The 56,250-nt window shown below is 36.8% G+C and overlaps 3 protein-coding genes across 15 annotated transcripts; 2 read left to right on the forward strand and 1 right to left on the reverse strand.

Annotated features, from left to right (window-relative positions):
- Nucleotides 1-877: 877 nt before the first annotated feature.
- On the forward strand, nucleotides 878-11,854 carry LOC103711710 (uncharacterized). Its single transcript, XM_008797958.6, has 5 exons — nucleotides 878-1,359; nucleotides 4,286-4,395; nucleotides 4,473-4,844; nucleotides 6,205-6,940; nucleotides 11,409-11,854. The coding sequence occupies exons 1-5, from the start codon at nucleotides 1,119-1,121 to the stop codon at nucleotides 11,480-11,482; spliced, it is 1,533 nt and encodes a 510-aa protein (XP_008796180.2). The 5' UTR covers nucleotides 878-1,118; the 3' UTR covers nucleotides 11,483-11,854.
- Nucleotides 11,855-13,451: 1,597 nt separating this feature from the next.
- Nucleotides 13,452-28,923, forward strand: DPE2 (disproportionating enzyme 2). Of its 6 annotated transcripts, none has more exons than XM_008797962.6 (23): nucleotides 13,452-13,798; nucleotides 14,527-14,904; nucleotides 16,278-16,395; nucleotides 16,490-16,545; nucleotides 16,756-16,883; nucleotides 17,029-17,158; nucleotides 17,282-17,478; nucleotides 17,649-17,727; nucleotides 17,885-17,923; nucleotides 20,479-20,598; nucleotides 20,739-20,840; nucleotides 21,044-21,127; nucleotides 21,256-21,498; nucleotides 21,615-21,740; nucleotides 21,841-21,915; nucleotides 22,010-22,081; nucleotides 26,164-26,283; nucleotides 26,447-26,544; nucleotides 26,817-26,976; nucleotides 27,060-27,158; nucleotides 27,824-28,021; nucleotides 28,096-28,189; nucleotides 28,483-28,923. In XM_008797962.6, exons 2-23 carry the CDS (start codon nucleotides 14,551-14,553, stop codon nucleotides 28,689-28,691), a joined length of 2,901 nt encoding a protein of 966 aa, XP_008796184.2. In that variant the 5' UTR covers nucleotides 13,452-13,798; nucleotides 14,527-14,550; the 3' UTR covers nucleotides 28,692-28,923. The 6 variants fall into 6 exon arrangements, with proteins under 6 accessions (XP_008796184.2, XP_088569388.2, XP_088569387.2 ...); XM_088713262.2 differs by having other exon boundaries at nucleotides 13,458-13,798; nucleotides 14,501-14,904; XM_088713261.2 differs by having other exon boundaries at nucleotides 13,458-13,798; nucleotides 14,530-14,904.
- A 2,315-nt stretch (nucleotides 28,924-31,238) lies between these two features.
- On the reverse strand, nucleotides 31,239-50,819 carry LOC103711713 (RNA-binding protein BRN1-like). 8 transcript variants are annotated; one of them, XM_088713268.2, is made up of 13 exons: nucleotides 50,459-50,806; nucleotides 50,248-50,330; nucleotides 44,978-45,029; nucleotides 44,689-44,814; nucleotides 44,428-44,510; nucleotides 39,894-40,076; nucleotides 37,475-37,823; nucleotides 37,230-37,373; nucleotides 36,872-37,153; nucleotides 35,767-36,029; nucleotides 33,376-33,606; nucleotides 32,250-32,420; nucleotides 31,239-32,089 (listed from the first exon to the last, which is right to left on the reverse strand). In XM_088713268.2, the coding sequence occupies exons 1-9, from the start codon at nucleotides 50,649-50,651 to the stop codon at nucleotides 37,026-37,028; spliced, it is 1,341 nt and encodes a 446-aa protein (XP_088569394.2). In that variant the 5' UTR covers nucleotides 50,652-50,806; the 3' UTR covers nucleotides 31,239-32,089; nucleotides 32,250-32,420; nucleotides 33,376-33,606; nucleotides 35,767-36,029; nucleotides 36,872-37,025. The 8 variants fall into 8 exon arrangements, with proteins under 8 accessions (XP_088569394.2, XP_088569395.2, XP_088569396.2 ...); XM_088713269.2 differs by having other exon boundaries at nucleotides 31,239-32,164; nucleotides 35,767-37,153; nucleotides 44,428-44,507; nucleotides 50,459-50,819; XM_088713270.2 differs by having other exon boundaries at nucleotides 31,239-32,164; nucleotides 35,767-37,153; nucleotides 37,230-37,331.
- Nucleotides 50,820-56,250: the final 5,431 nt, after the last annotated feature.

Here is a 56,250-nt window from a genome sequence, read left to right on the forward strand (position 1 = left end):
ACTTTGGCATGTAGCCAGGAATTGTACTATAATTATAATGAAAAATTTATCTAATGAGACTATTATTTAAAATATATGTATATATTTAAAATAAAATATTTAACTTTCAATTTTATGTCATATTAAAAAATAATTTTTTATTGGATAAGCAGTGATATGGACAAGAAAAAAACTACTATTTTTTAGTTGATAGTCTGCAACAGCAACACATTATTTCTCAGTTGTAGCAATTGTTGGAATGAATCTGATAACCTTCTTGGTAATTACAATACTGTTCTTTTTAAACTTAAAATAAAAAATATATATTCTTAAAATAAAATATTTAAGTTTAAATTTCATGTCATATTAGAAAATAATTTCTTATTGGATAAGCAGTGATACAAGCAAGGATAAAACTACTCTATTTTAGTTAATAGCCTGCAACAGCAACACATTATTCCTCAATAGTAGCAAATGTTGCAATGGATCTAGTGTTTGGATAACCTTCTTAATAATTACAATACCGATTTTTTAAAGTTAAATTATATATTATTTTCTAATAAAATAATATATTTTAAATGTTAAATTTTTTATTATTTATAAATAAAATAAGGTATCCAAATTCAAATCCTTAAGGTAGTAAAAAATAAATTTTATTTTATAAACAGTGATCTCAGCAAGGAAAAAGGCTGTTATTTTTCAGTTAACAACCGGTAACAGCGGTTACAGCAGTTAACACGTTATTCCCAATACCGCCGTGACGGGAACAACCGGTCTCGCCTCGCCTCGCCTCTCAATCGGACTTTTTTTTAAAAAAAAATTAAACGGATGAAACCACGCTTGGATCCGCGCAAAACAAAAGGACGGAATAAATAAATAAGAAAGAAAGCACAGTACTACTCCACGCTCATTTGCAGTTTAATTCTCCCTTTCTCCCCCTCTCTTTCTCCCCTCCTCCTAACCCAAAAAAAAAATAACGCAAGAAAACGAAACCTTAACTCTAACCCTAGCTTTCTCGCTTCTTCTTCTTCTTCTTCTCGTCCTTCTCCTCCTCTTGCTTCTGTCCTTGGATCTCCTTGTGCGGCAATGGGAGCTTTTGATGAGGAGAGTGGCGATGGGGACTGAGGAGATCTGCGGCAATGGGGAAAGCCGAAGGCGAGCAGTCCTTGTCCACCGCCCCTTCGTCGTCGGAGGACACCGAGGGGAATGCCTGCGGGAGCTGCCAACAGTGCCGATCGATCGGTAGGATCGTGCGGCCGCGGTGCGTTGTGGCGCTGGTTCTTGGTTTTGCCATACTGCTGTCGGCCGTGTTCTGGCTTCCCCCATTCTTGAGGCATAGTGGGGATCTGATGGGTCGGAATCGGGACCCGCGGTTTAAAGGTGAGGATCTGGTAGTGTTTGGAGTGGCTGGGTTCTTTGGGTGGATTTTGGGAGGTTTCAGCAATAGCATTGGGGTGCATTGCTGTATCGCGGCATGTTTCTGTTTTTCTAGGGCAGTTTGAAATTGTTCGTGTTGCCATTGGTTTGATGCACTCTTGTTCCGGTTATTTGGTTTGTGTTGATGTGGACTTGCATTAGCTGATTTATAGGTTGAAAAATGTGATATCTTCATAAATTTGTTGTTTTATTTCTTAATTTTCGTTAAGTTTTTGTGGGCATTTGTATTCTTATTCTTGGATTAGTTAGAAATGAGAGTGAATTTCTGATTTGATGAAAACACAGTTTTGGATGCTGGGTTGATTAGATAGATGCAGATTGTTATGTTGATGGAAAATATTATGCATAGTTTCCTTTTAGGATCGTTGATGAGAAACCCTAAATTTGTTTCGTAAAGTGAGTCAGTTTGGATGGTTACTGAATTTTAATGTGTTGGAATAGATCTAGAGTTTGAGCTCATCTAAGTTACTGCTGGATTGTAGATCAGACTGATGATTAAGGACTCTTGATGTTTCTGTACCCAAGTTTGTATTTGATCTGGATTTCTACTGGAGATTATAGAGTGACCTTATTCGGTTATGTGCTATTAGGAATTTTAATATGTATCTGTTGGAAGCTATTCTGGTTGCTTTCTGTATTTTTTAGTTTATGGAAGATGGATTGTGGTGTTATTTAATATACTTCATCTGGAAGTGCCGTTGCAGGTTGCCTCGGATTTTAACCATTGTTTTCAAGATCTGGCATAGTTTTGACAATTGTGGGGGATTTTGTTCCTTATGATGGTGGCCTTCTGTATGAGAGCCCAATGATGTTCTTCGTGTAAACTCAAGAGTGAAGGTCCTGAAGGCTTATCTGAGCTTTGACAATGCCTTAGTTTTGGTTGTAGGGAAGCTCTACCTCAGAAATGTTTTGATCGCTGTCAAGTATGCCAACTTGTAAAGAAACAAGCAAGGAAATGTAAGGCTATGCAAGTATTTTCATTATGAAGCATCTATTGCCACCAGCAAAAACTTGGTTTTGGACATCCATAAGAGTAATGGCATGGTGGTTAAGGGCACGTAGATTGCACAATTAATTTCTACTAGGTGATACGTGAATTACATACTTAATTCACATTTATGAGCTTACTTTTTTGAGGAAATTTAAGTTTCAGGGGTACAAAGAACAACATGTAAGTGTCTCTCCCCCCATTTTGGTGGACTTTGCATTAACCAATCACAAGTGGCATTTTTCTAGGATACTGTGTAATTGAGTGTCTTACTGCATAAGAGAAAGATCACTACATAGAAGAGGACATGCTTTTGCTCAGGAACAATTTTGTCAAAAAACAATTTAATCAATTGAATGATGAACAATGCTCGTTTCAAATTGTTAGCGGAAGATAATTCAGACTTTGAATGTTTTGGTTATTTGTTTAAGAGAATGAAATGGAATGCAGTTCTTTATGCATGTTGAATTTAAAAATGGAGTACCACATGCAATCAAATGTCAAAGTAAATGGAGTAAGTAGGTAGTAACATTGGCAAACAAATCCAAATTGAAGATGAAAAATGGAGTAATTTGGTATTATCATTTTTGTTATATTTTAGGGACTACTATAATCAGAGATAGGCTCTGAAGGATCAGTAGTGGTGAGGATGAAGGTGCAAAAGAATTGAACGAGCCCATCCTTTGGTACTTCATTAACAGAGAATGCTCAAAAAGGCTTTTGGTGCAGTATTCACTAGCTAAAATGGTAGCACTTGTTCATGTTTTCAAGCTCCCAAATGAAATCTGTTTAGTTTGATGAACTGGCAAAAGCCCAGCTGAATAGCTTCGGGTCTTGTGTATCTAGTGGAAGAAGCTTGGAATTATTTTAGTCAGTAATTAGAACCACCACACAAACCCTGTTAACTTTTCCATATACAAATGACTAAATGATGCTTCAATGGATCAGACAAAGGCATGAGCTATAAGCTCAGGCAGTGGCAAATCAATTTAGTGATGGGGATGGGTGGATCTGATATTGTAGGTCGACAAAGCTTGTTGGAAGGTTTCATGAGGGTGACCCATCCTCTGATATCATAAAACTTTGAAGGGGAGATGTTCAAATGAATTTAGTTTTATAGGGCGTCATGCCACTTGTGATACCACGGACTTGTAGTGTTTTAGGAATTTGGAGTAGAGGGTGCAGATGTAGGAAATCTATGCAACATCTATTTAACTAATAGAAAAGAATGGAGACAGCAGATATAGGTAAGATCTTTTTAATTTTTTTTTTAAGGTTTGATGCTTATAAACTGTTGTAAGCCACTAACAGCCTTTATCAATATCATTTGCTTGCTAAATATAAATATGGAAGGCCCTACGAAATAGATGACACTACAGTGCGAGTACAGACATAACTCTTACTAATTTTATGCATGTTTTCTTAGTGCCAGAGTGGAATTTTGTCTAGCAGTTATGGTTTAATTTGGTTGACGATATTACAGAGAAACTGTTAATGGTTAATCAAAGATCATTTAACTTTTTACTGGTGCATCCTTTTGCTAAGCTGAGTGGATGCTGACAATAGCAGGCAACACCAGATGGAGATGCATGATGACAAACTGCTTCGTGTTGTCACCAATAAGGGCGGGCTTGTTTAAGTATTCCACTTTGGATGAAGTTGAATTTGTTAATAGCTAGGATCTACTTATGCCATGACTTGTCTGAATTATACCTTTAATTACATTGAAGTTCTTTTCTTTTCCAGAAGTCTGGATATTAAAGATATCAGAAATTAAGAATCATACTACAATATTCTATGATTTTTCGTGTCATTTTTTTATTAATATTGCTATACTTCAAGTATCTGAACTTTTCTCACCTAGAGAGTTAATTTTGGCAGCTGATATCGTAGCAAGTTTCAGACTGCAAAAGTCCGTAGCTATGTTAAGTGCCAATATCTCAAAACTTCAATATGATATCTATGAAGAAATTGGTGTTCCTAATTCCTTGGTAAGCTTTGTACTCTTATCTAATTTTTTAATGTCCATCCAAAATGTGCACGTCCTTACCCAATGATTTCAATTCAGGTGGTTCTAAGTTCTCTAGAACCTTTAGCCGGATCAAATTGGACAACTGTAGTGTTTGGCATTTGGCCTTATCCAAAAAATTTACCTATATCGTCAGCTGAGATAAGTCTTCTCAGAGAGTCTTTTACGTCCTTGGTTACGCGGCAGTCAACTCTCCACTTGACTACGTCCCTGTTTGGAAACTCGTCCTTCTTTGAGGTGCTAAAGTTCCCTGGAGGAATTACGATTATCCCTCCACAAAATGCTTTTCTTCTGCAGAAACTGCATTCTCTTTTTAATTTCAGTCTAAATGTCGCGATCGATCAAGTACAAGACAAACTCAGTGAACTGAAGGACCAGATGAAGTTGGGGCTGCTGCTCAATTCTTACGAGGTTTGCCCGCTTATCATATTCTGCTCCATGGTTGTTTCTTTCATATAAATTCTTTCTGGCAACTTATCTATAGTAATGCTTAAATTTTCTTAATAATTTAAATCAGTGTCTACTGTTTTATATATTGTGTTACCTGGACCTTGCATCTGGCTCAAGAAATCTTTGTCTAACATCTATTGATTAGCCATATACATGTCAGACCGCAGAAATGCTTATCAAATTTCTAGATTGTAATTTTTTAAGATATTAGCAGCTCTTCCAACAATATGTATAACCAAGTAGAATAAAGTTGAAGAGTCCAATTTTTGTCATTTTTGAGCATGGTTAAAGATAGATTCTTTTAATACTCTGAAAATGTCATGCTTCTTGTATATTTGAGCTAATCTTAGAGCTGAGCTGAGGAACATGCATTTTGATAACTAATCGACTAGACTTTGAAAAAGCATAATTCTAGCCTCTTTACTTTTTTTTAAGCTTTTACAAGATGTCCTATCATTCTTGACGCTGAACCTTTAGCAAATGAGCAATCTTATAAATTATTATTTATAATTTTGACTGTTTCACAAGATCACATCACTAATTGACAGGCATTACTTACAACTTCCAGAGTCCACCTCAAACAAGTCACAACTATTCAAATGTTCAAAATCAACAGTAGCATCATGAATTGACCAATAACTCATAAGGTAGCACTTAAAAAAATTAAGCTATTTTTCACACCTTAATATAGTCAATATTTTATGATCTTTGAGAGGACATGTGTCCGAATCTGTTTTCTGCATCTGGGTGAATGCACCATTATATATATCATTTTCTGGGAGAATATTTTAACATGCATCATACTAAGGCCTTTCTTTGTCTAAGGGATCTCTGTCAAAACATAATGGAGTCTCACTGCTAGCCTTTTTTATTTCTGAAGAAATTGTGATGCTAGAATTTTGCTAGCTCAGAATACTTTACTCAGTGAAAATTTTCCTGAAATACTGAAGTCTTCCAATTTCTGATGACTCTGTTAAAACATGTATCTAGTTTCAATTCTAAAGAGTTTGTGATGTTAGAAATTTTTCATTTCTAAAGAGTTTGTGATGTTAGAAATTTTCTAGCTGAGAAGACTTTAGTCTATCCATTTGCTCAAAATGCAGGCCTGCTGCTCGAGGCATATAACTGCTTTGAAGAAAAGAACTGATCTCCAATTCTTAATGGAGAAACAAGCATCCATCTAGGGGAATATGCAATCATTTTAGAGCATTATTTGTAGTTGCTAAACATTCATTTTTAAGAGGCATTTGCTAGAAGTTATTGCCTAAACTTGTTATTGTAATTTCATAATAAACTTACATCTGCTTTACATGTGTTGCAGAATCTGTATGTTCGTTTGACAAATATAGAGGGTTCGACGGTGGCTCCTCCAACAACTCTTGAGACCTTCGTTGTGCTTAAAGTTGGGAATAACCAACCCTCATTATCAAGGTTGAAACAGTTGGCTAAGAGCATCTCTAATTCTTCTGCAGGCAATCTTGGTCTCAACCACACTGTATTTGGTAAAGTAAAGCAGGTTCGACTTTCCTCGTTTTTTCAACATTCTCTGAATAGCGGAGGCAGCAGTTCACCAAGTCCAACTCCTCAACCTCAGCCAGATCACCACCACCGCCACCATCACCACCACCACCACCACCACCATCACAGTCACCCAGACACTCATCTGGCTCCTGCTGCTCCTCCTCGACGCAGTTACCAAACTCCAGCTCCCTCTCGTTGCCGATTTGGATATTCTAACAGGCCCAAGAGCAAAGCTTTTCCTGTTCCAGCTGCTGCACCTGCAGCTGCTCCACAGCATTCTGATGCAACTGTGGCCTCTCCACAGCATTCAGCTGCACCAGAGTCTAGTCCACAAAATTCTGCTTCACCTGAGCCTGTACCACAGCATTCTATTGCTCCACATGTGCATGAAAATTCACCAGCTCCAGATCCAGACATGCGTGCAGCATCACCATTGCCTGCTGCCTATTTTGCTCATGTACAACCTCCAAGTGAGAGTGTAACAGATGTCAACCCTCCTGACAGAAAGCCATCAATTTCACCTGTGCCACATTCATGTGAGTTTTTCTTACTAAAGTATTTATCTTAAACTCCGAATTTCTGTAGCTTTTCTTGTTGTTAAAAAGAACTGTATGTTGTTATGAAAATCCAATGAATGGACAAACAAAGAGAATATAATGTCCTGAGATTATTGAGGTAGCATCATTTCTAAAACAATGGCATGACCTAGTCTGAGTTTATTGTCACTACAATGTCTAGAGCTTATGAAGTTGGCACCATACCCCAATTTATGAGTTAGATTGAAGGTTCTTTTGTTCTAGTTTGTCATTTGGCTGTAGTCATAAGTTATTTTACTCTAGTCCTGATTAAGTTATAATTTCATTGCGTAAATGCTCTTAAACCCTGATAGGTTTAGTCATTTGTTTGCTGTTTGTATTAAGAGTTTTTAGCTCTATGTTTATATAAGCATCAAACAGTTGTATCCATCCCATGCATGATCATAGTCATCTCTTGTTGCATGTTTATCATTCAGCTAAAGGCTTGCATTTTTTATATCAAGTCCTATGCTGAGCTGTTACTCCTAAGCTTGTGAGCAGAAATGTGCTGGATTTTACTGCAATTCTGTTCCCATAATGTTTGACAGTGAGACAAGTCATGATGCCAATTTACTAACTTTTTCATGATCCTTTGTATGATGATATTGAATACAAGGGTCTTATGTAGTGGCATGTTGCCCAAGTCTGTTGGTTTGTAAATGATGTATGCAGGGACTTTGAAACCTGTTTCTACTCATAGATCAGACTGCTCCTTCCCCCATGGAAATATTTCTGTCCCTGCTTTTGGCAATACTATCCAATTTTCTTTATGCTAGTTGAGTCCTGTTGCCTGATGTCATAGATTATAATTTTGCAAGTTCTAAAATAGATAAACTGCCTTATTTGTTCCATATTGGGTTGAGGCAAAAAGGCATTCAAATGTGTGCAAGATCATGCCTTCCATGCATGTGTTTGTGCTTAAAGTTATACATGTAGGTGTGCATGCATGTGTTCGAGCATGTATGCTCATGCCATGATGCATATGTGCTCATGTGTGCATGTATAGAGAGAGTACACACGTGAAACATTTTGCTCCTAAGTCTCATACTGGCACATTGTGCAGGCATTAAGTGGTCCAAATTGGCTGATTTTATGAGAGCTGGGTTTGCTGTAAGAACTGCACGAGCAAGGATTTCCTTAGTTTGTTTTCCCCACTTTGGAACATATTATTTATTGTGATAACAAAAACATGTTTAAGTAGTATTAAATTAGGGTGAATGTAGGTACAAACATAGTTGTCATACTTGGACTGGAGATTGACCTGTCTGAGAGGCTGGGTCACCGGGTTGCCTATTCAACTGCTGGGTCAACCATTCAGATAAGCTAAAAATTAAATGATTATGAAAAAAAAACTGTATGTTATTGAAGGCTTTTAGTTTTGGCCAAAATCGACCTGTTTCATCTGAAATAAATAATTTTCAGTGGGACTAAATTGAAACCAGGCCATAGTTTTGGGTCGGGGTGTCAATGCTTAACTCGGTTAACCCTTGTAACTTGATTCAACCTATTGTAGGTTGGGTTAGGTTACCTATTTAATAAAATAGTTAAGTTCAGGTCTGGATTTTTGACCCATTTAGTAAACAGGTCGGGTTCATGTTGATGGAGTTTTGACCTATAATGTATTTGACTTGACCCATTTGTGGTCCGACCTGACCCGATTGCCACCCAAGTTTTGGGTTTTGGTCAGTGTCAATATTTTGGCCTATTTCCATCAGTTTTGGCCCATATTTGATTGATTTGTCTAGGTTTCGCAGAAACTTTAGATGCTTTATAAATTTTGTTTGGTGTTCATAAGGACTTCTCTTTTTTTATTTGTTTGGTAGGCTATATAGCATCATTGTTCGTGCTTCTTTTGTCTTTTCATCGAGTTAAAAGCAGGGATAGATGATCGGTATAATCCTTGATGAGCTGAGATTTCCGCAAAGGTCCCTGTTGTAGTAGTTTACAAAGATTAATGTTGGGTGGGTCTCCTTCCATTCTCTCAAAAATGCAAGATTAATGTAAACAACTAAATACAAGACACCATGATTTACAACAGTCTCTTTTTTATGCGAAACAACATTTTATAACTGATGCATTTATCAATTAGCCACTTGATAAATTGATATTTTATAATTAACATCTTTTAACTGGTTGGGTTTTGCTGGTTCTTTCATTTAGGCAGTCTAAAAAACTAGTCAGTCAAAGGGCCAATCCTTTGGTTCTTTGGTTGAATTGGAGTACTTTGGTCCTGATATGATAGTGATTTTATGATGAGTTAAGCACTTGTATGGAGTCCCAAACCTAGGAGAGGCTATATGGGTCATTTCCAAATACTTAATATACTGGAAATATAATATGGCAGCTATTAGACCAATTTTCACAAAACAATGTAGAAGGAATGGTGACTTTAAGGTGGCATGTTGGGGATTTAAGAATGATAAAGTTTGAACATGGTGCATTATAGGAAGCTTAGTAGTGGTGTAATTGTGCTAGGCTCCTTTGCATATCAAGCACTTGTTTGGCTGCTCGATCACTCTGTGTAACATCTCAAAACTTGAGTGATAAGTTGTTAAGGGAAGAAGGAAGAAGCGTGATAAATTAATGGAGGCCATTGTGTCTTAGTCCAAGTTTTTTTGTATCCAAAATCCATCTAATAATATCCAGTATTTTGAAAATTAGGGGGGGCAGCGAGTCAGTCAGCTTAAGCTTTGATAGCAAGGCCTACCTGGCCTGATGCAAACTTGATCAAAAGCACATGCAAAAAGGAAGAAGAAAGGGAACATCAAAACATTTAACGTCACTGACAACAAAGCAATGGTTTCAGTGGTGGGGTTGCCAAATGATGGTGGGATGGGGCGTCTGTACTCAGAGATGGTGGTCCCATGGTCAGAGGCGGGCTTGGGATGGCGTCTTGGTGTTCCAGGTAGCAGTCGAGCAACTGAGAATTGTTTTGGTGTTTTGTTGAGGTCCAGATGGCTAGCTGGCAATAACAATGTGGAGGCAGGTTTGCAGATTGGGCCTGGTTGGCTGGCTGGAAACACAAGGTCGGTATTGGAGGTTTTGTCAAGGTTGATGATCCGGACGGAATAACTGGGGCAGCAGAGGCAGTCCTTGCAAGTTTTATATGATTCATTATCAGATCTCCCACAAAAATGACAGGACTGGAATGCAAGTGGATGGGTGAAGGTGAGGATGAGATGAGAGAAGCGAAGGAAGTGGAGAAAAGGGAGAGAAGATGGGAGAGGGCAAGTAGGGGAGAAGAGGGAGAGGGTGGAGAGGGGAGGAGGAGACGAGGAAGGGGAAGTTCAAGTAGAAATTAGGTGGTGTAAATTTAGAGTTAAGAGTTTAGATTTAGAATTCATATTGGCTTTTATATCATGTATAATATGCTTTTATATAGGTGGAGTAAATTTAGAGCTAGGGTGTTTATATATAGACTGCATATTAGCTTTTATGTCATGTATAATATGTTTTTAAATATTAATAGATTAATTGAACATATTATCTTTATACATTATTTTAGGTGGTCCGGACCGACCTGATCTTACAACTGGTAACATTTACAGGCCTGAACCCCACCCTGTGTCTTCTGAAATGGGTTGGGTCCAGATTTCTACCCTTATTACAAATCTTGTGATTGCAAGCCATGAACCCTATTGATTCTTGGACTTCTCCATCCTATGTCCTTGTCTCCTTGTATGTAAGCTGTCCAAACAAGGCTGCAATGTGGGAGAGTTGTATGCTGGTTTATTTACATGCATGCTGGCCAGAGCATAAGGTCTTGGATTAGACCAAGAGGTCAAAAGTTGAAATAAGAAAAAGCATGGGCCTTGGATGCTTGTTTAAAGAGTGGGTTTCTAAATAAAAAAAAGAATGGCTTTCTGTTAAAGAATTAGGCATTGCATAAATAATGTTTAAAAACAGATTTCTAAATATGCAAGCCTTGTTATACTTTTTCCCATGCCCTGACAAATGGTTTTTTGTTGGGGGTGGATGGTTTTGTAGTACTTGCATGCTGCTTGACTGTCTTACCAAATCAGATGCTTTAAGACATTTGTTTTCTGAAGGCTTACATCTTTCATTTTATCCTGCTTTGTTGGGGGTGGATGGTTTTGTAGTACTTGCATGCTGCTTGACTGTCTTGCCAAATCAAATGCTTTAAGACATTTGTTTTCTGAAGGCTTACATCTTTCATTTTATCCTGCTTTTAAAGTTCAATAAAAGCTTAGCAAATCGTGTCGTAGTTATGCAGTCATGCTGGTGCTTGAGGGTATAGCAGGAAAAGATGGAGTCAATATAACTAGAATGGAGTAAATAACAATACTTACCAAGCCTCCTATAGCTCTTTTTAACAAGCTGATATTTCATTTCCGAATATCATTTTTTTAACTGCTATCTTTTCCATCTGAATTTCCTCAGCTTAAAGCTATTGACATTTTCTGTGCAGCTTCTGCTTCAGGCCAGCCTTCTATCCATTGGGTCCTTGCAGTACTGTTGTTCTATTTGTTGATGCGTTTATAGCAAACAAAGGAAACATTTTTTTTCTAGAGCTAAATTACTCAGTTTTTGAGAAGCGGGGTACACTGCTCTGCGATGCTGCATAAGAGAGACTGTAACTTTGCATGCGGGTGCAACAAAAATGTTGCACCTTCATTCAGATGGAAAATTTAATGTATGTATATATAGATATTAATGCACCGCAAATGTATTTTCTGGTCAAAGCCACAGAGGTGGCAGGCCCTCGTTTATGTGTTGTTTCTTTGTACTATTACGGAGAAAATCGAGTAAAACGAATGTATTTTGCCCCTAATGAGGGCAGGTGCTTGCTCTTGAATGGGGAAGTAATTCTCTTCTTTTGGGAAGGTTCATCTATGCATGAATTTTGATCAGTTATATTTCTTTCCAGCGTTGTTACCTTCTCTTGGGTCTTGTACTCTTATTCCAGCATAGATACCTCTGTTTGGGAATAGTGGCTTTTGGTTTTTGCTTTATTAAGTATTGTTATTTAAGTATGAATTGGAAGGGGAAATTTTTAGGGTCATACTGTCGATAAACTAGAGCCAACATCAACCAAAATATCTTGTTTCTTGTCTGAGCTTGACCTGCGAAAGTTATCAAAGGTAGACTGTTTTGCCATATGACATGTTTCATTAATTGAATATTTGCATCTATAGTATCTACTTTTCTTCCCCATGCATCTTTTACCTTTAGATATTGCAAATATCTAAATCTAGATCTATTTCTACATTTCTTTTGGTAATTCCTCAAAGATCCGCCTCTACAATTATTCTTTGCCTTTAAGGTTCACGCAAATACACTCTCGCGCACACGTAGCATTCAAAGAACAATGGTAAGTAAGATGCCAGTAGTTGTTTAAACGGATTAAACATGATAAAAACATGTTAATCAAGTTTTAAATAGATCAAACAGATATTAAATAGGTTAAATGTGTTAAATAGGTTACTTGATACAATCCAACCTGAATATTAAATGGGTTAAATAGGTTAAACGAGTTATATGTCTGAAATTCGAATCCAATCGAATATTAAAACAGATTAAATTGGCCGGCCTATTTGCAATCCAAATCTGTTTATGGCAGATCGAATATAGATTGGATTAACAGATCAGGTCACATTTTGCCACCTATAATAGAATCGGCTTGTATTGTCAATCATTTGTTTTGGAAGTCTACAGAGAAACGAGCATCTTATTTACCTTCTCTTATTCTTTTTCTGCTTGACGGTAATGGAGCTAAGACAAATCTCTTCGCTGTCATCATAAGCAGCAGTTCCCTTTCCAAGCAAATACAAATAAGTCATTCTCGTTACTTTGTTCCCACTCATATTTTTTCCAACATATCACCTGCTTTTCCTCTCGTTCTTTTTTTTTTCTTGTAGATTTATATCCATCATCATTTAGCGAAGGGGTGGGATGCAAATTATGAGAACGTTTAAGCTTTGAAGGCTTTTTTAAGTCTGCGTTTAACTTGATTCTTATCAAAACAAACTCCAAGAAGTCTTTTTGCCTAAAAGTTTTCCTAGCATTATTTTTTATTTTTTATTTTTTAGTACAACCGCGGCTCACATTCTCGGATATAAATGTGGCCTACAAGATCAGAAAATAAAAAACTACATAGAAGGTCCAGCACATATACGTGGTCCGTCTAAATAAATCCTCCAAAGTGATGAGCAGCAAAAGAGGCAATCCAGTCAGCGACACAGTTTGTCTTTCTGTAAACATGCATAGTCTGGTAAAAGCCACACTCTCTCAGTAGGCTGCGGATGTCGTGGAACGACGTCTTCTTCTCTGCAACGCACCTCCGACTTCAGGTCTACTCGATCACCGTGGGCGTGCATTATTACTGGCGACCCAGGTTCGGTGTCTTCTCCATGATCAGCTGTTTGATGATATACGGATGGCTGGTGATCATAAACTAGACCTTTCTGTTCGACCTCAACTCGCATGTGTTAAATACCAATTATTCAAATGTATGATTGCTAAATAGTAAATAAACCTTTTCCTTCTGGAGATATTCACGGAGATCAGGAGTTCAGAAGCAATATCCCTGCTCTCTCTCTCTCTCTCTCTCTCTCTCTCTCTCTCTCGCCAAGTCCCAACCAACCACGCTGCGTCCAATTTTGTTTCTGGGATCGCTCTCCCACCACAGATTCATAGATTTTTTTTTTTCCTTTTTTGTTGCCTCTGCCCACCTCATCAGCTTGCTACAGAAATCTTAATGCTATCCAATTTAAGAGAGAAAAGTCGAGAGAGGGAGCGTTGAGAAAGCATTCGTATCGCTCGGATTTGGTCCATAATCTTCAGAAAGAAGAAAGAAAGGTGGCTCACAGATCTTATGCTCAGTCCTCTCAAGCTCTTCATGTCAGCTGGATTTTGCTAATTTTCGATTTGTATTGTTAGTATTTGTTATTTTTTTTTGATTTTTGGTACATGAACAGGTTCTTTAGCGGTCTGCTCCATCTTTGCTTTTAAAGAATCATTCTAGGTTCTTTCTTGAATAAGAATTAGTCCGCTTGAGTTGGCTTTTGATGAGTTCTGGTCTGGTTTGTTTGCTTCCATGGACGTGCTAATTTCGGCTGGTTCCTTGGAGATTTCAACTGATTTCAGATGATTTTTTACTTTTTTTATTCTTTTTTCTTTCTGCTATGAGTTCCATTTACTTCTTTGTAGATTCTTATTGTGTCGAGCTGATTTTTACGAAGGAAGTTGGTTATTCAATCACATTGCATCCCATTGTTGCAAGATTTTGGACTGCTGTGCTTGTATTATTTAGTGGTGGAATTGTTTGCGGAGAATCTGAGTTATTTTCCACGTAATGAATCAGTTTTTTCGGAATGATATGACATACTGTAATAAAAATTATATCTCGTGTTTGGATAATTCTCGTCATACAAGCATTTCTTGTTCGATGTCAATTTTTATTTTCCGTCAGCTGCAAGAAGATCACACCTTTCCTCTTAATTTATGGACCATTTCTATTATGTTGTGCCTTAACAAAATTCTTGTTGATGTATTAATTAGGATGTTTGTGGTTTGCTATGTTTTAGTAGTTTGACTCATTTTAAGAAGATATGGTGAATTTGGGGTCATATTCTGGAAAGAAGTCCTTGAGTACAGTGACTTTACTCTTCAAACTACCATATTATACCCAGTGGGGGCAGAGCCTGCTCATTTCTGGCTCTGAAGCGGTGCTAGGATCTTGGAATGTGAAGAAGGGTCTGGTTTTAAGTCCATTTCATCAAGGCAATGACCTTATCTGGTGTGGAAGAATTGCTGTCCCCATTGCTTTTACATGTGAATACAGTTACTATTTGGTGGATGACGACCGGAATGTTTTGAGATGGGAGGGAGGGAAGAAGCGGAACTTAATCCTGCCTGAAGGAATTCTGGAAGGAGAGGTAGTGGAAATTCATGATCTGTGGCAGGTATAGAGATTTTCTGCATTTCTTAAACTTTCTTCTCTTGTGCTTGGATCAAAATTTTTGTTCTGTTAAGCTTATTCTTATCTGGATTTTTCGTAGCTTATTTGACTTTATTGACTAAATTTTAAGTGCAGACCTACCTTTTATTCTGCTGCTTTTGTATTTGCTATAATCAACATTAATTTCTCAAATCTGGAAATTATATACTTCAACCTACAACTTCATGGTCAAATCAAAGAGTCCTTTTTTGTGAATTACAAAGGACTAATTATGTCGTAAACAAGGTTAATTCAGTAAGTTGAGAGTGGATATTCTGATGATTTAACTTCTGCAAAATGGAACGGTTATGTAACTAAAAGCTAAGACACCGTAGAAGTACAAGGCTGAAAAATGATGGCCATGAAAGTTTGTGTAATCCTTTGTCGCCATGCATGATGCTGTACTTATCATATTTACAGCAAATATGCCCAAGTTACTAGCAAATTCATTGAAGTGCTCATCCTTTGTGTGCTACCATCTGACAGTATGTAATAATGTTAGATCTAGATGCCCATGAAAGCCAAGGGTACCTACATATGCTTTTCACATAGAGTTCAGTAGTTGCTATCTGGGTCTTATACCGATAATCTCTGCGCCGACAAATCCTTGGATTGGTGTGGTAGATGTTACCAGTACTTGCCATTTACCTAATTGCATGTCTAACTTGCCAGAAGTTTAAATCTTGAAAAAAAAAGAGAAAAGATCCATGAGTTGGATGTGATATTAGTAGGAGTGAAAAAGCAATATTGAGTTTAAAATGGCACGTAGTAAAGAAGAAATTTTTTTTATTAATTAAAACTATGATAAAAATAACTGTGAAAGATCAGCATTGTCTCATCTATTTGGGTTTGGTTTTATTTTCTGTTCTTGTTAATGAATCTGTTAAGGGCTACATTAATTGTGATTGCAAATTCACAAAATCTTTTCTCATGATTGGTTGCTTAGATTTTTTGCAAAGTTATTCACTGTGCAATATTCCCATCATTTTTTTTCTTTTCATGGGCTATAAGGTTGACGATTACTTCTCAAATGTGTCAAGCAATGCAAAAACCCTTGTGGTGCTGCATTTCTGCAATCTTAGCAACTAAAAAATGGCAATATGAAATCATGGAAGAAAGATAAGGGAAAAGTAGGGATCGACCTGGAATTTATAAGAATGGGACTTCATTGGAGGCTCTTGAGAAACTTAAACTAATTATTCATGATTCAGTTATATTCGTGGGGATTGCTTTCTGCATTTCCCTTGTATGTTCTGGCTACTGTCCATGATACCCAACTCTTCACGTTCTTTATGTTTCCTATTTGCTTATGTCATGTCTTGTTATATCTAAATCCAGAACGCTTCAGAAGCTCTCTTCCTCAGAAGTGCTTTCAAAAATGTCATCTTTGGTGGAGATAAGAACCTGGAAGCAGGAACATATTCTGGGTTTCTTCAGAAAAACTGGGAACGGAAAGGTACATCTCCTCAAGGTCTTAAAAAAATGTTTGGTTTTATTTTGACCATTTTGCTTCCAAAGTTTCTTACTTTCAATTCTTCGATTGCGAACAGATTCCATTGTTGTCCAATTTGTGATTAGCTGCCCATATTTAGAAGTTGGATCATCTGTAAGCCCAATTCTTATGTTTTTGTACTTTTTTTCTTCATGCTCATTACCTTAAACAGAGACATGCTTGAATATCCCTAGTGCTCATATTTGTGCCTCTCTCTCCCCCACTCTCCCTCCCTCCCCCACTCTCCCTTTTCTTTTTCTCTCTCTCTCTCTCTCTAATGCATTCACATGCTACTTAGATATCTAAAGAATGGCAACTTTTCAGGTTTGTGTTACTGGTAGTGTGCTGCAATTAGGACAGTGGAAGGTTCAAGGTGCACTGGAACTTATCTATGCAGGAGGATCTACATGGAGAGCAGATTGTTTAATGCGAAAAGATGACTTCCCAATAAAATATCCTTTTCACTTTCTCTCTCTTGAGAGATCTTAGGATTTGAAAATACGCATTGGTGATGGTTTATAACATCATTCTTTTTTTAAAAAATCTATATTTTTATAATTCAACCTTCTATATCTATGTCCTTAGCAGTACTTCCACGTACAAGTATTGCCGAGTTAGCAAAGTGCAAGGTGCTTCTTTGGAAGTTGGCCCTAACAGGGAGCTCGCTGTTGACTTGGCATCAACATCTCCACCAAATTATATTATATTATCTGATGGCACCTTCCGGGTAATGTATAGAGTTGGAGTTGGGCTGTCCTGGAAACATCTCGTTTACATTCTTGGAATATAAATCTAATTATTTGATAAGCAAGTAATAAATAGATTCTTATTAGTTAACTTTTTTCCCCAGGAAATGCCGTGGAGGGGTGCTGGTGTTGCCATACCAATGTTCTCCGTTAGGTCCAATGATGACCTTGGAGTTGGAGAGTTTCTCGATCTAAAATTACTTGTTGATTTGGCTGTGGATTCAGGCTTTCATCTTGTTCAACTCTTGCCAGTAAATGATACTTCAGTCCATGGGATGTGGTGGGACTCATATCCCTACAGGTAATTGAGATATCGTTCTATGAAGCTATAAAACATGCATAAATATGTGTTTCGTTCTTAAAAACTTCTATTCTGGAAACTTCAAGCTTATAGAGGCTTAAACCGGCAAAACTCATTTTAATCAATGCCTGGTTATTGAAATAGTGATCTGAAACTTCTTACATTAACAGCTCTCTCTCTGTATTTGCATTGCATCCCTTGTATCTGAGAGTACAAGCACTTTCAGAAAATATTCCAGAAGAGATAAAGGTGGCCTCTTTAACCCTTTTTATTAAAATAAACATGTTGAGTTCATGTCAATATGCGTGCTTCTTATCCAGCATCTTCAAGTTGTTAAATTCAGTTGGTAACATTTACTTGAGGTCTTTGACATTTGGCTTCCATCATATCCTCTGTGTAATTGCAGCAAGAGATCTCAAGGGAAAAAGAGAAGCTGAATCAAAAGGTATTTCTTTTTCTAGGTCAACATTTTTCCTATGGCAAGAAAAAAACATTCATGTTTTTTTATATAGAATCCTTCTTTTCGTCATTACTCTGAAGTAGCCAAAATGCATGACATGCACCAAAACTATAATGATTGGCTTTTGGTTTGCACAAGATGGACTTAACTGCTCAATGGATTGGTTGTCAACACTATTTACTTTCCATAGATCTCTTTGGTTTGCCTATTATAGACGTGATTAGCCTTAAATTTGTAAAAAGGCACCCTGCTTGGTTTTTGAGGTAGAGAATACCCATGACTATTAACCCCCAAGGCATCAATTGCTGAAAAGTCACAGTAACTTAACCTAGAAACTTACCTATCACAATTTATGGAACAAAGAACAATCTTTCAAACTTTACAAGCTTCCTAAACCTGTCTCTACTTGATGTCGACCCCCTATAAATTGATGCTGAATTCATGACCAGTGTGGATTTTTGCAGGAGATAGGTCTTCCATGAATCCTTGAACACAAGTTCGATGGAAGAGAAGCCTTCCTTATCGATGCAGTTTAATATGAGCTACAGGGTTTGACGATTCAAGATTTCCCTTGACTTGGCTGACAGGACATAGTTTGAAAGGAAAAGAGCAGGGACTTTAATTATTTATTTGGTTTTTCTCCCTATAACTGAATGAACGCCATGGAGGCAGAATGCATGTAGATTATTTTTTAGGTCAAAAACTAGGTTATGCCTCTTAAATTCTCAGGTAACTAAATGCATAAAATTACTAAGTTTTGTGATCCAAAATGAGGCCATATAAAGGCCTCAATATTCCAATATTTGCATTGTATAATTGATGAATGAAGAGATGCTCAAATGAAACTCAGACAAGAGCATGCATTGAAGCCATGGATATGTTGAATTAAGGGCAAACAATCCTAATTGAGCATCTCTGTTGGTTGAGATGGTTTGGTTGAAGGGTGAGAGGATAGTTCATTGTCAACCTATTTAGCTAGTGAAGGTTAGGACGGAGAAAAGAAGGAAGTATCACACATTTCATCATTGGAGACCATTTTTGGTGTCCTTAAGACTAATTGAACTATAACTCCTTTGACCCTTCCAGAATGTGAATGCTTTTCCAGTAGCATTTGACAATCAGATCCTTGATTACCAGTAACAGACCTGAGTGCTAGAACTTTGACAATGGGGATGTCATGATGATTTAATCCAATATGGGATATCTTTCATAATTTGGCAGGTCAGACATGTTGCCCCACTAATGCTTCTATAGAGGCCCCAAAATGAATCCCTATCTCTAATACAATCAAACTTCAAGAATAACAATGTTTCATTGTGCCAAGTAGACGTAATTACAAAGGACTATCACCATTCAAGTGATGAGAACCATGTCTAGGATTGATGCAATCCATAAATGGCTTATGTAAAGCACAACTTGTTACATATGTTGACAACATGCTATAGAATCCTTAAATGCTTACTGTTTTTGATATGAGAATTTGGCTTGTTTTGTAGAGCAAAATTTGCATGACATGAATCTAAGGGTGGCAATTTATGACCCGACCCGTGAATGATTCGCTTTAAGCAGGTTCAGTTTTGACATAAATGGGTTTGGGTCGTCAATAGGTCAACCTGTATAGATTTATTTATTAAATGGGTTGGGTTCAGATTTAGACTTTTGACTCATTTAACCCATTTTAACCCATGTAATAATTCAGTCGGATCATAACCCAACCCATTTAACCCATTTAAGACCTATCCAATCTGTTTAAAACTTGCTTAACCTGTTTCTATCTTGTTTAACCTAAACCGCCTAACCTGTTTAACCTGTTTAAATTCATTTAATATGTTAAAAACCTACTTAATCCATTTAACCTGTTTAACCTGACTTGACCTATTTAATAGATGGATTATGTGGATCAGGTTGGGTTACCTATTTAATAAATAGGTTGAGGTCATACCTGAATTTTTGACCTATTTGATAAACATGCTGGCTTCAGGTTGACGAATTTTTGATCTGACCCAACCCATATCCGACCCGACCCAACCCGACCCGATTGCCACCCCTACATGAATCCTGATTTCAGATATGTATCTTGTTGAAACCAATGTTAGATATTACACACTTGCAGCATGATGGTTGTTAGTCTTGCAGCATGCCTTGATACTCCTCTACATATTGTTTTTTTGATTGAATCTCCCCTATATATTGCTAGCAATGTATATATGTATGGTCATTCTTTTATCTCTTGTTGCAAGCTTACCATGGTGGTGACCACATCCTACGTGTGTGTATATATGTATGTATGTATACCTTGAGCTCTTGTTCCTTATGGAATTGAACACATTTTCCACATATTTGGCTCTTCTCATTTCTCTTCAAATCTATCATGGTATCGTAGCCTTCATGATAAAGAATCCTAGACAACATTAGACCACTATCATCTTATCAAATTAAATCAGCTGGTTGCTTATGTGATTTCAAAACTGTTTGATTGCAATTTCTTATATTCAAATTTTATATTCAGATTCTCTAATATAAAGTGTGTATTTATCCAGAATGTTGATTATGAGGCTACAATGGCTGCTAAATTATCTATTGCAAAAAAAGTATTCAATCTGGAAAAAGATAAAATTCTTGATTCCAGCTCCTTCAAGAAATTCTTCTCTGAGAATGAGGTATGGCTTATACATTTTGTGGCTTATATTTTCTCACATATTTACTGTCATGATAAATTCACAATGCAGTTTCTTTTGTAACAGAACCTCATCCTTCTAATCATAAAATGTAAACATTATGAATCTGTGATTGTACACAGGAATGGCTGAAACCCTATGCAGCATTTTGTTTTTTGAGGGACTTCTTTGAGACATCAGATCATACCCAATGGGGTCGATTTTCTCATATTTCCAAAGAAAAGGTTTGCAAGCTGTTAATTTTTCATAAGACGTTTTAAAGAGTTCTCTGAACAGTTTGTCGAGCAGGTGCCTGTGGATTATTTTGATTTGAGTTTTTCTTCTATGATTTGAGTTTTTCTTCTCTGTGGTCAATAGCTTATCACCTAATTTAGTGCATCTGATACAATTTTTTTCCAAGTTTTTACAAGTTGGTTTCTTTTTTCAGCTTGAGAAACTTGTTTCAAAGGACAGTTTACACTATGATGTTATAAGCTTTCACTACTATGTTCAGTTTCATCTGCATTTACAAGTAAGTATGATATCCTATTCTTTTGAGGCAAGCATTATGAGTGTCAGTTGTTAGTTTGCTTACTTGCACCAATGCTTCTGCTAGGCCCTTTTATAACTCTTTCTATTTATTGATTTTTCCATTATCAGTTATCTGAAGCAGCAGCCTATGCAAGGAAGAAGAAAGTAGTCTTGAAAGGAGATTTACCAATAGGTGTGGACAGGAATAGTGTGGATACTTGGGTATATCCTAATTTATTTCGTATGAACACATCCACTGGAGCACCTCCAGATTATTTTGACAAAAATGGACAAAATTGGGGTTTTCCCACATACAATTGGGAGGAAATGTCAAAAGATAACTATGCATGGTGGCGAGCACGATTGTCACAGGTTATCTAGATTTAATCCTTATTTTAAAATGTTTGATCAGTGCTGTTATTTTTTTCCTTGTTGCATTCTGCATGTTGTTTTTTCCTCAAGCTGGCTTCCACTCTTGTGGTTAACAGATGGCAAAATATTTCACCGCCTATAGAATAGATCATATCTTGGGTTTCTTTAGAATATGGGAGCTTCCTGATCATGCTGTTACTGGTTTAGTTGGAAAATTCCGTCCATCCATTGCTTTGAGCCAGGTAGCATCATATGGTCCTGGGTTAAGAAAAATAATGCAAAATGTATAAAGGCAGCGAATTTTCATCTTATCTTACTTCATCTTTAATGTTGCCTTCTTAGGAGGAGCTTGAGAGGGAAAGCATTTGGGATTTCAATCGCTTGAGCCGTCCATATATCCGGCAAGGAATTTTACAGGTCCCTATGTAATTCTTTTCTGTGTATTATTGGCTTCTGAATAACATTGTACCTGCTCAATCATTATTATTTAATATTAAATAATTTTTTTCAGGATAAATTTGGATCCTTTTGGACTGTTATTGCTGCAAACTTTTTGAATGAATATCAAAAGCTCTGCTATGAGGTATGCCACTGCTTGCTTCTTGGATAATACGTTTCATAGAGAAGAAATCTATGAGTGTATCAGTTTAACTGGAATAGTTATCCATCTGACTGTAGATACAATGGAAACAATGGAGGACTTTTTAGACTACTTTTCCTTATCGAGTGTTTGCCTAGTTAAAACTGACAAGCTGTTGTTGCATGAGTTCTCATAGAGAGATTCATGAAGAAGAACTGCTAATTTTTGAATCCAAATGATAGGCTGATTTGAACCATGAATGATGAAATGATGCATTTACTGGCACGAACATGACCTATCTCACAGATACCTCATCAAAAATATGTTTCTTCAGGTAGGTTGTTAATGCTGTATCAATGCCAACTGCTCAAAAAGCACCACCAGTCACCATAGGAAACATCCAGAAAGGACCTTAGACTTTGTTTAGATATTTGGCCATTTTATTGGATTGGTTAATCTATCTTGCTCATGAACTTTCTGTTCAGCATCACTAGCTTCTCTTGAGATGCCATCAAAACAATTCTTTATGGATATCTATAGAAAGATCTTTTTCATTGGACAAGTAACCAGGCTTCTCACAGGCAGATTCTGCTACTCATGGTTGCATATTTGAACACACATTATATGAATTTAACAAACTTCATGGATATGTTTTTAAGGAATTAACAATGGTCTTAAATCATGGCATAAAACCATATATTAAACAAACTGACTTGATCACTCTCTTCAAGCACCATGCCAGGAAGAGTCTTCACATGCTCTTAGTTTAGGCAAGTGATATTATTCTTATTGAAATTGATGAAGTTGGAAGTATGCTCAAAGTCATGGAACAACACCTTGATTTAAGGTTTGACATGAAGATCATTATTTCCCGGGTACGAAGGTAATACATACAACTCTTTAAACAAATCCACATTGCAGGAATTTGTCATGTGCCCTAGGGAGGACTTAAAAAAACATTTCCAATGAAATTTTAGTCAAAATTAGATCTAAAAATTTTGATAAGCCTTCTGACAGTTTTCGGTATGTCACTTTTACTCAGATCTCAGATTGATATTACTTTATCTATATTAGCAGATTCCTAGCCATAGATGTAGTACGATAAGCCAAACCTGGTCCTCTGGATTGCCGCATCAATTTTTTGATTCCTGGCCTATTCAAAATGGGCTGAGCTAAATATACTACAGTCATTCCAATCTTCATTTGGGATTGAGACAGATGACTCAGCTACCAGATGAGGCTGACAGGTAGCAAAGCTAGGTGGCTGGTAAATCGACAAGCAGCAATGCACACTGGCATAGTGTGGTAATGCAGTGCTACAAGCATATGATATTGGAGAAATTCTGGAAGGAAATTTTAAGAACAAATGAACCATCCATGAATACTAAGCATAGCGACCAAGGTATCCGAGTCTCAAAGAATATCAACTCTTTAATTTTGCGGATGTTCAGGTAGTAAAGACAATGGTTCGGTAACTGAAGTAGATAGCTAATTATGTAATAAGTGTGAAGGATAAGCGAACCCAAAAATGCAGCATGAAGCAGTAACAGACTCCATGATGGAGATGGGAGCTAAGCTATTGTGCTTGCAAAAGCCTGAGTTCTAAGAAGATTTTATAAAATGACAATATAGAAGTGGTACGAGAACATGTTAAAAGGAAGATACCGTGAAGCAGGGAAATTGGAAAGGTCAAGGGCATGAAAAGGCCAACAGCATCTCTGAATGAAGCATTGAGCATGATTCAGTTTGTGTTATAGTTCGAAAATATAATCCTGAGGTAATCGAATACCCAAATGCCTCATTAGGAATGAAGTAAACAAGGTGCTTTTAGTAACTGATGGAAGAATTCAGTGATAATGGAAGCACTTAAGAGTTTTAGATAATTAAAGAAGCCCATGAAAACCACGAATAGAACACGTCTACAATCTACTAGATGAATTGAGTCTTTCATACAAATAAGAAGGATATACTGAAGACTAAAAGCTCAATAGACTGTTAATTTGGATTGTTAAAGCTTCAAGGTTTACTAGAAGGTCATGGATCTTGGTAGATAAATATTGGTTTCTTGATCGTGTAAAATGGAAAATAGAAATTGCTATGAACTAATGGCCTGCTCCTCCAGAATATATGTCATAACTTAGCAAGGTAGTATTCCAACGTGTGGTTTACATAGATAAAATCTGAGGAAAATACAAAAATCCCAAGAAAAGATGACTAAGATGAAAAAAAATAGATTACATAGGGAACAAAAAGGTTTTGTTAGAGTTAAAATTGGGTAGGTTTTCATGGGAGTTAAAGAGAAAAAATGGTTGAATAATCAAAATAGGCTACAAAATAGAAAGGGGAGAAATGGTTAGGGTAGAATTGGAGATCAATAGGGTTGAAATGGTAGCTTAAAAGGTCATGGCAATTATTTTGACCAGAGACAAAATTGAAGCTGAAAAGTCCTAAATTTCCTTGATTTGAAGTGAGAAAGGGATGAAAGCTCGAAGATATCATCCTAAACAACCATGAATTAAAGAATGAATCATAATACAAAACAATCTGATCATAGGATCTCGATACCAAAATTGATTATGAAAATTGGGGTGCCAAGTGACATATGCTTGCCACACTTAAACAGGCTAAGATAGGATTGGAGGGTGGAGACTGTTAAAAGACAAAACAGAAGGTTTATACTTTTGTTTTACTGAATTTTACTAGTTTTTTGTTGGGTACAGGAGGAAAAAATGATCATATAGAATGTCTATAATAGCAAACATGCTAGACTAAATGTTCTATCAGAAGCTCTGCAAGTTGTCTGGAAGCTATGGATAGAGTCCGTTAACAGAAAGCATAATAGCTCCAAGATGCCAACCCAGCAAATTTAGACTTTGGCCAGGCTAAGTTTCCATATTCTGGCAGCTGTCACTGCATGTCATTGATAGAGGCATTAATAACAGTGGAGGCATCATTTATTTATTGTAGTACTGAGACTGGCCTAGTCATTGCTTAAGCATGTTCAATGTCTCTGAAGATTTTTTATTGTGCAGAGTGGGATTTGGGTCTTTGATGTCATGACAAATAAAGTAAAATGTTGGAATGGTACTTTATCTCATTAGGTCCTGAAACTGGTGCTTCCATCACAAAACTTACGCTCTTGGACAGCACCATTCTAGGATGTTGTATGTGCAAAGTCTATACAAAATCCATCACTAACTCATACAAAAAATAAAAGAATGCATGAATGAATGGGTTATATGTTTACTATAGAGGTGTGAATATGGTAGCCTTGTATTCTGTTTTTAACAGGACAACATACTCTTTGTTAGAACTTGGTTATTTAATAAAGACTCATGTAATTTCAGCTAAAAAGGTGCAAAAGAAAGCCAAAAACATTGATCATATTATTGGTTTTGCCAATTCTCTTTTCACAGCAGTGTTTTTCATGATCATTCATCTCTGTTGTGCTTTAGTAATTGTTAGCCATTTGGGACTTATCACCTTCCTAAATTTGTGCTGTAATGTTGGTATACATCAATGCTATTTGTAGATACTTTTGAGTGTACTGGTTTTTGGCTATTGTTGTCCAATGCATCCTGCCCATTTCTAAGCCCTATGCAAGTGCATATTAGTCTTTCTAAGTTTTGAGAGTTAATAAGCATGGCCAGTTTTTATAATATGATTTGCATTCAATATGTTTTGACATATATGTCTCCACATGCAGCATAACATAGTCTGCATATTTGCATACTGGCTTGAGCCCAGAAGTTGCACCCCTCCTCCAAATGGAGGGGGTTCTTTTTACCAATCTTGGCGCTGTTTTATCGAGAATGACATGTAGGTTGTGGCTCTTACTGTGTTTTCTGGATAAAATTTATGGTCTGTGTGCACATTTGAATAATCTAAAATGTGATCCTGCATGTTTTTATTTCCCAGAGAATCCTCTGTCGAAAAACTAGATATTATTTTCTTAATTCCAGTTGTTTGGTTCTGCTATGTTTACATTCTTATGTATCACGTGATCTGTTCTTGTTTTACCTGATTAGGTCAAAATATCATATTACTAGCATTTTTTGTTTTCTTCTTTGGTTTTATTTGTTTAGTTCAAGGAAGACTGCAATACAGAGAAGAAAATTATTGCCAAGCTTAAATACAGTCCTGAGAAGTCATTGTGGTTGGATAAAGAAGACAAGATACAGAAAGACCTTTTTGATCTTCTACAGGTAGATCATCTTGACATGGGAGGCAGCCAAATGAGTCTGCATGTTGTAAATAGTTTCTGTTTTGCTATCGGGGCTGTTAGTCTCAGATAATAGTTAACTTCTTGAGACAGCATTTTCTGGACGCATGTTAATGATTGCTCTTCAATGTCTGTTGCTGCTGCAGAATATAGTTCTTATTAGAGATCCTGATGACTCGAGAAAATTTTATCCTCGTTTCAATCTTGAAGATACGTCCAGTTTTAAAGATTTAGATGAACACAGGTACTTCTTCTATGCTATATACATGGACCTGTTAGTGTTTTTTTTTAAATGTAGTTTAGAACTATCATCTATTTGTCCAAAAGCTCAAATGAATAAGGTGTACCCCACTCCCCCACAACCCACAGGGGAAGTTATGTTTCATTCTCTAATTGAACTTTGAAAATCCACCTTCAATTTTTTTTTCTTGATTTCTTATTAGTCATAAAATTTGGCATCGTACCTTCAATTTGCTATGTGGTAGCATGTTCCTGATTGACTATTCCTTGTTACAGTAAAAATGTTCTCAAAAAATTGTACTATGATTACTATTTCTGCCGGCAAGAAACTCTTTGGCATCAAAATGCACTGAAGACTCTGCCTGTCCTATTGAACTCATCAGATATGTTGGCTTGTGGAGAGGATCTTGGCCTTATTCCTTCCTGTGTTCATCCAGTATGTTCAATTGCAAGTTTAACTGGGTTTAAACCTATGAAGTACTTAATTAATGAATGTGTACTCTTGATGTGCTTATCCAGGTCATGCAGGAACTAGGGTTAATAGGTTTACGTATTCAGAGAATGCCAAGTGAGCCAGACCTAGAATTTGGTATTCCATCTCAGTATAGCTACATGACGGTACACTTCTTGACTTTGTATAATGGATAAATATAGTTCAATTTCTTTCTGTTAGTTTTTTTTTTACTTGTGCATTTATTGTACATGGTAGTTGCTTTTAAATTAGATTCAATAAAGTTTATATAGTATTGAAAGAAAACTTTCGTTGTCAGTGGTGAAGTCCTGTGATAGATTCTAGATTCAAAACCTTTCTTTGCTGTATCATTTACAATATAATCTAGTTTTGCAAACTATTCTACCAAAACATACCTTTCAAATGACTTATAGCTGTAAATATCCATCTTTCAAAAGAAAAAACATATGTAGGTTTGGATGGTTTGAACAAAAAAATTGTGGATTTGCTTGTGGTCTTTCAAGAGGTGCTGATTGAATTAAAGATCCAACAGATGAACTGGCACTTGGGGCGTGAAATCTGATTATCTTTGTAACTTAGTAAAATACAGTATCCTTCCTCTGGCCTAACTGTGTCATAATATATTAGTCGTATTGAAAAGATTTTATATTTATTGAATTAAGCATTTCGCTTCTCAAATAAAAGAATGCAATTGAGAATTGTTTGATGGGCTGTATCTATGTTTACTTATTTTTTTACTGAAGAGTTAAGTTGATTGTCTTTAAATTTAATAAACACCAAGATGGATTGGGTTGCTATGAAAATTTAATAGGTATGTGCACCATCATGCCATGACTGCTCCACTTTGCGTGCTTGGTGGGAAGAAGATGAAGAGAGAAGATGCCGTTATTACAAGACTGTGGTTGGATGCAATGATGTGCCCCCTTCTTGTTGCACCCCAGAAGTAGCATACTTCATCATTCAGCAGCACTTTCAAGCTCCATCAATGTGGGCAATCTTCCCACTTCAGGTACCGAAACCTAAAATATCCTCTGTACTCAGACAACAATAGAAATTTTGTACTCATTTGAGTGCTATGATTAGGACTTGCTGGCACTGAAAGAGGAATACACAACTAGACCAGCAGTAGAGGAAACAATCAACGACCCCACAAACCCAAAGCATTATTGGCGATACCGTAAGTAAAATTTTACTTAACATATTCCATTTATTTTTATTCTTATTTTTTTCTTTTGGCTAATGGGGCTGAAGTTAAATTACCTAAACCATATCATGAAATTAATTAAAACGGAAAAAATTGTTATAGTTAGCAAATTTTCTGATCATGAATATTTCTTGATAAAGCCTTACTGATATGATTGCTTGCCATTGTATGAGGACCAACCTTGCCCCTGCCATATGAACTTTTAGATTACAAATGAATATTGCTCGACATATTCTCAAATTTATGATCTTTAATGGTGCATGCAGGTGTACATGTGACATTAGAGTCCTTGTTGGGTGACGAGGATCTAAAGACAACCATAAAAGATATTGTGAGAAGTAGTGGGAGATCATTTCCTGTGACTGTAGGGTCTGACATGCAAGAGAACGAAAACAATATTGCATGCTCGGTGAAGAAGCAAATTAAAAATGAGCAGGAAAAGATTTCTATGGTCCATTTAAATGATAATGCATAGAACAGAAGCCTGTGATTCTATGCCGTCCTGCTTCCTTCTCTTTTCTAAGCTATAATGTAGAATGTTTATATAAAGTAGTCAGTACAAGCCAAATGCTTTATCTTTTAGATGATCCAGTTGGCCCTAATTCTGGCATACATTTTTATAAAATTAGTGCAGTATGCACCAGATAAATAATTTGAATTTGTCTCATCAAACATCTACAATGAATATCTCCCTGTCAATTTTTTAATTCTCTTTTGTTTCACATACAAGCCTATGATTCAATATTGATGAATGCAAAACTCAGCAGATGCTATCAGACTGCGGTCAGTTCCTCCCATATTGTGCTATTAAATTGTTTGACAAGTCTTTAATATGAGGCTATGGTTCCTTTTTCTTTATCGAAAGATACTGTTGTTCCTATGTTGCTTTTCCAAGCAATAGTGTCTCCTATGATCAAAAATCTCTGTGAGTATTACCATACCATCAAATACTATATTAAAAAGAATTACTGAAAAATTATTCAGTCCTCTCACATGAGTCATTGAACCTTCAAGTGAAGATATCTTGAAACAATTTGACCTTGACAGAGACTGATGGATGGAATTGTCAAAGTTAGGTAATGTACGTCAGCCTTTGCATCTCAGCCGATTAAATGTCTTTATAGGGTTTCAATTGTATCTTTCGCACGAAAGAATGATTTCCTTTCTTTCGCAACATCAATCATTCGATCGCATAATAGCCACTTTGAGATCTGCGTAGGTAGATGAAAGAAAAATTAAAGTATTTTGGGATTTGTGCAATATGCGGTTCAATAGTTGACCTCGTGAAAGAAGATCAATTGTTTTTTTTTGTTTCGTGCGAAAGATACAACCTGAAGCCACCTTTAGAAATAGGTCGGGTGCAAGCGAAAAAGAATGTGATCTTCAAGTTCTGAATGAGTTGGGCAATCATTCTCCTACTCCTTTCTATGTCTCCTCCTTTTATGAAAAATGGAAAGTCCAGACTTAGAATCTACTTATTCAATTTCTTGTTCAGATTAATCTCTTGCTCCACGATATTAGGATGAGAAGATTCCTCCCCAGGTTTCCTCTTGGACCTTTCTTTTCCTTTAGCATAAACAAGACCTGCAACAGAGTACTGAAGTTGGTGGGGGTGTTAAAAGGATCGACCTTGGAGTGAGGGTGAGGGAATTGACCACCAGCCAGCAACCACAGCAGTTGGGTTCCACACTAGCTCCCAACTCACCACCCAACTATATCCGGCATTAAATAGCCCAACAGCTTCCCTCCAACTTCACCAGACCCTCGTCATGGCAAAAGAAAGCACACAAGGGTATGGGAATTCCCCTCCCATGAGAGAAAAGGTTAACCCCACCTCCACCACCACCACCACCCCATCACCTCAACGAGTCTCGCCCTCTCCCCAACAGTGAAAGATGGCCTTCTCCACCAAGTTCTCCTACCAAAGGCTAAGAAAACTACCCTCAAGGCTAGAAGAAGATGAAGCAGAAGTAGTTGTGGTGGTGGTGAGGAGGAGGAGGAGGAGGAGGAGGAGGAGGAGAAGGCTGAGGCTCGACAGTGGGACAAGGCGGTGGCGGAGGCCGAGGGTCCGAGTGGCAGGGCTGAGGAGGCTGTTAAGGAGGAAAGCCAAAGTGGTGGGGGCTGCAGTGAGGAAGGTGGTGGGGGCTGCAGTGAGGAAGGTCCTGAGAACATTAAAGGAAGGGAGGCCTTACGTGGGGGAGTTGCTCGCGGGAACCTATACGTTCATGCAAGTGAATCCTTCACCAACTGTGGCCAATTTGGAGAAGCCATACTTGGCTAGCCACTACCACTATGCCATCATCCCACCATTCTCCATCATATTCAATATTCCAAGGGCTGTTTCCTAGTTGTGATGTCCTACACCTTCTTTGGGATTTAGAATCTTCTTCTCGTTCTTGTTCTTCCTGTGTGCTTTAAGTCTAGCACAAAGAAAAATTGTGCTTAGATCTAGCATGAAAGAATAAAAAAAAAGTGAGAAGCAGAAGAAGAGGAGGAAGAGAGGAAGGATAATTAACGTGCACAATGTGTGTTTTACTCATCTGTAGTACTATTGTGAGATTGTTACATGGTTAATTGTCTTTACTCCAAGATCATGGCTCTTCGTTTCAATGCATTTTTCTTTCTTTCTTTCTTTTTTTACTTTTCTTGTTCTTTTTTCATTTTTCTCTGAATCTTGTCTGAAGGGGAAAAATAAAACTCAATTATTGTGCTTTTTTTTCTGTGCTCTATACTGAGACTATGAAGCAAATGAGTAAATGACTAACATAATTATTGTGCTTGTTACATTTCCAGCCATGCTTTTGACCCTTGTGAAATTTAAATTTCCGTGGCTCTAGTTTGATTGAATGAGATCTAACCTTCAATTCCAAGTCTTTCAATTCTCTCTTAATCTTTATTTGCAAAGGTATATTTGCCATTCTCACTTCATGATGATGAACCTCCTATTCAAGATTGTTGAATGCCAATTTCCCCATGTAAAAATTCAAGGGAATAGTATTAGTACTTTAGTAGGAAGGTACAGTGAGAACTAGTTTTTTTTCTTTCTAATTTTCTGTTTTTTGGAAAGAATTGGGCAGAGCCCAATCCAATTTATTGAAGTACGAAGCAGCAAACAACACAAGCTGCTAGCCTAGGTTAAAAGCAAGGAGATTATGAAGATTTACAGAACTTTAACAGATTCAAAGCAGGAAAAACAAACCTTAATTTCCTATCATTAGCACCGACGAACGAGCTGCTCACCAGCCCCCTATTCTGGTTCATCACTTGATATGCCATTTCAGCTGTCTCCGAAACCCGATTATTTCTCTCTCACCATCTGCTCCAGCTTATCACCACTGCAAGCACATCACATCCTCTATGCCATGAAAGTTTTATCCATTTAACTCTCCATGTTGTCCATAGCTCCTCAAACTAGCAAGGAGATTAAACACTCCCATCTTCTAATCCATAATAGAGCCATATCCTGCTAGAAAACTGAGTCTCACTGTGTAGCAGAAGATGATCAGGAGTTTCATCAGACTGGCGACATAGAGGGCATAAGAAATGTACATAGAACTTTCTCTTTAGCAAATTTATTTTGTACTTTCAAGATTTTATTCTGAATGGCAAGCCAAGAGAAAATCAGGGCCTTCTGAAGGTAAAGGTATGCGCCAAAGATGCCTTGCAAACTGAGCATGAAGACCGTTATATGTTAAAATCTTGCAAGCAACTTTGGTTCTGATTTCTCTAGCATTATTCTGGTGTCATATTACTCTGTCATTCCCACGACCATTCCAAGCACCCTGTAGAAGATCTTCTAGCTGTATTGCTTGCACTGCCAACTCCCCTTCCAACATGACTTTAAATCGAAGTCCGTTGTTTCCTAACTGCTATCTGCGAGTAGTCATGCACAAGGCAATGTTGTTGAGCTGAAACACAAAAGAGTCAACCACGCCCACACCATGTGTCCTGCCAAAGATGGATCAAAGAGACATCCCCAAAATAAAAATTGATGCCAGAATAGAAAAAATTACCGCAGCGAAGAACCCCCTACCAGAATTGAGAGACGGTAGACCTCAAAACTCGCTTCCAGATACTGGTTACCGCCAGGGAAGTGATGTGGGAACTAAGGTACAAACTTTGCAATTGCTGGTGCTGGTCCATCACATGATATGTGCCATGAAGAACGGGGCACCAATAGCTAATTCATCATGCTCATCTTGTGCTGAAACCAATGCAATAAATTTCGTAAGAGCATTCAAAACATATGCATGTATTTAATAAACTGAGTATGACAGAGTATACATCAGTGCTTCAGATTTTTGAGTTAGTACAAATGCTGTTTATGATGCTACCCGAAATCACCAATAATTGCAAACTAGCATATTACTTTGATTGTTTGCTTACTCATATCACATTTTGAGAATTATAAATAGATGATCCAAATTAATTATGATGTTCATGATTATCAAACTATCATCTAATTTGGTTTCTGATGTATGGGATGGTCCGATAAATTATTAATCCACAAATCACATAGTAATTTGTGGGAAAGCTCCAATGCCATACTGCTGTCTTCCTTTCTCCTGGGAAATACGTTGTGCCACAGCACGACCGGAAACATATGCAACAAAATGCCCAGGTCCCAGGATGCCCTTATGATTTCAGGACCATGGAATCTATGCATGGGAGAGATTGCTCAACTCCAAAACTTGCAGGACTGGAAAAATTGACTGGAAAACAAACTATTATGCTTCTTAAAGTTAATTTCTGTTTATAAATCTTACCAATTATCAGTGCACAAATGAAACATATCATCACCTTAGGCAACAGTCAACAAAAAGCCAGACAATAAGGTTTGGTCAGACAAATTGGGCATCTTTACAGTTAAAACGTTTCTTCAACATGGTGCAAGAGAAGCAGGAAACTGTTCCAAGAACAACCGAGCAACACAGGACAAAATCTGGGGGACACAAGTGTCCAAGATTTCCCTGTTTTTAACCTTGACACTTCAGCCCTAGTTGCATACCATTGCATTAGATCCATTTGACCATAGATTGAAATGGAATTAAAAATCAAAAGACCACACGACAAAAGATCACGGCCATCAGGTTTACCAAAATGCATTGAGAAGTTTTCATTACAGGCATATGTTTCAACATAACCTTCCATTTTCTTACCCAAAATTTCCTGGTGAATATAGGCTGTTTAGCTATCAATAAGGTACATGATTCTCTGTATCCATCCATTAGCTTCCTGTCATAGGCTTGCACCTAGCAAAGTCCCTTAGTGATTGGTTATGCATGCCTTTGTCAGCAAGATGCTGGACAGAGTAAATAGGTAAAACCCAATATATTCAGCATTTTCCAGTTTGTACTGGAAAGCTCAGCTTCATCAAGGTGCCACATGACCTGCATCAAGAGATAATGCTTAACCACTAGAAAATAAGGCAACTTAAACTAGTCGAAAGCAAAACCAAGTGATTAAAGATTGTAATCCCAAAACTTCCAATCCCTTCAAAGGTCTGGTGGATGTTGAAAGCATGACCAGGGAAAAAAATCAAAATGATGAGGAGAGCAGTAAATGCCAGAAAGTTTCAAGTGAAAAAGGATATGATTATGATATTAATATGTTATTTCATATCTGAGCACAAATGAACCATAATCCTTTCTTGCTTTCGGTTTCAGCAATTGTGATATGCGAAGCTGGCTGTTGAGGAATTTAAAAGAAGAATATATACACATTATTCTCCACTTATTTCAAGTGCATCGCTTGACATAGCATTAAATAATGTAAAAGAAAGCAGTTTGAACCTATTGTCATACGAATTGATTTAGTATCAACACGAGAGACCTGCTAAGAAGTGGCATTCTTCGAATCTCAGAAACAAAGTTTCTAGTATACGGCTAGCTTTATAAAGAGTTATATATGCACAGATGTCCTAGAATTAGAAATGCCACGGGAAGGCATTATCTAGATTTACCTTTTGCCAAATCAAAAGTACAAATTGATAAATACGTTAAATTTGATAGTTTGATATTGGACATGGAGAATCATTTATAATTAAGACTTCAGTATGGCCAGAGAAAGGAAAAGCCAATGCATTGGAAATCTGAATCATCAATTAATACCTAAATCGAAAGTGTAAGCCTTCATGGTCATTTGTATCCATTCTATAATTGCCACATACTGCTAATCCCAGAATTATTTCTTTAATGGGGTATATGGGGAAGAGATTGCTAACTTTAAAATCATTGTATTGTCTTAATTGTGTCATCCAGTCATCAATCATACTGGACTCTCTAAGACCTCCTGAGAACAAGCCAAGACTTACTTCACTGGGGTCATCTAGTCCTCTTTGATCCTCAAAAGGCTCAAGTCCCTGAGCAAACCAAGAACTTTCAATACTTCCTTGAAAAAGCAATTTAGATTTCATATAGGTTTTCATTTTTGCTGGATTATTTAGCTCTTCCTAGGTCTCAACAAACATATTGCTTTTAGGTTTTAAGAAACCAAAGTTCCTCTCTTTCTGACGTGTTGCACATCGTACTCTCTATATGGTTCTACCTCATTATCTTTGATACTTGCTAGCATTCATCTTATGTATTATCCCATCTTGAATATTCATATACATGCCATTTCTAGATGCATGCAACCTCTTAATTGACCATTGATGATTAATAACGTAAATTAGGCAACCCTTAGAACCATGCAGTTGCTTATATAAGTTCACTCAAATCATCTTGGTATACAATCTAATACAATATTCCAAAATGACATCTTCATTTTAACTTCCTCATGCTAGTTCCATCAAAAGATTACAAATATTTCTTATGTATAGCGGATAAAGAATAAATATCTATCACTCAAGGCACCCTGAGCAATTAGTTTTAAATGCAACCACCTTACCGTGTAACCCTCTAAATATACTTATGATATACTGTGTTTTGTTTCCATTAGTTTCCAAACATGGTGTGCGTAACAACTAAGTACCATGTGACCAAACTGCACTGACAAATAAACTAGATGTCCATGGTCAGCAGCCAGTCATGAGCAAGCATCATGCTGAGAATTATTGGCCATGAGGTTAAGCCAAGCACTAAATGGATGAAACAGAGGGAGAAGACAAACCAAGCACCTAAACAGAAAACAAACGATATTAAATAAAAGAAAACCAAGAGGTAAAATATTTTCTCTTCGAACAAAAATAACAGATATCAACAAGCCATAGAACTATAGAAGGATGACAAAGAGAGCAAGAAATAGACCGAAGTCTGCGAAATGACGAACACCAGAAGTCAATAATTAGAAGGTTCCCATTAAGAAGGCAGATAAGAAGTCCAAAAATCTAAAATTGGAATCCACAGGTGAGAACTTTCATCAAATACAAATAATAATATGATGGTGAAAGAGAATATCTCTAATGAAAAAACATAAGAAAATTATGATCAGAATCAAAATAAGTGAATCAACAAATATCAAAGGACAAAAAATTGATGATCTTGTAAAACATGAATTCGTAGGACGAAAACAAATGGATTGGGATTCGACAGGAAGGTTGGATCACCCACCTGGTTGCAAGGGAAGCCTGTTATCTCAAACTACCAGAAAATCAGGTCTTGCAACCTCTTGCAGAAACAACAGAACGTTGTGAGATCTTTAGTTACGAAGACAATTTCTCCTGGTGCACCAATAGCCAAAATTTTTCGCAGATTACCTGGAAGACCTCCAAATGTAGTGATATAAGGTCACTGGAAATTAGCAGGCAACTATGACCCAAAACAGCTGAACCCTGTGCTGAATAACCACTAAAAAGAAGGCATCTTAGAGTTTTCTGCAGAGTAAACAGAAGAGGATGAGGTCAATTCTATATAGTACAAGAAAGATATATAGAACTTTCATAACATATGCATCCATGACTTCTATGTATGACGATGTATAAAACATTCTGTACATACATAGAACACATTCCTGCTTTCATGTAAACCGGGATGACCATTGCGGGGTCTAACGGTGACTAACAAATACTGGAATTGAGTATAAAAATCTCACAAAAGATGACATTGTAACAACATGTGTAGAATTTGCAAAATACCTGAATGGCCACTGCACATTTGAGATGTGCTCTCAACAGAAATAACACAATGGACAAAATACTTCACAAGATGTTGGACTTTTGAAACCCCTGGTCAAGGACACCGCGTGCATAGGGAAACCCATGTGCTGTGGCAACTCAACATCTTGTACTACTCTCAGAGAAATGGAAACAGAAGGTGGGAAAAGAAACATGCAGGAAAAAAGAAATCTAAACAATAAGAACTATCACAGCACTTGCTTTACATAGACACCATAAGGTACATTTCACAGTATGGAGATTCTTTTCACGAACATTTCTACAGTCAAAAGGTTCTTCCGGCCAGTAAACTGCACAAACTAGAATATAAATTTTTAATGGTTTTCATGAAAATACCAGGCATGATTTTCACCATTCCATGACTTGCCCAAAATCGCACATAAGCAAACCACTTTTGAGAATTAAATGAATTTAATTGCTGGTGTCTAATAAAACTTCCATGATACATAAATTACAAATATTCTGCAATAGAATACATCAATCATGAGTTTGTAAGAAATGTCAAGAATTTGAATTCTAGTAAAGAAGCTATCAGTTCCCACCTTCAGACATGATGGGATGGAGCAAAGTATAAAATGATGAATTATCTTCCATCCACCTTGAATTGTATTGCTGACCTTGCAATCATAAAATTCTGAAACTGGAAGGGACCAGATAATGTAGGAAATTTTGTTTCCTTACAGAGAATTTCCAGCATCAGTAAGGTTTGCTCTGCTTGTTGTCTCTCTTAAGCTGCACCTTAAGCTTTTTACCACCTAATTGGAAACCATCCATTGCATTTATAGCAGCCTGAGCAGCAATAGGTGAATCATAACTTACAAAACCTGCAGACAGAAGCCAATTTAATGAACTATCCAAAAACTTCTCAAATAGCTTAGAGAAACAGCATATGTTGTTTACCGAAGCATTTACTAACACCAGTTGCCTTGTCAATAAAAACTTTAGCACTCAAAACCCTGCCAAATCCCTGGAAGGCATTTGAAAGCTCCTGGTCGCCAAATTCTTGGGGGATATGATATATAAATAAGTTAGCTCCAGGAGGACCTTACCAGTAACAATTGCATAATCAGCTGGCAGGACAACAAACATAAAAGAGTCCAACTTAAAGGACTGACGGAAAAGTAGGGGCAAAAGAAGCCCGTTACCTTCTACCTGACCCCTGGAACTTGTACTGGTGCTTGAACATGATGCTAGATTACTCTTAGTATTTACTGGTTGGACCGAACCATGGGAATTGCCAAAAGGCCTGTGGCTTATCATACCACTTGGATAGGCTAGAGGGTATCGAACACTTGTCATGGTAGGATAACCCGAGCCCACATAACCAGCAGATTGCATTGTCACAAAATTCCTGGGTACCATGCCTGGGGAAAGATCCGAACTGATTCCACATATTGCATTTCCTTGATTAACAGGTGGAATCATATTATTGAAAGAAGCTTGATTTTGCATTGAAGCTAAAGGGTACTGCATGAGTCCGTAAGTTCCAGTTGGCTGCACCAGAAGAGGGGAAGAAAAGGAATTTAAGAAAGAAAGAAAAAAGGACATAGAAAATCCAGCACTGTCATGATGCAAAAGGACACTAATGTTGGAAAAGAAAAGAGAGCGTGCTATCAAATAGAACTAATAGAGAATGCAGATACCATTTCAGGGGTGAAAGTAAAAAACCCATACTCTAAACAAATCATAGGATATTGGATATGTTTTCTGATGCTTCAATTACAGTGTTTCAGAAAAGACAAGGATGATATAGGATAACAACACCAGATATTTGCAATACTTGAGGAGTACCAATCAAGTTGATATTCCACAATATAATATTTTAGTTTGTGACATACAATAAACTTAACCTCAATACCTAGAAACTGCATTTGATAAGAAACAAAGCAGTGTCATGAACAAAACATTTGTCTGTACTCCATATACATACATGTTCAGAGGATGGCTCCAATGTTTTGTGAGGCAGCTAAGCTGAGCTGACAAAATGCATGGTGGTTGAAGTGACTCTTTTCCCCCACTACCAAAAAACTAGAAAATCCTGGTCAGAAAATGAATATTGCATCTAAACAACAGAATGGAATTCATCAAAGAAGACCCTATTAGGTCTCATTCCTTGAGATTAATCAAAATTGTCAACAAGTTCATCCCCTACATAATGTCCATGATTGGATGATGTGGGCCGACAGCTAGCTCACCATTAGTGCACGGAACAGATCTAAACATCATTCAGGTTTTCGGAGTCAAATTTCTAGTTGATGATCCTAGAACACCTAAGCATTGAGTGCCTTGCTATTGTAGCACGAGAAGAGTTCGATGTAATGCCTAACAATGTAAAATCCACATGATCTCATTAACCAGTATCTTTTATCTACTCTCTGGTGACATCATTAGCATGGTTTCTCATCAGCCCAATAAGCCAGGTGCTCAACAAGATCAAGATCCTCTTTGGATCTCCAAGGGGCCCAGTAGTCTTGAACTCATCATTACTATTGCAAAATTCTTACTGGGGCATGTAAATGTCGACTAAATCTTTTAACACTTGAACCTCCTCAATCCTTGCACAATAAGCTTATTGAAGGCAAGAACCAATATCCAAAATCCAAGTGGTTGGGAAACACACCCTTGGACCAGAACTCCTGGTCTAGTTAATGGGCAATTTTTGATTTTCTGACCACTTGATCCATATGTAGAAATCACCAAAACATTTGAATTTGTTATTCAGTTGTTTTCAAATGAGCAGGTCTATTCATCAGCATCAAATAGTCCAACGTAATTGACATAAAGAAGAAATCAGTCCCTTATTATGCATTTACAAACATAGTCGTATAGATTGCCATGTCAAGGCATACTGGTAATCTCAGAATGTTACAGTATGTCATATGATGCTGACGGTAGCCTGATACATGGTGTGAGACATGGTTTTTCAAAAGCTGGATGTAAACTTCATTGACCATATCTTACAGGACCTTTAGAGTTTTCTGTTTAGGCCTGCTAGCTATGCGCTGCGGCCAAACACTATTTGAGTTCATTCATTATCCCTATACATGCCCCCTCATGCCTCTTTCTTCCTCATTTCCTGTGATTATTGTAACTAAAAAATGGCCAATTTATCAAACAAAACATTTTTCCAATAAAATGCAGCATAAGCAAACCATCTAAGCTGTCTAAAACAATCTAAAGCACCTTACTTAACACCTCAATCTTCTGGTAACTCATAAATAAATAGGTCCATAAGCTGAAAAATTTGTTGGAACCCATAGACTTATATAAACTAGATAAAGCTGAAATGCATTCTAGGCACAAGTTGTGCAGATTTTTAACCATCATTTTCTTAATAGATCCAAGTATCCAACACTATAAGATGAACATAAAAAAGAAGTTAAGAGAGGAAAAAAAAAAAGTGAAAAAGCACACAGAAAGCAGAAGCAAGACATAGATTACAAGAAATATTACCATGTAGCATGAAAATATAAGCAACAACTAACAAAATAATTTACCAAAAGATAAGTTTTCAACACTTCTACTTTGTTGGATGCATTATTCAATCAATTGAATGAATCTCACCTGATAGCCAAAACCATTATACGAAGGAATGTACCCCATTGGTAAAGCTCCAAATAATGAAGGCTGCTGTATTGAGTTGGTATTTGGATGATTGAACGCCTGAGATTGAGCCTTTTGTGTCCTTCGAGATTGCCTTTCCTTCTCTGTGTCAGCCCATTTAACAACCAAAGGCATGCTTGAACCCTGCATATGCAGAACAGCTTTTTGTAAGATTCTAAAGAATTCATTTAAGATCGTAATTGTGCAAGCATAAAGAAGATCATCACTATCCTAAACCCTAAGAGGACACTAATAAAACAAGCAACTACTCCAAAAAAAGATGTAAAATGGTATAACTAGGATGCTGGACTTTGTGGCCAATTAACCTTAGCTGAAGCATCATAACTTGAAAGTTGAAACACATTATCAAGGGCTCCAGTCACCCGGTGGAACCAGTTTGTTGCAACTATTCTAAGAAACAATGGCTAACTTGACTCATTTCAGAAATATTCCACTTATACTTATAAACAAGGACTGTAGAACGGTCCCAAACCAAGTAGTTTGGGGCGTATCGAACTGGACCAGCTGCTAATTGGGACAATTCTAGTTGAAAGAGTATAAAACTGAGGGTTTTAATCTCCCCCTCTCCCGATCTCTCCCGAATCCCTCTGGCCTCTTCCCAATAGGTAGATCCTATACAAGTGTCAATACACTATATCCCTTGGTATTGACACTGTATGGTTGGTGTATCATGTACCAGTTCCTTATTGGTCGACTCGATGTACCACGTAAGGACCAAGATTTGTAGTATTGGTTTCGGTACTTGTACCAATATGCAACTGATGCAATATTATTATGTTCCGGTTCCTGGTACCGACGCTTGATATGGAGGGCATATCAAGTATCATTTTGTTGCCAATATGAGGAGATACACCCAGTATGGATTGGTATTGCAAAACATGATACAGTCCCATGCAATTCAACACGTAAATCCATGCTGATACTTATACCCATTGATATCGATCCATACCATGTGTTGGTACGATTACTGCATACTGGTAATGTACCAACATGGGCAGCAGTACCAAGATTTCAAACCTTACTTTCAAGTCTAAAAAAGGCATATACTTGGGAATGGTTTATCTTCTTAAGATCCCATGTCACTAAAAAAACTTAAAGATTCAAGTATTAGTCCATGTTATGCCTATTTAATCCGCTAGAATTGGGTCAATATCGCTTAGAACTAAGCCAAAAAGGTCTAAAAACATATTTTTGTTTTCACTATCATTGCCTTGAAAAGGGAGTGGGAGGACATTGAATTAAGCAGGCTATGAACCAGAGAAACAAATCTTATTTACATGAATATCATTGAAGTGAACAAAAAGTATCACTTGAGATATTGTATGTAAATGAGAAATGACCCCATTTAAGTTCAATAAGTATAGTCAAAAATTTAAGTTCCATCAAAATAAGGTAAACTTTCCACTTCAAAAATAAATTCCAGACTTTGGAGAATGGATCAAAATAACAACTCTTAAATGCTTGGGAATTTCTTAAATCTTACTCTCCATTTTTTCTCATCAAAGATTTTATGAAAGATTACCATATATATATTTTTTAAGGATATTATTACATCAATACAAGTGAATTATTATAATGTCAATATTAGCTTTAAAAGACACTACACAATGTATCATAGACACAAAAAAAAACACATTTTTTAACGTTTGACGCTATGTAGGGAATTGAAGTATTCCTTTACCATATGCAACAATTATTGTGTAAATTAGAAAAATTTTAAAGGAACAGAATTTTCAGAAGTTGTATAAAACCCATTCCCTTCCAAAATATGTATTCTAGTGCCATCCAAATTGTGCCCAAGTTGTGCCATGTGTCAGCTCAACATAGTACGAGTTATTTGCCATCTTAGCCATCAGAAATACACCCTGTGCCACTCACTGCACACAAATCCTCAAATTATGTGGCAACTATTATGAATGTTAAACAACATCTTGGCCTTAAGCTAAGATGTCTACTTATTTGTCCATGTCTTGATGCTTGGCCCTTAGCAACTAGCACTGAAGAATCATTTTCTCCACTAGGACCATGATGAGGTTGATAAACAACTCAGCATTCTATTAACATGGTAGGGCATGTTGGCTCAATTACATTGCTTAAGAGCTACAGACGGGATTTGCAAGATTAAATAAACCTATTTTAATCATGTCCCCTCTAAAGGCATCAATGTTCTACTCCATGTTAAGCATCATTTGTGGTAATGATGCTTCCCTAATTAACTAGTTATTGTAGCATCTTCATTCTTCAACATTGGAGGAATGAATTCTCATTCATTCCCAAAGGTGCCCATTATTAAAGAATATAGCTGATCAGATCAATTCTCTCAAATTGACTAAATGTGCAAGTTTAACCTTTAATAAGAACCACTTGTAAAATGATGGTCTTCTAGTGAAGGTTTCATCCAGATGATGAAAATTAGTGAAATCCCACATAGTTTTCAATTTTTGAGTGATCTCATCTTAGTTATCATCGATTAGCTTGAAATTGCTCACGTAGTAATTGCTCGACAAAGTTAATTATGGTTCTTTAACTCAGTTTGTATGTGATTGTACTGAGCAATCTTAATTAACACTCGAGGACATCTCTTTGCTTAATCCTCTCTTTTCCACCACCTTCTGTGTAGAACTTAAAGACAACTATAATTAAATAAAACCAAGTCTACCATTCAGGCTGACTGGTAGGACCATTGCTTGCTAGGCATTGAGAGTCAGATTGATGCAAAAACCATTTTTACATTCACCCATTCAAACAATTTTTTAGTCATTGATCCTGGTGGTTTAACTATTCGAGCCACTTACACCAAAGGTTCAAACATGCTTGCATCAATGGATGAGATGCCATAAGAGAAAAAAAAGACATTTAACACCATCTGTCCAATGCCCCGATACCATCATATTCTCAACCTAATGATCCCTTTCCATCTTTCAATCTCTTGGTCCCTCTCCCATTATCCCTTCACTTTTTTCCAACACCATCATGGGCTATGGTTGACTCCAAGAGGCAGCTAATTACCTCTGTCTTCTATTCCTTAATCATCATTCTTTATCCTCTTTAACTTTGATGCTTATAGGAATCAATTTCCATAAAGGGAAGCACCAAGAATTGGAGATTGTTGATTTCTTCCTTTCTACAAGTAAAAGAGGCACCAGAGATTACTGACTTCAAGAAAGAACTTAGCCAACTACCAGCATAGCAAAGTAGATTCTTTTTCTCTCTGGAGAAAGTCAGAACAGTTTTTGAATGAAGAACTTTGTCAACTGCCGAGCAACAGTCTACCTGCAGTCAAACCACTAACCCATGACAGATGCCAAAATGGACCAGCATCTAGGCTAGGTCTTCAGAACAGAACTAAACAGGCAGTGATTCTACAATTGGCAAACTACTGCTTTCAAGTCTTTGAAGGAGATATCACTAGCTCCTTCAAAAACCAATAGCATAATGTCATTCCCCACCTCAATGCCAAAACTGAATATCATATGTTGGCTATCAAAGCGCAAGTAATGTATTGACTATTTCTCCAACATGGATTCTGGATATCCCATCAAATTGTTGGAAATTTGGGTTTTCAAGAGCAAGTAAAGCATGTTAAGATCAATGACCACATTATCTAACTCTTCAATCTTATTTTTCAACTATTTTCTTTTATATAGTCAATTAAGTATCTCACTGGCTTCTGACTTTCTTCATGAAGACAAATTACTCATATATCATATGGAAGGAATAGCCTATTACAATGGTATATGCAAGGACATTAGCCCCATCAATGGATTGTATTGCTTTTGAACAACACATCCACCACTCTTATAGCTTCAACAAATAATATGATTGTAAAATACGAAGACACCTTGACCTTCAAGAAACGCTAGTATGCGCACCATATGCAGCAATTCATCCAATAAAAAACCCACATTAAGGTCTGCAAGCTCAATACGGGTACCGTACCAATACCTTAAACAGTTAAGTATGGTACGGTATGCACTCTGTACCGAAACAACCCTCCAATCATTTTTTTTACTTTTTATCTTGGTGTGCCTCAATGCGGTCGGTACACCTTGGTACAGGTCTGTACACACCTCGGTACGTGTCGATACACAGCGGTATAGGAAGGTACAAGACCTATACCAATCCAAACTTGAGTTTTATACCGATGCAGTACAGTATGGTACGCCCTGTATCGGGAAGTATGGGGCAGTACAGCAATCCATGCCACAACCTATCATGTGGTTGCCGTACCTGCAATTACTAATCCAAGAATACGCACTGTGACATGTTTCTAGAAGAGTATTGCTTCCTATGATCTCTCTATCTAGTAAGAGAAAAGTAGTCTCTAATATTAAGCAACATGCATCTTATGAAAATAGAACATATGAATGTCATGTAGTTGTCTTCTTTACGTCATTTGATAAAATAAAGAATAAAGAGCTAAACAAAATAAATGCAAGATCAGTAAAAGTCCCTAAATAGAATAAGCACAGACCTCCATTCTGTATTTCCCATTTAAGGCCTCAAGGGCTGCAAGAGCTTGATCTTTAGTTTCATACTTTAAAAAGGCACAGCCTGCTGTAGTAAGTAAAAGAAAGAGATTAGTGTCTTTTCTCAAAAAAAGAAGGAACATGTAATACTTAAATACTGAAAATTTTAATCCAGAACTACAATTTGCTAGGTAGAGAAAAGGAAGAACCAACAAAAAGTATGTCACATTGACTTAGTTAAAAATCTCTTCAGAAGAAAATTGTACCTTTGCTTGTTTGTTGGGAACCTCTCAAGATTTGTAGGTCTTTAATGTTACCATATTTTGAAAACAGGACAGAAATTTCGGCCTCAGTTACATTCTTTGGAAGCATACCAATGAAAAGTTTGTGTTCTGGATATAAGTCAATAACAAGTATATAAAAAGGTTTAATTAAAGCAGAAATATCACCACCAACATGAACAAGTAAAACAATCGATCAGGAAAGAACACAGGACAATATCATATTGCTAGGAAATGCAAAATGAAGAGTCTTGGTTTGCACAATATGACCCACCTAGTCTTTGCAGCTCACCATCTGCGTACTTCACTTGCAAAGGACTAGAGGCCTGAATTAAACAGAGGAGAACACCCATCAATCAGAACTAGAGAAAAGCTAGCAGAAGCCTAAGGTGGAGATATACCTTCTTCTTTTATTAAGCCCACAGAAGAAATGATAAAAATATTACTCAATACATTGAGGAAGCAAAAAATAGCAGAAGTTAATTACTTGGATATTACCAAACTCATTAAAATGCAGTATGGCAACCAATCTCTCCAAAGAAATTATAATAGAATGAACAGTGTGATATGAAAAAATGGTGTTAATTAACAAAAAGGCATATTTGGATTGGATGCTGGCATTTGAATTTTCTGGTGGACTTGGTTAGAAAATTTTATAAATTGTAGACACCAAAGTGTTCAACAAGAATACCCATGAGGCTTTCATTCATTAGATGATCTATGATGGTTCATATACATCATGATTTAATATCATGCAAAGCAATAAAAAAAGGGGAAAACTGCATATATAACTATCAGAAGTCCAGTTTAATTTGGAAGAGCATACATGAAAATCAGTTCAACCAATCCCATCCTACAGAATAGTGCCATATGACAATATAACAAATATGGTGGTGATATGCCACCATCCGGATCAAACCTGCGACCTCTCCCCAAGAGGAGAGCATGCCCCACCAGCCCACCATCTCTTGTTCACACTGCATCATATGATATATAACAATGGAACAGGGTCACCTCCTTTCTAGAAAGAAAATAACCTTAAGCCAGGTATATGGAAGATACAAACTTTCTCAATTTTGGTGTTCTGGACAAACTAATTCATGTGAGCTATAGTTGGTGTGATATATTGATACACATGTGAGAAAGTGTGATATGTCAGTCTCCTTCATTCAGGATAATATTCTTTGTGACAATGTCATTAACAAATGAGCCTGCTGTATTGCAGGGTTTTCACCCAGAGAATGATCCAGCAACTGAAACCTATTTGTCCTGCTTTGCACAGAACATTCTTTTTTCCCAATCCATCCAATCTCTACACAAGCTACCTTAATAATAACTTAAATAAAAGAGGACATAAATAGAAGCAAACCCGACATCTGAAGAACTAAGAACTTTAGTTAAGCAGACTGAACGTCCAACATCTGATGGGCACTGCAAAACATCTAGAGCATTTTCACCATAGCAGCCGCATTTCTTATCTACACTAATTACCATATGAAACATAACTTTTTGCAACTCTTTTTGATTCTATACACTATTTCTGTCCCAACATATACAACATTATTCTACTAAGGGGGTCTCAACTGAATTTCCTCACTCACACTCATCATTGATATTTTTTTCCCCTTAAAATAATTTGCAGAGGTGGTCAACTTTATACAGAAAAAAACAGGCAATGAACTTTCCAATGCCTATGTAAACTATAACTCTGTTTGAAAACAAATTTAATTGAGATTTCATTTCTTACCAAAACAGCTACTGAATTATTTAAACAGCTGTCCCTTGGGGATCTCATGAATGGCCTATCAACAGAAGTTTCAAAGGACATTAATGATCAAACAGTAACCCAAACATAAGTTTTTGGCTGCTTTCAAAATTGTTGTAAGCTTGTAGTACTCCTTTTTGAAGTAATACTGTACAGGCATCAACAAGAGGGATGTGCATATAGAGGCACATAAGTGAAGCAATACTTTGAGAACTTTCTAAGCTACTAATAGAACTCTATTCATTATTAAATCTTCTGCATGAGATCTCCAACAAAAACCACAAAGATAGCAATCCTGATGACAAGAAGACATGTTCTAAATGTTGGAGTTTCAGATCATCTCTTTAAATCCCACCTAACATGACTTGTATCCATCCAAATGAATTATACTAAACAAAAAGAAAAATAAGTGAGTGTTTATATCATTTCTGGTTAAAAATAACTGGAGAATCCCGTTATTCACCCACTGTCATACATAATGATGTGGCCCACCATTTAAGAGCGGATGATTTAACAGGGAAGCAGAGATATTGCAGAGTGGGTCTAATTGGCTTCCAGTCACCTACTAACAAATAGCGGGGGCCATGTGCACAGTTGATGGTGGGTCAATAACTGAAAACTTCAGTAATTTTAATAACCGGAGCAGATCCAAATTCAAAAAAAATATTATTCCCAAATAGGCTTGAAAACCAGACTAATTTAGCCTAAACAGAAATCCTAATAAGTCATAACAAAAAAAGTCTATGGCACTTCCATGATCCATGCTGAAGTTGGAATTCTAAATTTGCTCTTTTGCATTAAAAAAAAATCTAAAACTTTTAGCTATATCAGCTCTTCAAGTCTTATCAAATTTGACTTGCATCCATCTAATTGAACTCACACAAAAGTATTCTAAAACTAGAAAACCTGACTAGTTTTGACCACTAAATATAATCACTTGAGATGGACCAGCAAAGGATGGCTAATCACATTCGGACATGTGATCCAACAAATTTGAAACCTCAAAGAACTCAAAACAGTTTTGGAAGAAATTATTGAATGACCCTCCCCCCAAAACCCATCAGTAATATATATTTCGGACACAGGGTTGTTAATTCTATAACGAACTCCTAATTGCCCAAAGAAAATTGGCAAACTCTCTCTTTAATTTTGCCCACTGGATGAGATCCCTTTAAATGTAACAAAAGCTTATCCACGTAGAACTTAACAAATTAACAATGATTTTGCAAGGAAGAATATTTTTACTTCAATCTTGCAATTGTAAATTTTTCAATTAGTTTTTAACATGGTACATAGTACATGGTACAATCTTTATTATTAGTTTTTAACATGGTACATAGCACAATCTTTAACATTTCTGCGAACTTCAACTGCATCATATAATGGTGCATGAATTGGTTGAGCATCCAGGTAACATGGGCGCTATTTTTGGATATGTCATGGTGAAAATGATCAGCCAGCAACATGACAGTGCTCAACTCCTGATTGTCTTCTATAAAAGAAGTCTGTGATTCTGGAGTAAACAAGGGTCTCTGGAGCATATTAACATTGTGTTATATAAGAGGATAATTCAAAAGATAAGCATTTAAGAGTTTAAAGATTTAATGCATAGTGAACTCTAAACATAAGCTTTTGAAATAGCACTTGTGATATGTCACATGGATGCGAGAAGGTCAAGTTCATGTTTGTGCCACCTTAAGTGAAATTATAGAAGATCATATGTCTAGCTGCATACTTAAACCTGAGTATAATACCAATATACTTAACTACTTTCTGCAATTAAGTTGCACATTTGGTCATCTCTGAGCACATGAGTGAACATGTTCCTAATTTGGACCAATTAACACCTATTGCATGCCAAACAACTCTGCTTCACTTTTCTTAATAAATAGATGCCATTTCTAGAGGCCCTTGATGAATGAGATATCGGTTGATCCCTAATGCAACTTCAACATAAGTTAAACAGACCAATTAAAAGCAGACTTGTGGCCACAATCATAAAACCAAACAGATTAAAAAAATAAAATCTTGTATGAAATAACATGCGACTTTGTAAATCCAGATCAACTGGAATAGTTTATGTATGAGCTAATTGATTTTAGTTTTTATTTGCTTGGTTGAAGGGTTCCTTTTTCCCTTTCATGGTTCCCGAAAACAACAAATGTCAGCAGCGACATACACGACCTGGTCAAGCAAAGGAAGCGTGGAATAATTTGAAAACTATGACTTCATAATCAGCAGGAGCTATTGCCAAAAATTTACTCATATGTGAATAATTCATCTCAAATCGATCGGCACTGAAACTGATCAGATTGAACATGACCTCTGGCATAGAATTTTTGAAAGCAAATTAACAGGTGTAGTTGGATGAAATTAAGACAGAAACCGGTAACTAGATGTCCCTATTTTCCTTTTGTAATGTTAGTACAGCTGATGCATTTAATAGCATATTTCTAGCAACAGGTCCTTCTGATTCAATGCTACACTATTTGACATTTTATGAATATGTGATTCCATGCTGCATCATGTGAAAAAACTCACTTGACAAGTGCTTATCTCCAAATCTTCATATCAAGTTATATTGTTTAGCTAGCTTGGAATGACATGATTTTAGAATACAAAGATTAGATGTCTATTGCAAATGTAAAACATGTTGTCAAGCTAATTCAAAGATGTTTTTGTCCATGTATACTTTAGTGACATTGAACTAATAGATGACTTCTTTTTGATAGGCACTTAATTCGGCCTGATAAATGGTCCCATCAGTGATAAAAGTAACTCTCAGTTTTTCCTGCTAATCTCACATTCAGTCTACCTAAAAATTTTGAATGGTAATTCTACTTTATTACATCAGCATGAGAAAGAAAACAGAATCAGTTGCTGACTAGGACCCAGCTCTAAGAATCAGCCCAACTGACATTAACTATGCATTTCCTTCTTACAACATATGAACTTCCAATCTCCTGCTCCAAACCATTTCTGCCCGTTGGATTTCCAATCAATCGTGTGCCTCATGTCCTTTCAATGTGACCGTCACTGCCGCTAGACTGGTCAATTTATACCTAAGAATGTCCAAACCATGCCTCAATTACATTGCCAGGCTGATTCTGATGGTTTTAATTTTAGTTCTGTTGAACTAATAAATGACTTTTTACTGCTACGGCCTTGATTGAGTGCCAACAAGATTAACTACCATATTTTTGTCTTCTATTGGTGCAAACATGTAATTGGTTGTGACAGTCTAAGAGAAATTCTAACCATTTCCAGACTCAAACCCAGCCAAACCACAAATTCACATGACTGACGTCATGTTTCCTTTACAAACTTTGAGCTTTTTCAATTTTCCAGCTAAGCTACATATTCACCTAACTGACATCATCTTTCCACTACAAAACTTTGAGCTTTTTTCTTTTCAATTGTCTTATTCAGTACAATAAATCATTCCTACCCATTATATTCAAAAATAACTCTCTGTGACCTATTCCATCAATGCAATCGCTGATACCCCTCCAATCTTATCAGGTTCCCCAATGATTCCCCCAGTAATTCATCAGATCCAATCAGAACTGACACAACTCCAACACGAGATCTGAAACACAAATTGAATTTTTCTAGCACGGAGCTCACGGTAACGATGCAACAAGATTAGAAAAAATGGAATTTTGAAACATCCCCATTCAAGAAACACGAGCATAACATGCAGATCCGAAACCGACTCATTCCACAAAATTCAAAACAGAACAAAGAAAACGAGGGAGAGGATCGGAAGAGATACATACGCCGGGGATCGTCCGCTTGTTGTGGCAGGCACTGACCGCCTTGTCGGCCTCCTGCCTCGACGGGCAGACCAAGAAGCAGCACCCTGCCACCAAGAAAAGACTCTCTTTGCCCATCAACCCCTTACCAGAACCCAATCCCGCCACCAGCATTCCCAAGATCCAATCACATCAAACGGAAACAGGAGGCAAAAAAAAGAATCGAAGCACCAACCTCGGGAGGCCCTGGTCGTCTTGTCCTTGATGATGTTAATCTCGTCGACGAGCGCGACCTCCTTAAACATCGCCAGGAGCTGCGCCTCCGTCATGTCCTTCGGCACCTGCCCCACAAAAAGCTTCACGCTTTCTCCTCTCTCTCCTCCACCCTCCTCTCCCCCTCCCTCACTCTTCTCCTCACCTTCCGCCATTACTCCTGCCTTCTCTTCGATCTCTTCGAGATTTCCTCTTCTCTTCTTCTCTCGTCTCCTCTCTTTCCCTCCCTCGTTCTCCTTGGCGTTTGATGATGGGAATTCTTGGGAAGGAAGACAAGCGGGTCGTCTGCGTTTTTTTAATAATTTCTTAAATTATAATCATATGAGATGGATAATTACCGATGTGTTAATTAATTTGGGAGGGGCGGCGGGGGGTCGAAACTGCCCCCGGCGAGCGTTACATGGAGCACACAGAGATGGGGGTTCTGATTCCGCCACGTGGCAAGAGCCGTCCGGCGGTTTCCATTCCGCGGTCCGGGATTGGTGGGCGAGGAATAAGTTCCCTGGACGCTCCGCAGAGAAGTTTGGTGGGAATAAACGGATCCCCGTACCGTTTCTGGAATAAGTTTGTCCCCGACGGGGATTAGTTGGGATAAGTGGCGGGGATCGGGTCGGTGGGATACCGGGGATGGAAAAGCCAATGGCTTTGGCTTCGGGAGTGGGTGGGGGGGGTTCGGCTCGTAATTATCTGCAGGTGTTTGGGCGGAGTGGTAGGGGTGCCAGGCTGGCTTTTACGGTTTCCGCGTGGAGGGTGGCACGTGAGGCTCCCGTGAGGGGAGAGGGTGGGGGTCAAGCGGAATAGCGGATCCGTCGAAGGCACGGATGAGGATACGGGAAATTTCGCCTTGCATTTCTCTTCCACGAGGTTTCTCACTATCTTAACCAAAATTAGATCATTATTTTCTATATATAAAAGAAAAATATGATTTAAGATATAATTAGTGTAGTTTGTTTACAAGGATTGAGGTCCCAAAGTTATCAATTCTGAAAAATTGAGAATTCATACTGTCCATCTCGATCTACTTCATAAAAATTATCGAGGAATCAAAATTCGTATTCTATTGGAAGCCTCCTATTATTGCATCAAATAGGTAAAATTATCGATGGTTGTAACAGTATTAGTATGGCAAATTGTATCATAGAATATGTAAATTAAGAACCAATATTGTTAATCATGATATACATATCATAATATATGCATGTACCAAAATTTAATAAATTTATATGCTTCCAAACTATAAATCATGCAAAATATTTTTGGATTGCTTGATACATAGGCATTCAAAAGATGATTTTTGGTTTCAAAATTATTTTTTCTCATATGAAATCTTCATCAGTGACTTTGAATTGATAGCATTGAAATCTCAATCTTTTAGAAAGGAGAGTTAAAGGGAAATTATAAAGGATTAGTGTATGGATTAAAAATAATAAAGGAATGGAAGATGATGCTGAAACTCATACATATAGATTTTCGAGTGTACTTTATTTGCAAGAAAATGTGTATTTTTTTCTTTGGCATCAAAAGGACACGGTAATTAGGAATAGTGCAAGATTGAGAAGATATATCGATGATAGATCTCAACTCTCAAAGTTTGTGTTATACTAGTAGAGCGATATCATTTTAACAATTTCTAAGACAAGCTACATTATGCATATATGTAATAATAATCTATTTAACAGATGTTGTTTAGCATTTATGCAAGTTCTCATGGTCATATTGAAAATTATAGCCACTACCTTCCATGTTATTGTTTAATTGAATCAAAATATTTTCTAGCTAAAAGAAGCTGAATTCTCAATAGAGATTAATATTATTATTTTAATTTTTTTTTTCAAGAAAATCCAACCACATGCTAGCTGCTCAAATAATATCTACTATAAACTATTATGATGCAATTCAGAAAGCGATAGAAAGCCCAACCCATGTCCGGCACGTGTAAGTTGCTGTTGCACCAAAAAAAAAAAAAAAAAAAAACCTTGTCGTAACACTTGGACATTGGTGTCCACTAATACTGTCTCATCTTGCCCTTCATCTCATATTTTTCTCTTGATATACAAACTATCATTTTTAAGAAATTGGATGGGATGCCACAATTAGGACCTCTCTCAAGCGGAAAAGAATGTCATGTAAGTGTGTTCCCTTGGCCTTTCTGATCTTGACCTAGTAAGAAAAATATGCCTCACAAAATTAAATGTGTGTTAATTAAATCATAAACTTATTTAAAAATACAAATGCTAAGAAATTATGACTATATTTATGCTATGTCCAGTACCTATAGCGGTAAACCACATGTTGAGAGGGAGGTGTTACATATTGATGGTTGTGGCCATGAAACAAAAAAATACGGTATTCGAATACTCAAAACTAATTTATCCATCGAGAAAGGAATAGAATGGAGCTGTCTCATGAAGTCCAAATGCTGGAGCACTTTTATATAAAATGGATTCTGAGATCAAGCAGTGAGCAACCATGTAACATAGTTCATTAATATCCATGTTCTAGCTAAGTATGCTAAAAGATTCTCGGGGTATGGTAATTTTATTATTGAAAAAAAAAATTTGCATAAATACCCTCCTAAATATCGAATTTTGCATGAATACCCTTTTAAAATTGATATTGTATGTATACCCTCATCAAACACTTGTTTTGTCATTCTACTCTTTTCTTATTTTTGTTTTTGCATATCTACCCATGTTATCTAACGACGTTAAAAAATTAATAGTTTTAAATTAAAATGACTAAAATATTCTTAATAGGTAGACAACGCGATCTCGATACCAGAAGAAGAAGACAGGGGCAATAGCATAATTTTAAAATTTTATTTTATTTTTAATTAATATAAATATGATTTTTCTTAATACCGTTAGAACAACCGTTATATTACGGGCATTTGTACAATAATAAAGTTTTACGAGGGTATACATATAAATATCAATTTTGTAAGGATATTTATGCAAAATTCGATATTTAAAAGAGTATCCATGCAAAAAAATTTAAAAAAAATAAGAAAAAAATTATATTTTTCTCTGTTAATTATAATGTACAGTAGCAGTTCTTATATACAATTAGGAGGACAATTAAATACAGATTAATTAAGATGTAGTTTGGTAAGATTGATTAAGTTTGAAACAATCAATTTTTATAGGGACAGATAATGTTTGGCGCAATCAAATTGTCTGGCAATAACTCTAATATTTATTATTTGCATCATTGGGTCAAACTGATTTGAAACTTAAGAAGCTCCGCCATTATTAAAGACCCCGCTCTCGTGATAGGTACGGTAACCTTAACTGAAGGGAGTGAACCTTCTTTTTCCGAACCTGCCACAAACCTCAGCCCAAGGATTTCAAATTCCGAGATGAATCCTGAGAGCCCAAAAAAACGTACCGCTGTGAATATGCCTCCATTTTTTTTTCCAAACGCGAGGGAGACACGGCAGCGTTTCCGGTGGTCCACCGATCCAAAGGCAATGATGACATGACCTGTCACCGGATCAAGTGGTCCCTCACCCAAAGGATTCCCCGTTCGGGAAGCTGACAAAAATCTCTAGGGTTTTTATACTTATTGTTGGTGACCAGAACGTGATTACAGCATTGACGTTATAATGGTCATTATTTGTCTTAAAGATATAATTTTAAGTTCTAATATTAAAAATAATCACTATTATGATGGCTATTTATATGTTAAGCAATAACAGAAAAAAAAATAACAGCATTATTTTTGCAATCACTGTTCAAATATTACAGTCTCTTTTGAGAAGAAGAACTGATTCTAAAATAAAATAAAAATAATATTTTACTAGGAAAACTGTATAAATAACTTGTTATTTATCTACAAGGGATTGTGATAACATTAAATAATGTATTATGATGGTTATTACTTTTCTAAAATAAAAATATGTGGCTCAAAATTATTATAACAGCTATTATTGGCATTATGAGATGTAGTGTAGATGGATTTTTTTTTTTTGAGATAAGAGAAGAGATTTCTCGCCCCCATCCAATTTATTGAAACAATTAAAATTGCTAAAACAAGAATTGCCAAAAAAAAAAATAAAATAAAACAATGTAGGTGGAACTCAAACCCCGTTCGTTGGTATCAATTTTGAGTCTATCCTTGGTTATCTAGTATATTTCCCAATGAGTCGGACAAGCAAGTTAGAGTGGATTCAATCACGTTCCTCCAAATTGAGGTAGGGTCGAGCAACAGAGTTGTGTGCTCCTCCTCCATAAAACCATAGGAAGCAATGAAAGATCTGTAGAAAGGATGTTGCTGGCGGCCTTTCAATTCAATCTCCTCCACAAAATACACTATCTCATCTAAGGGTGGCAATCGGGTCGAATCAAATACATCAGAAAATCCTAAACCTAAATCTAATATGTTTACTAAACATGTTAGAATTTGAAATATGAACATGCCATAATTACTAAGCAGATAATCCGACCCGATCTATTTAATCTTATTTAAGAAATAGATAACCTATTTAACCTGTTAATATGTTAATCTATTTAATAAGCAGGTAAACTACTTAATCCGACCCGACCTGATCATTAAACAGGTTAAAAGGATTAAGGGGTTGGAAACTGAATCCAATCCAATTATTAAATAGTTTAAACGGGTCAACAAATTTACGATCTAAATCTGTTTAGCGCAAGCTTAAATCTATTTATTGCAGGTCGAATAGGTGGATATTTAAGTTGTACTTACCTAATTTACTAAAGTGTGAGCAAAAGGTGAACCTCCAATCATTGCAAAGAAATTTCTCATCCCAGCCCAAAGTCAACCCACTTGCAATGCAAAAGAGGGTTCAAACAAATAGACCTTCGACCAAGATCGAATGAACTGGGAGAACGACTAGATATAGATGAGGTTTGGTTAGGTCATCCACCTTTCATCAGTTTGAAGTTTGAGATGTCACTAGTATTAGGGTTGGACAGCCAAACCATTTCAGCGTGTTTGACCTGCAACTTTTTTTTCACAGGATGGAACTTTCCCGGAGCCAACATCACTAAGCCTACTTTCCATCAAAAAACATCGCCAAGACTATTGAGCAGGGGGCCGCTTACATGAAAGCAAGATAAGCGGCAGAAAAGTTGAAGACCAGCAACATAAGGTCTAAGAAACTTTCAGACGAAATCATAAATAGTGAAATCAATTATATTCTTACTTTAATAAATTTTTTTAGCAAAAGTATCCATACTTTTTCTTAATTCTTCAGCACGGATAGAACAGTTTGATAGCTTGTAAGATTCGTAACTTTGAGGTCACGGGTTCAAATTCTGTCTTCATACCTATATGTGTATGTATAAGTTTTTATGTTCATATGTTTCATTTTTACCATTGTAAATCTTTGATCCTATATATGTGTATGTAAGGGTTTTTATATTCGTATGTATTTCTCAGACCCAATAATACTTTATTTTGGAGTCAAGATCACTGCTCTTCTTTTTACCAAAAAATTAAAAAACAAATAATTGTTTTTTTAAAAAAAAAGATAACTTTATTAGGAAAAAGGAGGGGAAGATCCACCCTACGAGTCACATCAAATAGCTACCTTATATCAAATGGCTATCAACTCGGTATAATTTAGGAGGCGGATCATCTCTGGCTCATGCAAATCTTTCCTGAGAGGCTTTCTTTTTTCCCACTAACATGGATGCAGGAGCGGCCGAATGTATTTAGAGGTCTAAGGCTATTTTATTTTTAAGATCTTTCTTATAGTAGGTCGGCCTAAGGTAAACTCATAGAAGAGTC

Source organism: Phoenix dactylifera, chromosome 17, assembly GCF_051530095.1.
Source record: "Phoenix dactylifera cultivar Ajwa chromosome 17, Ajwa_hap1_PhDact_Kaust_v1.1, whole genome shotgun sequence".
Lineage (NCBI taxonomy): Eukaryota > Viridiplantae > Streptophyta > Magnoliopsida > Arecales > Arecaceae > Phoenix > Phoenix dactylifera.

What these genes read in the sequence shown, in the direction of transcription:
- LOC103711710 (XM_008797958.6), top strand. Translation starts at nt 1,119, where the DNA reads ATGGGGAAAGCCGAAGGCGAGCAGTCCTTGTCCACCGCCCCTTCGTCG. An exon ending in TCGGGACCCGCGGTTTAAAG is followed by an intron (nt 1,360 to 4,285) that starts GTGAGGATCTGG and finishes TAATTTTGGCAG; the next exon opens with CTGATATCGTAGCAAGTTTC. An exon ending in TGCTGCTCAATTCTTACGAG is followed by an intron (nt 4,845 to 6,204) that starts GTTTGCCCGCTT and finishes CATGTGTTGCAG; the next exon opens with AATCTGTATGTTCGTTTGAC.
- DPE2 (XM_008797962.6), top strand. Translation starts at nt 14,551, where the DNA reads ATGGTGAATTTGGGGTCATATTCTGGAAAGAAGTCCTTGAGTACAGTG. An exon ending in AAAGATGACTTCCCAATAAA is followed by an intron (nt 16,884 to 17,028) that starts ATATCCTTTTCA and finishes CAGTACTTCCAC; the next exon opens with GTACAAGTATTGCCGAGTTA. An exon ending in TATCTGATGGCACCTTCCGG is followed by an intron (nt 17,159 to 17,281) that starts GTAATGTATAGA and finishes TTTTTTCCCCAG; the next exon opens with GAAATGCCGTGGAGGGGTGC.
- LOC103711713 (XM_088713268.2), bottom strand. Translation starts at nt 50,651, where the DNA reads ATGGCGGAAGGTGAGGAGAAGAGTGAGGGAGGGGGAGAGGAGGGTGGA. An exon ending in ACAAGCGGACGATCCCCGGC is followed by an intron (nt 45,030 to 50,247) that starts GTATGTATCTCT and finishes TGTTTAATTCAG; the next exon opens with GCCTCTAGTCCTTTGCAAGT. An exon ending in ATGGGAAATACAGAATGGAG is followed by an intron (nt 40,077 to 44,427) that starts GTCTGTGCTTAT and finishes CTGCATATGCAG; the next exon opens with GGTTCAAGCATGCCTTTGGT.